At 49.7% G+C, this 71,610-nt stretch overlaps 3 protein-coding genes across 3 annotated transcripts in view; all 3 read left to right on the top strand.

Moving 5' to 3' along the window:
* Positions 1-227, top strand: part of LOC142246836 (uncharacterized) — a 22,002-nt gene extending 21,775 nt beyond the window's left edge. The window contains exon 5 of the mRNA XM_075319885.1: positions 1-227. This exon is cut by the window's left edge and continues 798 nt beyond it. The gene's annotated coding sequence lies outside the window, so the exon portion shown is untranslated.
* Positions 228-31,273: 31,046 nt separating this feature from the next.
* On the top strand, positions 31,274-45,514 carry LOC142246586 (uncharacterized). Its single transcript, XM_075319654.1, has 4 exons — positions 31,274-31,610; positions 39,520-39,643; positions 41,212-41,285; positions 44,553-45,514. The coding sequence occupies exons 1-4, from the start codon at positions 31,295-31,297 to the stop codon at positions 45,095-45,097; spliced, it is 1,059 nt and encodes a 352-aa protein (XP_075175769.1). The 5' UTR covers positions 31,274-31,294; the 3' UTR covers positions 45,098-45,514.
* Positions 45,515-66,432: 20,918 nt separating this feature from the next.
* The window catches only part of LOC142246587 (uncharacterized), a 16,099-nt gene continuing 10,921 nt past the window's right edge, over positions 66,433-71,610 (top strand). Inside the window, exons 1-2 of the mRNA XM_075319655.1 lie at positions 66,433-66,754; positions 67,550-67,673. Coding sequence (XP_075175770.1) covers positions 66,439-66,754; positions 67,550-67,673 — 440 coding nt within the window. The 5' untranslated portion in view covers positions 66,433-66,438. The remainder of the gene's footprint in view (positions 66,755-67,549; positions 67,674-71,610) is intronic.

Raw genomic sequence — 71,610 nt, forward strand, 5'->3', positions numbered from 1 at the left:
TAATGCTGCCTGCTGTGATGGCCATTGGTGAGGGCCCTATGGACACTATTGGCCTGACGTTCTCCCAGACGCTTGCAGCCCCCCGCGGCTGTGACGTGGGGGCAGCTCATGTAGATGGTGACGGACTGAAGGTTTAGACACAAACACCTTTATTATACCCGGATCTGTAATTTGATTGTATTTGTATCCACTTTAGATTCATTGTAGGTATCCAAATAAAAACAATCCTCCTGTATACATTTTCTGCAATATGTGGAGGCCATTATTATTTTCTGTGTTGTGGGTCTGCATTTCTCCCGTGTGGTGTGGGCCCATCACGGGGATATTCTGACCTCAGTCTACAGACTATTGTATTTATGGATTACACCACGCAGAGGATGGAGCTCTGGATATAATGTCCACCAGACTGAGCAGTATTAGGAGGGGAGCAGAGTATTGGGGTATACCAGTAGAAGGGTGATTGGGGGACCTTCTGTAGGACAGGTCCATGCTCCTCAGTGAGTCAGTCTCCTATCATTATGGACACATGCTGGGATTAGGCACAAGGCTGCTTCCACTTATAATAGTACAGGAAACTCCGATATAACATCCACAAGACTGAGCAGTATTAGGAGGGGCGCATAGTATTTTTTGGTTACCAGTAGAAGGGTGATTGGGGGACCTTCTGTAGGACAGGTCCATGCTCCTCAGTGAGTCAGTCTCCTATCATTATGGACACATGCTGGGATTAGGGACAAGGCTGCTTCCACTTATAATAGTACAGGTAACTCCGGATATAACATCCACAAGACTGAGCAGTATTAGGAGGGGGAGCAGAGTATTGGGGGTATACCAGTAGAAAGGTGATTGGGGGACCTTCTGTAGGACAGGTCCATGCTCCTCAGTGAGTCAGTCTCCTATCATTATGGACACATGCTGGGATTAGGGACAAGGCTGCTTCCACTTATAATAGTACAGGTAACTCCGGATATAACATACACAAGCCTGAGCAGTATTAGGAGGGGCGCAGAGTATTTTTGGTATACCAGTAGAAGGGTGATTGGGGGACCTTCTGTAGGACAGGTCCATGCTCCTCAGTGAGTCAGTCTCCTATCATTATGGACACATGCTGGGATTAGGGACAAGGCTGCTTCCACTTATAATAGTACAGGTAACTCCGGATATAACGTACACAAGCCTGAGCGGCATTATGGTGGGAGGAGAGTATTGATGTATACCAATCAGAGGATGGGTAAGCTTCTATGATCGTCATCGAATTCTGTCCAATGAGAGATGATGAAGACATGTTATACACATGAGAATTATATGGATACATGGTCTGTGTCATGTAAGGTCCTGCTGAGACCTCCACATAGAAAGCTACACTTTTCCCATAAACTTGAGGCTGAGTTTCAGAGGAGGAGAGCTAGCATTTGTTGGGTCTGGTGAGGACTCACATCCTGAAACCACACCATACATTAGCTCCAAACATGATGTCATTTTACGCTATAAGTGTCATATCTTGATCCGGTAACCTCTGGTTGCGTGGTTGGTTTCCCTCTCTGTTGGACTACAGCCTGTTTTGTCTTTTTCTGATTGCTGATAGTCCTCTTGTCTTTCCTTTGTCTTGCTTTCCTTTTTATCAGGTGTTTTCTCCTCCTTGTTTTGTTTGGCCTATCACATCTTGGGAGGGTTATTTAATGTCACCCTGCACATTCCTCAGGGATGGCTATGTTCCTAGGTAGGGGGATGTTGGAGTCCCAGCTCTTCAGTTAAGGATTCTCTTGTTGAATTCCCTCCATTGCTTCTGTGTTTCTCTTCCCAGTATTTTCCCCATTCTGTTACGTTTAGGGTTTGGGGGGTTTCCCCGCGTTCCATTGGTCTTTTGAGTTTCTTCTATTTTTCCTCGATCTTTTCTCAGTGACTGTGTGAACATGTTCTTAGCCGGCGTCTCACCCTCTCTATGGTTATTGTTGTTTTGTCTTACACTTTGTTTATAATTATTAAGGACACTCAGAGTCAGTTGACATTAACTGAGGGCATCATTGCCTAATCCTAGGGTGCTAACCTTCGCGGTCAGGTGGGGATAAATCAGGGTCGGATATAGGGCTTATCATAGTCTGAATAAGGACCTGTGGACAGCAGATTTAACATCTCTCCTGATTTGGCACTGACAGGCGGACCCCCCAGCCCTGTAAACTCTGCGGTGTATGGTGTCAGGGTCAGCCGACATTGAGCGGGGAGCCATTGCATAATCTTAGGGTGCCAACCTCCTCGGTTGGGTAGGGATAAAGCAGGGTCAGATTTAGGGTTTCTCATAGTCTGAATAAGGACCTGTAAGTTGCAGGTTTAATATGTCTCCTGATTTGTTCATCCCCTTGTTAGTGGTAGACGTCTGTCATAACAATACGGTTGTGAAGGGGTAAAGCAATGTGACAAGTTCTCTAAGGCTATGTGCACACTAGAAAAGTGATTTTTCTCAAGAAAATTTCTTGAGAAACTTCTGGGAGTATTACCGCACCTGTGGTAAAAAAAACGCACCAAAACTGTGGGAAAAACGCATGCGTTTTTGCCGCGATTTTTCCGCAGGTTGGTCCCTGTTACGAGGGGGACCCGGGGAAGCGTGCCAAGATGGGAAATGGACTGCTTCCGCCGGTCATGGTCCACTGTGCGGTGTAAGGGAACGCTGCTATGGTGGGTGAAGAGTGAGCGGGTTGCTGCTAGCGATCGTCTGGAATGTCACAGACGATCTATGTACACCGATCTGCCCTAACCCGTGAGGGTTGTATGGCACAGATCTCACAGCTCGGTGTACCTGTTGCACGGGGAAGCACAGAGGTGCCCACGCACGTGTGCCAGTGGAAGTCACGAGAATATGGCACGAGGGTAGCACAGAGGTGCCCACGCACGTGTGCTTTCAATAACCAGGTGAGTCCAAAGGAGACTTGAGGAGCTCACCTGGGACAGGAACACGGCCTGTTGACGGGGGTACTGCCGGAGCAGCAAGGCAGGAACACGGCCTGCAAACGAGGTACTGCCGGAGCAGCAAGGGCCAAGCCCACAAGAGACAGTAATGCCTGAGCAGTGGCGTGGCAGCACGCTGCCAGACATCCAAACATAGAAGGACGGTCGCGCGCCGCCATGATGGCAGGGGGAGCTTTTAAGGAGGTGCAGCTCCACCCGAGGGCGGGCGCGAGGCGGAGATGACGGACTTGACCCAATCAGGGTCCACGACGTCCCAGCCTGGCCAGTCAGGATTCACCACGTCACCAGCCTTGTCATCAAGCCGTGTGACGTCAGTGAGCGAATCAGGACGCACCACGCATTGCACATGCTCACCCTCCTGCCTCTGGGAAATAGAGGCGGGATCCTCGGTCTCACAATGTGCAGAGATAACGGGAATCTCACTGCTTCCCTGAGTAGTAAACCTCTGCACATTGCGCAGCCTCGCAGACCTTCGGGGCCGCTGAGCAGGAGAGTCTGCGGCAGGCCAGGAATGGGAGACCGCTTCACTCCTTGTAACAGGAGAACCACTAGGTGTCACCCTTCTGCTGCATCTCTGAGAAGGTATCTCCTGCACACTGCGCAGTCTGGCAGACCTTCGGCGCTGCTGAGCAGGAATGCTCGTGGCAGGCAAGGAATGGGAGACTGCCTCAGTCCTTGCCTCAGGAGAGCCACGAGATGTAACATTACCCCCCCGTCTAGGCCCCCCCTCCTGTCCGTGCTCGAAGGCCGCTATCAAACCCGGGGCGCGGATATGATCCTCCAACTCCCAGGATCTATGCTCCGGACCACGGCCGGCCCACTCCACGAGGTAGTACCTCTTGCCCTGTATGACTTTTGTCTCCACAAGTTTTGCCACCTCAGGGTCGTCGGACGGGGAGTCGGTTTGAGCCGGCAGGGACCCCGAGAATTTATTAAGTCGTACGGGTTTCAGGAGGGACACGTGAAAGGTGTTGGCTATAGCCCAGCGTGGAGGGAGCTGGAGTCGATATGCCACTGGGTTTACCTGCTGTAGTACTTTAAACAGACCCAGATACCTAGGGGCGAATTTGGCTGCCTGTACCCGTAGGTTAACATTTTTAGAGGACAGCCATACTAGGTCACCAGGGGCGAAGGATGGTGCAGGGCGGCGGCGAACATCAGCCGTTGTCACCATCCGGTCTTTAGCCCTTTTAAGAGCCTCTTGGGTGTCATCCCAGATCTCCCGGGCCTTGGTCGCCCAATCCTCCACTCTAGTATCGGGTTACGTAATGGGCATCGGAACCGGGATTCTGGGATGTTGTCCGTTATTGAGTAGGAACGGAGTCTGGCCAGAGGATTCATGGACCGAATTGTTAATGGCAAATTCGGCCCAAGGAAGGAGGTTAGCCCAGTTGTCGTGGTGCGCGGATATAAAATGGCGGAGGTAAGTTACCAAGGTCTGATTAGTCCTCTCCACTAGTCCATTGGTCTCGGGATGGTATGCGGAGGAGATGTTCAGCTCTATCTGCAGGAGCTTACAGAGCTCTCTCCAGAAGCGAGACGCGAACTGGGGACCCCGGTCGCTCACCACCTTGTCAGGCATGCCATGCAACCTAAATACATGCCGAATGAACAAGGTGGCGAGAGCACGTGACGTCGGGAGTTGTGGGAGAGGCACCAAGTGGACCATTTTAGAGAAGTGGTCCGTGATGACCCATACGACCCTGTGCCCTGCTGACTTGGGCAGATCTCCCAGGAAGTCCATGCCTACCACTTCCCAGGGACGATCCGGCACTGGCAGTGGGTGAAGAAGACCTGCCGGTCTCTGCCGGGACGGCTTATTCCGAGCACACGACATACAGGCTCCCACATATTCCTGTATGTCCTGGGGTAGTCTCGGCCACCAATAATGCCTGGTCACCAGGTCTCTGGTCCTTTTGACCCCGAAGTGACCCCCGACCTTGGAGGCATGGGCCGACGATAGCACCTCGTTCCGTAGTTCAGGGGGAACGAGGGTTTTGCCAGGTGGCACCTGGTCCAAAGAAGTGGAAGTGACCATCCTCAAGCTGTCCGGGGGTAGTATAAGACGAGGCTCCTCCTCGTCCTCCTCCAACACAACCATACAACGTGACAAGGCATCGGCCCGTACGTTCTTCTCACCGGCCAGGTGGCGGATAATAAAGCGGAACCGGGAGAAGAATAAAGACCAACGGGCCTGCATTGGGTTCAGGCGTTGTGCTGTCTGGAGGTATGTGAGGTTTTTGTGGTCAGAAAAAACCTCAAATGGATGCTTCGCACCCTCCAGGAGATGCCGCCATTCCTGGAATGCTAGTTTCATCGCCAGTAACTCCCTATCCCCTATGGAGTAGTTCCTCTCGGCCGGAGAAAAGGTCTTGGAGAAAAAGAAACAAGGATGCTTCCTTCCTCGTTCGTTTTTCTGGTACAGGACTGCACCTGCACCGACCGAAGAGGCGTCTACCTCCAGTAGGAAGGGTTTGGAGATGTCTGGACGATGAAGGATGGGAGCTCTGGAGAAGTGAGTTTTGAGAGTGTGAAATGCCTCTACCGTTTCCCGTGTCCATGCTTTGGGATTAGCGCCCTTGCGGGTAAGGGCAATGATGGGTGCTGCCACCGTCGAGAAGTTGGGAATGAACTGGCGATAATAATTGATAAACCCCAAGAATCGCTGGATCGCCTTCAGCGAGCGGGGCTCAGGCCAGTTCATCACTGTCTCCAACTTCCCCGGATCCATTGCTAACCCCTGACTGGACACTATGTACCCCAGGAACGGCAAGGATTCCTGTTCAAAAACGCACTTTTCCAGCTTAGCATATAACGAATGGGTGCGGAGCCTCTTAAGTACTCGGATGACATCCCTCCGATGGGTGGTAAGATCGGGGGAGAAGATAAGAATGTCATCCAGGTATGCAACCACGGAAAGATACAAATCCCGGAAAATGTCATTCACAAAGTCTTGAAATACGGCGGGGGCATTGCAGAGTCCGAAGGGCATTACTAGATACTCGTAGTGACCGTCCCTGGTGTTAAAGGCGGTCTTCCACTCATCGCCCTTTCGGACTCGCACTAGATTATACGCCCCGCGTAGATCCAGCTTTGTGAAGACCTTTGCCCCGCGGAATCGATCAAATAGCTCAGTAATGAGGGGCAAAGGGTATTTGTTCTTGATTGTGATTGCATTTAATCCCCTGTAATCGATACAGGGGCGCAGATCCCCTTCCTTCTTCTGCACAAAAAAGAACCCTGCACCAGCCGGTGAAATAGACTTGCGAATGAACCCCTTCGCCAGGCTGTCCTGAATATATTTGGACATAGCCTCCGTCTCTGGAGCAGAGAGTGGATACACTCTGCCCCTGGGGGGCTCGGAGCCTGGCTTCAGGTCTATTCGGCAATCATATGGCCGGTGGGGAGGAAGAGTATCTGCGGCCCTTTTGGAAAAGACATCCCTGTAGGCCTCATAAGGTGTCGGTAAACCCGGCCCCTCAGTATTCCCTGAGGACCCAACCGACCTAATGGTAGCGGGTGGTTCGGTAGTCACGAGGTGCTCTCTACAGGATCCTGCCCAGGATGAGATCTCCCCTGTTGCCCAGTTGAGTATAGGAGCATGCTGTCTCAACCAGGGAAGACCCAGTAGGATCTCATCCGTCCCCCCTGGAAGCACCAGGAAGGACACCTGCTCATGGTGTCCCGGTGGTACATCCATCCTGAGAGGGATGGTGATCTGGGTGATAGGATCGAGTAGTATGGACCCGTCGACTACCCAGACCCTGAGTGGCTTGGGCAACAGAACCAGGGGAACTGAGTATCGGGTTGCCAGGGAGGTCGAGATGAAATTGCCTTCAGCGCCTGAGTCCAAGCAAGCCAGGGCAGAGAAGAGAGTAGTGCCGAACTGCAACTGGGTGCTGATAGTCAACCTAGAGGGAGAAGTAGCGTCTAGAGTCCCCCCTCTGATAGAAACTAGACGCTGTCTTTTCCCGACGGTTTGGGACGGGTAGCTATGTGTCCCCTCTGCCCACAGGAAAAGCAGATGACACAAGACCGAGAACCTGGGGCAGAGGAGACCACCTTGGACACCTCCATTGACTCCACGGAGTCGCCTACAGGACTGGCTTGGGGGACCTGTCTGATGGAAGACGGGAGTCAGATGCTTTTTAGGCCGAGAAGACGTGGGTGCTGAAGAGACCTCGAGCCTTCGCTCCGCCTGGCGGATGTCTATGCGAGAGGCAACCTGAATCAAGGACTCTAAAGTGGCAGGCACCTCACGTGTGGCCAGTGCGTCTTTGACAAACCCTGCCAGGCCCTCCCAAAACACAGGGACAAGGACCTTATCCGGCCAGTCCAGCTCTGCGGCCAGTGTCCTAAAATGTACAGCAAAGTCCCCGACTGAAGCAGACCCTTGCCGAAGTCGTAGGAGGCGCAGCGCGGAATCGTGGGTGACTTGAGGCCCGAGGAACACCATTCTCATGGCCCCAAGATAAGCTGCTAAGTTATTCACCACACGATCTCCGCGCTCCCACAACGGCGTGGACCACTTCAGCGCTCTCCCTGTGAGCAGGGACTGGACGAAGGCTACCTTCGCCTTCTCGGTAGCGTAAAGAGTCACGGACAGCTCTAAGTAGGTGGTAACCTGGTTTATAAAACCACGGCACTCAGAGCTGTTGCCGCTAAAGCGCTCTGGAAGCGCAAGGCGAGGAGACCTTCCGCCCAATAGCACAGCCTGGGTAGCCGCCTGGGTGGCGACTGTCGTCAGAGTAGTCTTATCGGAGGAAGACTGCTCCACTGCTGCCAATCGTGACTCCAACTGCTGCACATAACGCAGCAACTGCTGCTGCTCTTCAGCCATAGCCAGACCTTTGGCGCGACCGTAATGTTACGAGGGGGACCCGGGGAAGCGTGCCAAGATGGGAAATGGACTGCTTCCGCCGGTCAAGGTCCACTGTGCGGTGTAAGGGACCGCCGCTATGGTGGGTGAAGAGTGAGCGGGTTGCTGCTAGCGATCGTCTGGAATGTCACAGACGATCTATGTACACCAATCTGCCCTAACCCGTGAGGGTTGTATGGCACAGATCTCACAGCTCGGTGTACCTGTTGCACGGGGAAGCACAGAGGTGCCCACGCACGTGTGCCAGTGGAAGTCACGAGAATATGGCACGAGGGTAGCACAGAGGTGCCCACGCATGTGTGCTTTCAATAACCAGGTGAGTCCAAAGGAGACTTGAGGAGCTCACCTGGGACAGGAACACGGCCTGTTGACGGGGGTACTGCCGGAGCAGCAAGGGCCAAGCCCACAAGAGACAGTAATGCCTGAGCAGTGGCGTGGCAGCACGCTGCCAGACATCCAAACATAGAAGGACGGTCGCGCGCCGCCATGATGGCAGGGGGAGCTTTTAAGGAGGTGCAGCTCCACCCGAGGGCGGGCGCGAGGCGGAGATGACGGACTTGACCCAATCAGGGTCCACGACGTCCCAGCCTGGCCAGTCAGGATTCACCACGTCACCAGCCTTGTCATCAAGCCGTGTGACGTCAGTGAGCGAATCAGGACCCACCACGCATTGCACATGCTCACCCTCCTGCCTCTGGGAAATAGAGGCGGGATCCTCGGTCTCACAATGTGCAGAGATAACGGGAATCTCACTGCTTCCCTGAGTAGTAAACCTCTGCACATTGCGCAGCCTCGCAGACCTTCGGGGCCGCTGAGCAGGAGAGTCTGCGGCAGGCCAGGAATGGGAGACCGCTTCACTCCTTGTAACAGGAGAACCACTAGGTGTCACCCTTCTGCTCCCTCTCTGAGAAGGTATCTCCTGCACACTGCGCAGTCTGGCAGACCTTCGGCGCTGCTGAGCAGGAATGCTCGTGGCAGGCAAGGAATGGGAGACTGCCTCAGTCCTTGCCTCAGGAGAGCCACGAGATGTAACAGGTCCCTACGTTTTTTTTATGATGAACTGCAATAAATAATATAGATAATAGATAATCGATAGATAGACAGATAATGGATAGATGGATAGATGAATAGATAGATAGATGAGAAAGACCTATATAATGTCCCACCTCCCTGCATATTCTAAGCTGGCACCCTTTAGTGACTTTCATGTGGCACTAAAGGGTGCCTAGCCTTGTATTTAGCCAAAAAATAAATAAATAAATAATTAAAAAACAAATGACGTGAGGTCCCCCCATCTTTTGTAGCCAGCTAGGGTAAAGCAGACGGCTGCAGCCTACACACCACAGCTGGCAGCTTCACCTTGGCTGGTAATCCAAAACAGAGGGCACACCATGCTGTTATTTTACATTAAATAAATAATTTAAAACAAAAAACATGGGGTCCCCCCCAAATTGGATTACCAGCCAAGGTAAAGCGGACAGCTGGGGTCTGATATTCTCAGACTAGGGAAGTCCACTGTTATTGGACACTCCCCAGCCTAAAAATAGCAGGATGCAGCCTCCCCAGAAGTGGCACATCCATTAGACGTGCCAATCCTGGCGCTTCTCCCCAACTCATCCCGTTGCCATGGTGCGGTGGCAAACAGGGTAATATATGGGGTTGATACCAGATGTGTAATGTCACCTGGCATCAAGCCCTGGGGTTAGTGATGTCACGCGTCTATCAAATACCCGACATCACCAACCCAGTCAGTAAGAAATAAAAAATAGACAACAAAAAAAGTTTTATTTGAAAAAACACTCCCCACATTCCCTCTTTCACCAATTTATTGACAAGAACAATCAAATCCGGGTCCGGCGTAATCCAATAAGGAGGGGGGTCCCATGACGATCCATACCATAGTCACTGTCCCAGTCAATGAAGAACAGAATGTTCCCCATTGGCTGGGAGAGTAATGCAGTGACCTGAGCTAACATCAATAGGTCAGCCCAGGTCACTGCAGGGGATGCCGAGCTCTGCCATCAGGAGGATAGATGAGATCATTACCTGCTGTGATCATCTCCTGCAGTCCTGTCATCAGCGCTGTCACTGCCTTCTATGCCCGCCGCGTTCTCAGCAGTATCGCGAGAGCCCGTGACGTCACCGCCAGTGACAGTCTCGGGCCGCAGGCATAGGCGGCAGTGACAGCGGTGACATCAGGAGGCAGGAGATCGTCACAGCAGGTAATGATCTCATCTCACCTCCTGACAGCAGCGCCCGTCATCCCCGCGGCTGCATGCACTGCAGTGTGTCAGTGTCTGCCTGCGCTGCCGCGTGAGCTGCTGACACTGGTGGGGCAGACACTGACACACTGCAGTGCAGCAGGACACAGACTGCACGGGCAGCCTGGAGGTCACATGGAAGCGCTTCTGTGCGGCGTCCAGGGAGTGTGACGTCTGTGTTTTCTCTGCTCCGCTTCCTCTTCTAAAGGAAAACTGGAGGAAAAAACAGGTTTTTTGCTGCGCTTGAAGACCACAGACATTGATGTCAAAACAGATGATTCTTTTTATTATTTCATTCCTACGCGTTTTGGAGACCCCCAACTGTCTCCGTCTTTTCCCTGAAGAAGGAGACAGTTGGGGTCTCCGAAACGCGTAGGATGAAATAATAAAAAGAATCATCTGTTTTGACATCAATGTCTGTGGTCTTCAAGCGTGGCAAAAAACCTGTTTTTTTCCTCCAGTTTTCCTTTTGACGTTCCACTTGTGCAACAGGGCTGCTGCTGGACCGCTCAGGCGCTCACTCTTTGCTGTTAAAGGAGTTGTGACTGGCACAACCCGATCAGGTGAGTGCACCACTTCTATATGATTTTGCCCAATATATCGGGTAAGACCCTATTGCGCCTTTTCTCTCCTATTTAGTTCCGCTTCCTCTTCCTGGCATAATAACATCACTCCCTGCAAAACCGCAGGCAGTGATGAACATTACCGCAGATAAATCGCGGCTATACCGGGGGTATACCGCACATCATTTGCTACCTGCGGTATACCCCGGAATTTCGCGATTACATTACAGTGAATGGAGTGAAATACCGCAGCTGCCTGCGGAAAATAATGGACATGCTCATTTTCTCAAGAAACTTTCTCAAGAAAATCTTCACAAAGAATTTTCTTGAGAAAAAAACGCAGCGTGCGCACAGATAATTTTTTTTCCCATAGGTTTTGCTGGGAAATGTCTGCAGAAAAATCACAAGCATTTCTCAAGAAATTTCCGCAGCAAAACCACGGGTAAAAACGCCTAGTGCGCACAGGGCCTTAATCTGACTTTCTTTGCTACCAAAGTTCTTACATTATGTTCTCTTACTCTGGTCACAATAAGTCTCAGAGAGACTTGAGCTGTAGATGTAGTTGTGCCTCCATTGCTGGCCTCAGAGTATCTGAGATCCCCTTTTCCACGGCTTGTAAGGAGGCAGCAGCTGGTGGTGAGGATCCTTTCTTCTCCGCAGTAGGAAGTGATTGAGATGCCCTCAGATTCCTTGTAGATATTCTCTGGGAAGGCAGAAAATCTTGTCCGTGAATCCAGAGCAGCCTGAAGATTTTACAGAACCAATAAATTAAAAATGTATAATAATTCACATTATGTGCTGGGATTTAAGGATGTAACAACACCCTAAAACTGGGGACTCAAAGTCGTCAAGTCTTAGAGAGAAAATTGGGATGTTCTCTTGGTATCTGCAGTCTTGGTAGTTACAAGGATGGTGTCCTTAATATCTCAGCCCAGGGCCGTATTTGCCACTAGGCACCTGTGGTCCCGTGCCTAGGGCGGCACGTTGAGGGGGGGCGGCACTTTCTGGCAGCAAAAAAAAAAAAAAAAATATATGTAAATTTTTTTTTTTTTTTTACATCCCCGCCCCCCGCCCCTCCCTCCGTTGCACTTCGCTGTGTTCTCGGGGGGGAGGGGGGGTTGAGAGGGAGAGGAAAGGCGCACTTCTGTCTCTTTAAATACACGGAGGGCACCAGGCATAGTGAGCTGATTAACCCCGGAAGTTCCAGCACCTGCACTTCCGGGTCAGAGGCGCGCGGGCGCGCCAATCAGCTCACTGCCCCGTGCTGCAGCGTCCAATTCTGCAGACAACACACGCCGCGGAGGAGGACGCGACTGGAGCTGGAGCCAGCCAGAAGAAGAGGATAATAGCAGAGCAGGGCAGCAGGCACCGGAGCAGGTATGCGTAAGGCAGAGCCTAGAATGTATGGGCACCTTACAGGTTAGTTGATGATCGTTGCGATGCCTCTTTTTGGCTGGGGGGTGGCTGGGAAAAGAGAGAGGCTGGGGGGGGGAGGCTGGGAAAAGAGAGAGGCTGGGAAAAGAGAGAGGCTGGGGGGGAGGCTGGGAAAAGAGAGGCTGGGGGGGGAGGCTGGGAAAAGAGAGGCTGGGGGGGAGGCTAGGAAAAGAGAGGCTGGGGGGGAGGCTGGGAAAAGAGAGGCTGGGGGGGAAGCTGGGAAAAGAGAGGCTGGGGGGGAGGCTGGGAAAAGAGAGGCTGGGGGGGAGGCTGGGAAAAGAGAGGCTGGGGGGGAGGCTGGGAAAAGAGAGGCTGGGGGGGAGGCTGGGAAAAGAGAGGCTGGGGGGGAGGCTGGGAAAAGAGAGGCTGGGGGGGGGAGGCTGGGAAAAGAGAGGCTTGGGGGAGGCTGGGAAAAGAAGCTGGGGGGAGGCTGGGAAAAGAGAGAGGCTGAGGCTGGGAAGAGAGAGGCTGAGGCTGGGGGGGAGGCTGGGGGGAGAGAGAGGCTGAGGCTGGGGGGGAGGCTGGGGGGAGAGAGAGGCTGGGGGGGAGGCTGGGGGGAGAGAGAGGCTGAGGCTGGGGGGAGGCTGGGGGGAGAGAGAGGCTGGGGGGGAGGCTGGGGGGAGAGAGAGGCTGAGGCTGGGGGGAGAGAGAGGCTGGGGGGGAGGCTGGGGGGAGAGAGAGGCTGAGGCTGGAGGGGAGGCTGGGGGAGAGAGAGGCTGGGGGGGAGGCTGGGGGGAGAGAGAGGCTGAGGCTGGGGGGAGGCTGGGGGGAGAGAGAGGCTGGGGGGGAGGCTGGGGGGAGAGAGAGGCTGAGGCTGGGGGGGAGGCTGGGGGGAGAGAGAGGCTGGGGGGGAGGCTGGGGGGAGAGAGAGGCTGAGGCTGGGGGGGAGGCTGGGGGGAGAGAGAGGCTGGGGGGGGAAGAGGCTGAGGCTGGGGGGGAGGCTGGGGGGAGAGAGAGGCTGGGGGGGAGGCTGGGGGGAGAGAGAGGCTGAGGCTGGGGGGAGAGAGAGGCTGGGGGGAGAGAGAGGCTGGGGGGGGGCTGGGGGGAGAGAGAGGCTGAGGCTGGGGGGGAGGCTGGGGGGAGAGAGAGGCTGAGGGGGAGGCTGGGGGGAGAGAGAGGCTGAGGCTGGGGGGGAGGCTGGGGGGAGAGAGAGGCTGGGGGGGAGGCTGGGGGGAGAGAGAGGCTGGGGGGGAGGCTGGGGGGAGAGAGAGGCTGGGGGGAGGCTGGGGGGAGAGAGAGGCTGGGGGGGAGGCTGGGGGGAGAGGGAGGCTGGGGGGAGAGAGAGGCTGGGGGGGAGGCTGGGGGGAGAGAGAGGCTGGGGGGGAGGCTGGGGGGAGAGGGAGGCTGGGGGGAGAGAGAGGCTGGGGGGGAGAGAGAGGCTGGGGGGGAGGCTGGGGGGAGAGAGAGGCTGGGGGGAGAGGGAGGCTGGGGGGAGAGGGAGGCTGGGGGGAGAGGGAGGCTGGGGGGAGAGAGAGGCTGGGGGGGAGGCTGGGGGGAGAGAGAGGCTGGGGGGGGGCTGGGGGGAGAGAGAGGCTGGGGGGGAGGCTGGGGGGAGAGAGAGGCTGGGGGGGAGGCTGGGGGGAGAGAGAGGCTGGGGGGGAGGCTGGGGGGAGAGAGAGGCTGAGGCTGGGGGGGGAGGCTGGGGGGAGAGAGAGGCTGAGGCTGGGGGGGGAAGGCTGGGGGGAGGGGCTAATGCTAGAGACAGAGGACAAGGGTTGAGGGATAGTGCAATGACAAAATCGATGGGGGGAGTGTAAGGACTCAGAATGAGAGGGGGGCAGCATTGGGAGCTCAGTATGGAGTGGAGCAATGTAGGGGAGTCAATATCAAGAGTGGGGTAGTGTGTGTGTGTGTGTGTGTGTGGGGGGGGGGGGGTCTCAGCATAAGCGTTAGTGTGGTGGTCTTAGTATGATGAGTGGGGCAGCATGGAGGTGTCATTATGGAAAAGAGTAAGGCAGCATTAGGAGCTCATGGAGAGGGGCAGCATGCATGGGACATTGTGAGGAGGGGGCAGCATGCATGGGACATTGTGAGGAGGGGGCAGCATGCATGGCACACTGTGAGGAGAGGGGCAGCATGCATGGCACACTGTGAGGAGGGGGCAGCATGCATGGGACCCTGTGAGGAGGGGGCAGCATGCATGGGACCCTGTGAGGAGGGGGCAGCATGCATGGGACCCTGTGAGGAGGGAGCAGCATGCATGGGACCCTGTGAGGAGGGAGCAGCATGCATGGGACCCTGTGAGGAGGGAGCAGCATGCATGGGACACTGTGAGGATGGAGCAGCATGCATGGGACACTGAGGAGGGGGCAGCATGCATGGGACACTGTGAGGAGGGGGCAGCATGCATGGGACACTGTGAGGAGGGGGCAGCATGCATGGGACCCTGTGAGGAGGGGGCAGCATGCATGGGACCCTGTGAGGAGGGGGCAGCATGCATGGGACCCTGTGAGGAGGGGGCAGCATGCATGGGACCCTGTGAGGAGGGGGCAGCATGCATGGGACCCTGTGAGGAGGGGGCAGCATGCATGGGACCCTGTGAGGAGGGGGCAGCATGCATGGGACCCTGTGAGGAGGGGGCAGCATGCATGGGACCCTGTGAGGAGGGGGCAGCATGCATGGGACACTGTGAGGAGGGAGCAGCATGCATGGGACATTGTGAGGAGGGGGCAGCATGCATGGGACATTGTGAGGAGGGGGCAGCATGCATGGGACATTGTGAGGAGGGAGCAGCATGGCTGGGACATTGTGAGGAGGGAGCAGCATGCATGGGACACTGTGAGGAGGGATCAGCATGCATGGGACACTGTGAGGAGGGATCAGCATGCATGGGACATTGTGAGGAGGGGGCAGCATGCATGGGACACTGTGAGGAGGGGGCAGCATGCATGGGACATTGTGAGGAGGGGGCAGCATGCATGGGACATTGTGAGGAGGGGGCAGCATGCATGGCACACTGTGAGGAGGGGGCAGCATGCATGGCACACTGTGAGGAGGGGGCAGCATGCATGGGACCCTGTGAGGAGGGGGCAGCATGCATGGGACCCTGTGAGGAGGGGGCAGCATGCATGGGACCCTGTGAGGAGGGGGCAGCATGCATGGGACCCTGTGAGGAGGGGGCAGCATGCATGGGACCCTGTGAGGAGGGAGCAGCATGCATGGCACACTGTGAGGAGGGAGCAGCATGCATGGGACCCTGTGAGGAGGGGGCAGCATGCATGGGACCCTGTGAGGAGGGGGCAGCATGCATGGGACCCTGTGAGGAGGGAGCAGCATGCATGGGACATTGTGAGGAGGGGGCAGCATGCATGGGACACTGTGAGGAGGGAGCAGCATGCATGGGACATTGTGAGGAGGGGGCAGCATGCATGGGACACTGTGAGGAGGGGGCAGCATGCATGGGACCCTGTGAGGAGGGAGCAGCATGCATGGGACATTGTGAGGAGGGGGCAGCATGCATGGGACACTGTGAGGAGGGAGCAGCATGCATGGGACATTGTGAGGAGGGGGCAGCATGCATGGGACCCTGTAAGGAGGGGGCAGCATGCATGGGACCCTGTGAGGAGGGGGCAGCATGCATGGGACCCTGTGAGGAGGGGGCAGCATGCATGGGACCCTGTGAGGAGGGAGCAGCATGCATGGCACACTGTGAGGAGGGAGCAGCATGCATGGGACCCTGTGAGGAGGGGGCAGCATGCATGGGACCCTGTGAGGAGGGGGCAGCATGCATGGGACCCTGTGAGGAGGGAGCAGCATGCATGGGACATTGTGAGGAGGGGGCAGCATGCATGGGACACTGTGAGGAGGGAGCAGCATGCATGGGACATTGTGAGGAGGGGGCAGCATGCATGGGACACTGTGAGGATGGAGCAGCATGCATGGGACTGTGAGGAGGGGGCAGCATGCATGGGACCCTGTGAGGAGGGGGCAGCATGCATGGGACCCTGTGAGGAGGGGGCAGCATGCATGGGACCCTGTGAGGAGGGGGCAGCATGCATGGGACCCTGTGAGGAGGGGGCAGCATGCATGGGACCCTGTGAGGAGGGGGCAGCATGCATGGGACCCTGTGAGGAGGGGGCAGCATGCATGGGACACTGTGAGGAGGGATCAGCATGCATGGGACATTGTGAGGAGGGATCAGCATGCATGGGACATTGTGAGGAGGGGGCAGCATGCATGGGACACTGTGAGGAGGGGGCAGCATGCATGGGACACTGTGAGGAGGGGGCAGCATGCATGGGACATTGTGAGGAGGGAGCAGCATGCATGGGACATTGTGAGGAGGGGGCAGCATGCATGGGACACTGTGAGGAGGGGGCAGAATGCATGGGACACTGTGAGGAGGGGGCAGCATGCATGGGACACTGTGAGGAGGGGGCAGCATGCATGGGACATTGTGAGGAGGGAGCAGCATGCATGGGACATTGTGAGGAGGGAGCAGCATGCATGGGACATTGTGAGGAGGGGGCAGCATGCATGGGACATTGTGAGGAGGGGGCAGCATGCATGGGACATTGTGAGGAGGGGGCAGCATGCATGGGACATTGTGAGGAGGGGGCAGCATGCATGGGACATTGTGAGGAGGGGGCAGCATGCATGGGTCACTGTGAGGAGGGGGCAGCATGCATGGGACCCTGTGAGGAGGGGGCAGCATGCATGGGACCCTGTGAGGAGGGGGCAGCATGCATGGGACCCTGTGAGGAGGGGGCAGCATGCATGGGACCCTGTGAGGAGGGGGCAGCATGCATGGGACATTGTGAGGAGGGGGCAGCATGCATGGGACATTGTGAGGAGGGGGCAGCATGCATGGGGACACTGTGAGGAGGGGGGTAGCATGCATGGGACATTGTGAGGAGGGAGCAGCATGCATGGGACATTGAGGAGGGAGCAGCATGCATGGGACATTGTGAGGAGGGAGCAGCATGCATGGGACACTGTGAGGAGGGGGCAGCATGCATGGGACACTGTGAGGAGGGGGCAGCATGCATGGGACATTGTGAGGAGGGATCAGCATGCATGGGACATTGTGAGGAGGGGGCAGCATGCATGGGACACTGTGAGGAGGGGGCAGCATGCATGGGACACTGTGAGGAGGGGGCAGCATGCATGGGACATTGTGAGGAGGGAGCAGCATGCATGGGACATTGTGAGGAGGGGGCAGCATGCATGGGACACTGTGAGGAGGGGGCAGCATGCATGGGACACTGTGAGGAGGGGGCAGCATGCATGGGACACTGTGAGGAGGGGGCAGCATGCATGGGACATTGTGAGGAGGGAGCAGCATGCATGGGACATTGTGAGGAGGGAGCAGCATGCATGGGACATTGTGAGGAGGGGGCAGCATGCATGGGACATTGTGAGGAGGGGGCAGCATGCATGGGACATTGTGAGGAGGGGGCAGCATGCATGGGACATTGTGAGGAGGGGGCAGCATGCATGGGACATTGTGAGGAGGGGGCAGCATGCATGGGTCACTGTGAGGAGGGGGCAGCATGCATGGGACCCTGTGAGGAGGGGGCAGCATGCATGGGACCCTGTGAGGAGGGGGCAGCATGCATGGGACCCTGTGAGGAGGGGGCAGCATGCATGGGACCCTGTGAGGAGGGGGCAGCATGCATGGGACATTGTGAGGAGGGGGCAGCATGCATGGGACATTGTGAGGAGGGGGCAGCATGCATGGGACACTGTGAGGAGGGGGTAGCATGCATGGGACATTGTGAGGAGGGAGCAGCATGCATGGGACATTGTGAGGAGGGGGCAGCATGCATGGGACACTGTGAGGAGGGGGCAGCATGCATGGGACACTGTGAGGAGGGGGCAGCATGCATGGGACACTGTGAGGAGGGGGCAGCATGCATGGGACATTGTGAGGAGGGAGCAGCATGCATGGGACATTGTGAGGAGGGGGCAGCATGCATGGGACATTGTGAGGAGGGGGCAGCATGCATGGGACATTGTGAGGAGGGGGCAGCATGCATGGGACATTGTGAGGAGGGGGCAGCATGCATGGGACATTGTGAGGAGGGAGCAGCATGCATGGGACATTGTGAGGAGGGGGCAGCATGCATGGGACATTGTGAGGAGGGGGCAGCATGCATGGGACATTGTGAGGAGGGGGCAGCATGCATGGGACATTGTGAGGAGGGGGCAGCATGCATGGGACATTGTGAGGAGGGGGCAGCATGCATGGGTCACTGTGAGGAGGGGGCAGCATGCATGGGACCCTGTGAGGAGGGGGCAGCATGCATGGGACCCTGTGAGGAGGGGGCAGCATGCATGGGACCCTGTGAGGAGGGGGCAGCATGCATGGGACCCTGTGAGGAGGGGGCAGCATGCATGGGACATTGTGAGGAGGGGGCAGCATGCATGGGACATTGTGAGGAGGGGGCAGCATGCATGGGACACTGTGAGGAGGGGGTAGCATGCATGGGACATTGTGAGGAGGGAGCAGCATGCATGGGACATTGAGGAGGGAGCAGCATGCATGGGACATTGTGAGGAGGGAGCAGTATGCATGGGACACTGAGGAGGGATCAGCATGCATGGGACACTGTGAGGAGGGGGTAGCATGCATGGGACATTGTGAGGAGGGGGCAGCATGCATGGGACACTGTGAGGAGGGGGCAGAATGCATGGGACACTGTGAGGGGGGGGCAGCATGCATGGGACACTGTGAGGAGGGGGCAGAATGCATGGGACACTGTGAGGAGGGGGCAGCATGATGTGAGGTCAATGTGCAGATCATATTTCATAATTGAGGAAGGTGTGGTGGGTATAATTTATAAGGGAGGGCAGTGTGTAGTTTATTAGGGGCAGTGTGACAGTCACAGTATATAAGTGGGGATGGTGTGGTGGGAATATTTTATACTCATGCTATGTTTTGATGTGCCTGTGGTGATTCCCATGGGGGGGGGTGGTTAGTGCCCTTTGTTTCTCATTGATACTTTTTAAAGTGTTTTACAGAGTAGATCTGCCTTAAACAGATGTCGAGTGCGAAAATTCAGTGTTACGTTGTCACTAAGGGGCGCGACCACTTAAAGTGCCTAGGGCAGCACGAAGGCAAAATACAGCCCTGTCTCAGCCGAATCCTTGCATTCGATGATGAAGTCCATGTAGTGTTATAATCCAGGTTCAGCTATGGCTTGCCAATCGGATCCGCAGGTCCTAGATTAGTATCATGTAGCAAGAGTCTACCTGGGCAATGGACAGTCCTTCTTCTTATACCCCTGAGCTCTCCATTCAGACCATTGGGTCTTCATGACTGGTGGATAAGACTGGGCTCTTATTGGCTAGATTTCAAGCCGTATACAAAATATCCCTAGTAGTAATGGTCTCTGGCAGAGACGAGGGAGGTTCGTGTGACGCCCAGAGACCGGGGTACCCAGCACCGGATCGGGGGTCTATTTCTTGAGGGGATGTCACGGGTGGCTCGACCCGGGCTGTGGTCTCAGGCGATGCACAGTGCAATGGGGGGGTATTTACAGGGGATAAATAAAAGTTTATGAGTTTTTCGTGACGCCACTCGGAATAAATGTGGCTATTTATGGCCACCGCTGCCAGTAGCTGGCCAGGGATGATGATGATGTGGGGCAGCTGAGGTGGAAAGCCCTTTCCGGGTAGGGCTGTGGGTCCCAGGCAGGTGAAGTAAAAGTCAATGGTGGTTATAGATAATGGTATTGTGAGGAGACTTTAGGGGTGCAGACACTTACTTGATCAGCAATAGGTTTTTTCAGCTTCGATGGTCCCAATCCTGGATAGGTGGCTACTGCCCAAATGAGAGACCGAGGCACAGGCGACGTTTAACCGGTTTACTTCAACAAAAAACTGCATAACAACAAGTCCCATCACCGGAGTCTGTGTCAGGAGGACTAAGTTACTCTGCCCTGCCAGGTCCTTGGCCTCCTTCTTTGCGCTGTCTGTGTGTGGCCCTGCTGCTGTGTGTGAACTGGCTGCCGGCCCAAACTGGTCCTCCCGGGTCCTAATTCAACAGGCAACTCGAGTCCTTTTCCTTTGGTTGCTGTATTGTGTAAAACTAATGCAGCCACGGATCCGGTGTCCGTATTTGCGCCTTTTCAGGGGTAGATATTAATGGCTACCCGGTTCCTAAAATGTTCCTCTTCTCTGTCTCCTCCTCAGACCAATGGCTTGGGCCTGGAAATTGTCAGTCTCTCCTAAGGACCTCAGAGCAATTTCTCTGTGGCTGCTCCTCTGAGCGTCCCGGCTCCAACTGAAAAACTAAACTGTCAATTTTACCTCAGATCAGAATATATCTAGGGGAGTCTCTTGAGCTCCCCCTTCTGGCCAGAGGTGGTAGTGCGGTGTCTGCTCTAGTGCTTGTGTTGAGTAACTAATGATGGTTTTACTGTGGATAATACCCCTAGGGGTGCCACATTCCCCCTTAGTGAAAAACAGTACTCCGGGACTGTGATACAATAAACAAATGATATAACAATTAATATTTACAGAGTCGTAAAAATAAAAAATTACAAAAACCACTCAAAGTGCAAAAATAGAGTTCTGTAAAAAGTCACTTCAAACAGCGTCCATTAATACAGTTCTATTCTTGAAGATATTGAAATAACTAACTATCCGCTAGAAAAGGCACTGCAATTAGCGTCCTGGAACTCGGTTCCATTTTACCAACAGAGTCTAAAAGAAAGTCTAAAAGAAAGTCGAAAAAGATCAAAAAGCAAAAGCAGTCTTTCCAGAGTTTTAGTCTATCGCCTCCGGGCTGGTAACTATTTACAAGTAGTTTTACCACAACCAGTCCTGTGGCATAGTTCATAGTTAATAATGAAGAAAAGTTCAAGAATATGTAAGTAGCTCATACAGGAAAGTCTCTGTAGGTACTGGTCTTAAACGTTGCAAACTAAGAACTAATGACTGAACTACATTTTTCTAAATTCTGTTAAATGTACTGCATAACATATACACAATTCACATTTCGACTTATTCACATTTGATAATCTGCATATTTTGCCGGTAGTTGACCTTGAGTACTACGCTGGGACCTACGTAAGTCTAGTGTACTAGGTGTACTTAGCGTGATGGTATGAGTGGATGTGTACCTACCGGGTGCTTCTGGTTCTGCTAAGGGTGATTCCACGTTTGTGGGGTTCGCAAGTCCACCGTGACCGGGATCACTATAACTAGGAATCTGTTCTTCCTGTCTTGGGACTTCTTGTGGTACAGGGTCAACTTCTGATTCTGTTTGTCTTGGGGCTTCTGGTTGTATGGGCTCTGGTGTTGGTTCTGGTACTTGGTAAAAGGCCATCATTGGTACTACCACTGCACCATGGTACGTGGGCCAGGTTTTAGGAAAGTCTCCTAAGACTGTATGAATTTTTTCTTCCTCTTCCTTAACTGGTTGAACCTGTACGGGTTGGATTACTTCAGGTTCCGATTGGATAACTTCTGGCGCTTTCAAGGTTTCAGAACATAGTTTCAGATTGTCTCTTGACACTAGTACTGATGTTAGCCCTCCGTTTTTGCTGATAAGGCACATTTTAGGATTGTTCACTCTTGCGAGTCGCTTGTTGTTGTTTCTGATAGGCACCTGACTGATACTGTCCTATCTTGGGACTATGGAAGGTCGGTAGTTCAATTTCTTCAAGCTCCTCCGGTTCCTCTTCCACATTTTCCAAGTGTGGCATCCGGGATAAGGCATCTGCATTTCCATTCTTGCGGCCTGCTCTATACTTGATCACAAAGTTGTAATTAGACAGCCGGGCTATCCATCGTTGTTCCAGCGCACCTAATTTTGCTGTATCCAGGTGGGTCAACGGGTTGTTATCAGTATAGATGGTGAATTCTGCAGCTGCCAGATAGTGTTTGAAACGCTCGGTTACAGCCCAGACTACTGCCAATAGTTCTAACTTGAAGGAGCTGTAATTTTCCGGATTTCTTTCAGTAGGCCGGAGCTTTCTACTTGCAAAGGCAATGACTTTCTCCTTGCCTCCCTGCTTTTGTGACAGTACTACTCCTAGTCCCACATTACTGGCATCTGTGTAGAGGATGAAGGGTTGATGGTAATCTGGGTATGCTAGAACCTCTTCTCCTGTCAGTGCCTTCTTTAGCTTCTCAAAGGACTCTTCCCTCTCGTCACTCCACTGGAAAGGATGATTCCGGGCTGAGGGCTTCTTTGACTGCCCTACCAGGATGTCTTGTATGGGTGCTGCTAACTTTGTGAACCCTTTTATGAATCTGCGATAGTAGCCCACCAGTCCCAGGAATTGCCTCACCTCTTTCACGCTGGTGGGTCTTGGCCAATACCTTATCACGGTTACTTTCTCGGGATCCGGTGCTACTCCTTCTGAACTTACAACGTGTCCCAGGTACTGTACCCTTGGCTTTAGAAGGTGACACTTGGATGGCTTCATCTTCATGCCATATTCGGACAAAGCTTCAAATACTTCTGCCAAGTCTTGTAGGTGTTGCTCATAAGTCTTGGAGTAGACTATCACGTCATCTAGGTACAGGAGGACGGTTTCAAAATTCTTGTGTCCTAGACAGCACTCCATCAGTCGCTGGAAGGTACCGGGTGCATTGCAGAGTCCGAACGGCATACAATTAAATTCACAGAGACGCATCGGTGTGGTGAATGCTGTTTTTTCCTTGTCTCTCTCCGCCACAGGGACCTGCCAATACCCACTCGTTAAGTCTAAAGTGGAAAAATAGTTAGCAGTTCTTAATGCGGCTAATGATTCCTCTATTCTAGGTAGGGGGTACGCGTCTTTATGGGTAATGTGATTAATCTGCCGGTAGTCTACACACATTCTCATGGTTCCATCTTTCTTTTTAACCATCACCAGAGGGGCCGCCCAGGGGCTACAGCTGTCTCTTATTACCCCGGCTTGTTTCATATCCCTCAGCATATCTTTTGCACATTGGTAGTGAGCAGGCGGTACGGGTCTATATCTCTCTTTTATTGGCAGGTGGTTACCGGTGGGTATTGTGTGTTCTACCCCTTTGATCTGCCCAAAATCTAGCGGGTGTTTACTGAAAACTTGTTCATATTCTCTCACTAGCCTGTACACCCCTTGTTTTTGATGGGTAGGTGTTAAATCTGTTCCTATGTACAACTGTTGACACCAATCCTCCAATTCCCCATGTGAACCATTGTCGTCCGCCTGGCATGACGGATCCAAGGGCTCAATGGCTGTGATGGCATTGTTGTCAACGGTATATAGTTTCGCCATAGTAGCATACCTCGGTAAAGTGACCTCTTCTTCTCCACAATATAAAAGACGTATTGGCACCCTTCCCCGGTGTACCTCGACTACTCCCCTGGCTGTCAGTATAGTGGGCCTACTATCAGTGTACACGGGTTCTACTAAAGCCTGATAATCTCGCCCTTTTATGCCTATTGCGGCTCTGCACCATACCAACATTTCGGTTTTAGGCGGAATTACAATAGGGGTTGGATCACTTACCCTCACACTGCCAATTTCTCCACCTGCAACTTCTACCTGTTGCTTTAACACCAAAGCTTTTATCTCTCTCTGTAGAATTCTTTGCTGGTCACATCTGGCAGTCTTGGCGAGTTGCTGTAAGACAGTAAGGACCTCGGAACAACAATTTTCTATTACATTCATTCCTATCAATACAGTTGGTTCACGATCTCGCCGGTCAGCATCAACAACAATAATACCTTGCTTCTGTAATTCTACTCTACCAATCTTGACAGTCATTTCCCTAAAACCTACTTGCGGTACTATCTCACCATTACTAGCCCATATACTCAATGCAAGGTTAGATGGTCCTTTATCAATGTCTGTATCAGCCCAGTACCTCTTATAAAGGATATACGGAATCGATGATATCTGGGAACCGGTGTCCAGCAGGGCGTTGAGGGGAATACCGTCCAGCACGATAGGGATAACGGGACGCCCTCCTACGTACTTGTCCTGCCAGGGTGTTGGACCTTGAAAGTTCATTCCTGCGAAGCGTCCCGCCTTCCCAGGGGATCCTTGTTTAAAGCACATTCCCGGGCAAAGTGGCCTGGCTCCTTGCAACGACGGCAAATGGGCTGTCCATCCGGCTGGTAGCGGTCGCTGGGTCGTCCTCTCCACGCTGGGTACCTCCTGGGCTTCATCCATGGAACATCCTCTTTGCTGGTCGCCAACTCGATCTTGGGTGTAGTCTGGGATCCACGCAACTCCTGAATGATTTTAGCCATTGAAGCAACGGTGTCTGTCAGGGCAGCAAGCTTTTGATGGAGAGCCTCATTGGTGTTAGGCTCCAGAGATTTAGCAATAGCCCCTGACATGGCTGAGGTCACTGGCACTCCCTGCTGCTGAGGTGCCTCTGCAATAGTTTGAGACAAATCCAGATCCCGGGGCGCCTCTGCCTGCTGGAGACGAATGTCAGTTCGGGATCCTTAAAGGCCAGCATGCTTAAATGCCCCCGGTGAGAAGGGGTTAAGAGTCCCTCAATAAATTGATCTTTCAATAACTTATCTGCTCCGGTGGTAAAAACAGGTTCTGCTAATGTAAGTGCTTTGAGCGCCTCCTGTAGATCTTAGGCCCCCTTCACACGTCCGTGAAACACGTGCGTGTTTGGTCCGTTTCTGTATATACCGGAGACACGGCCAAACGTGCACCAATGTTAATCTATGATTGTGGTCACACGTGCGTTATTTCATTATGTCCGTGTGTGCGTGTCCGTGATCCGTATGTGTTTGCGTTTTGCACGGATGCATGTCCGTTATCTGCACGGAGCACGCACACGTGGACACAATGAAAGTCTATGGGTATGTGCACACACGTTAGTAAACACGTATGCATCTACCTATAGTCCGTGTCCGTTTGGTGTTTTTATTTCTAGTGATGTCGGCTATTCTTTCTATTTCTGTGTATGTCGGTCAATCTCCCTGAGTCTGTCGGTCAGTCTCTCTGTCTCTCTGTCGGTCTCTCTGTCTGTCTGTCCCTCTCTCACAGTCTGTCGGTCAGTTTCACCCCCTCTCTCATACTTACCGTTCCCCGATCACCGGCGCGGCGCTGCACGGCATTCACACTGCTGCGGCGGCTTTTACTATTTTGAAAAAGCCGGCCGCTCATTAAACAATCTCCTATTCCCTGCTTTCCCCGCCCACCGGCGCCTATGATTGGTTGCAGTGAGACACGCCCCCACGCTGAGTGACAGGTGTCACACTGCACCCAATCACAGCAGCCGGTGGGCGTGTCTATACTGTGCAGTAAAATAAATAAATAAATAATTAAAAAAAAACGGCGTGCGGTCCCCCCCAATTTTAATGCCAGCCAGATAAAGCCATACGGCTGAAGGCTGATATTCTCAGGATGGGGAGCTCCACGTTATGGGGAGCCCCCCACCCTAACAATATCAGTCAGCAGCCGCCCAGAATTGCCGCATACATTATATGCGACAGTTCTGGGGCTGTACCCGGCTCTTCCCGATTTGCCCTGGTGCTTTGGCAAATCGGGGTAATAAGGAGTTATTGGCAGCCCATAGCTGCCAATAAGTCCTAGATTAATCATGTCAGGCGTCTATGAGACACCCTCCATGATTAATCTGTAAATTACAGTAAATAAACACACACACCCGAAAAAATCCTTTATTAGAAATAAAAAACACACACATATACCCTGGTTCACCACTTTAATCAGCCCCAAAAAGCCCTCCATGTCCGGCGTCATCCAGGATGGTCCAGCGTCGCATCCAGCGCTGCTGCATGGAGGTGACAGGAGCTGCAGAAGACACCGCCGCTCCGGTCACCTCCACGCAGCTAATGAAGACAGCCGTGCGATCAGCTGAGCTGTCACTGAGCTGTCGGGAGCGGCGGTGTCTTCTGCAGCTCCTGTCACCTCCATGCAGCAGCGCTGGATGCGACGCTGGACCATCCTGGATGACGCCGGACATGGAGGGCTTTTTGGGGCTGATTAAAGTGGTGAACCAGGGTATATGTGTGTGTTTTTATTTCTAATAAAGGATTTTTCGGGTGTGTGTGTTTATTTACTGTAATTTACAGATTAATCATGGAGGGTGTCTCATAGACGCCTGACATGATTAATCTAGGACTTATTGGCAGCTATGGGCTGCCAATAACTCCTTATTACCCCGATTTGCCAAAGCACCAGGGCAAATCGGGAAGAGCCGGGTACAGTCCCAGAACTGTCGCATCTAATGTATGCGGCAATTCTGGGCGGCTGCTGACTGATATTGTTAGGGTGGGGGGCTCCCCATAACATGGAGCTCCCCATCCTGAGAATATCAGCCTTCAGCCGTATGGCTTTATCTGGCTGGCATTAAAATTGGGGGGGACCGCACGCCGTTTTTTTTTAATTATTTATTTATTTATTTTACTGCACAGTATAGACACGCCCACCGGCTGCTGTGATTGGGTGCAGTGTGACACCTGTCACTTAGCGTGGGGGCGTGTCTCACTGCAACCAATCATAGGCGCCGGTGGGCGGGGAAAGCAGGGAATAGGAGATTGTTTAATGAGCGGCCGGCTTTTTCAAAATAGTAAAAGCCGCCGCAGCAGTGTGAATGCCATGCAGGGCCGCGCCGGGGATCGAGGAACGGTAAGTATGAGAGAGGGGGGGAAACTTCAGTCACTCGGGGGATTAGCGGTCACTGGTGAATCCTTCACAGGTGACCGCTAATCAGGACGCGGCACAGACAGAGCCGCGGTATGAGGATGAAGTCGGGTGAAGTTCACCCGAGTTCATTCTCATCGCGCAACTCTGTCTGCTGTCAGCCGACATTTATAAACGACATTGTGCATCACACACACGGACATTACACGCGGACATTTCACGTACACATACACGTTAATTCCACACGCACACACGGACGTTCTGCACACAAACACGGCTAGCATACGCAATTCACACAGGTGCCACACGGACCATAAAAACGGACACAAAAACGGGACACGGACCCGAAAAACGGCCCGTAACACACGTGCGTGTTTTTCACGGACGTGTGAAGGGGGCCTAAAGCAAAGTCTCTCACGCTCTCATTGGATTTCTGTTTACAATTAAAGAATCTTGTTTTAGCCTTACTGCCGGCAGTGATTTCAAAAGCTGCTTTCAATCCGGCTATTACATGTTCAACAGTGTCTTTTGCATCTCCTGGCCAGGCTGTGACTTCCCGCAGGCCACTGCCAGCTAATTGTCCCATAAGATGACCAACACGCTGAATCTCTGTCAGGGCAGGGTACATGTTGAAGTAGGCTTGCAGCTTCTCATTAAAGTTATCAAGAGTATTTGGCTTACCTTCATAGTGTGGTAGCCACTGGGCACCCGGAGTATAGGGCATCAGAAATGGCATAATGGGCGCTGCTCCTTGCGCCGCTGGGCTGCCAGACGCTCTATTCATATTTTGTCCTTCTGCTGCGGTCGCATCACCTGGTGCATCAGCATCTCCGTGGTGCGACATGTTGCGCCCCCTTAGTTAATCTGGACCCTTCCGGTCCTCTGCTCCCGTCGGGATGGCGCATAATAGTTCTGTGGTGCAGCAGGATTTGTTTTTTTTTTGGTTTTTTTTAGGCAGAGCTCAGGCTGTGGCGCAGTTCAAATGACACAGGCAGTTATAAGGTGATTACCTCAGAGGATGGCGGCCATTTTGTCCCCATGTCTTTCAATGGGAAAAAGTCGATTTCAATGGTTTTCAATGGGGAAAATAAATTTTCTTTAATAAAGTCAATTTTTGATGTTTTTCACACAGTTTTTGACCAATTTTACTGGAAATCACGGCACACAATACCCAGTTTAGCTGGGCACGGTAGATCCTGTTCGTGAAGCCAATTTGTGACGCCCAGAGACCGGGGTACCCAGCACCGGATCGGGGGTCTATTTCTTGAGGGGATGTCACGGGTGGCTCGACCCGGGCTGTGGTCTCAGGCGATGCACAGTGCAATGGGGGGGTATTTACAGGGGATGAATAAAAGTTTATGAGTTTTTCGTGACGCCACCCGGAATAAATGTGGCTATTTATGGCCACCGCTGCCAGTAGCTGGCCGGGGATGATGATGATGTGGGGCAGCTGAGGTGGAAAGCCCTTTCCGGGAAGGGCTGTGGGTCCCAGGCAGGTGAGGTAAAAGTCAATGGTGGTTATAGATGATGGTATTGTGAGGAGACTTTAGGGGCGCAGACACTTACTTGATCAGCAATAGGTTTTTTCAGCTTCGATGGTCCCAATCCTGGATAGGTGGCTACTGCCCAAATGAGAGACTGAGGCACAGGCGACGTTTAACCGGTTTACTTTAACAAAAACTGCATAACAACAAGTCCCATTAACGGAGTCTGTGTCAGGAGGACTAAGTTACTCTGCCCTGCCGGGTCCTTGGCCTCCTTCTTTGCGGTCTGTGTGTGGCCCTGCTGCTGTTTGTGAACTGGCTGCCGGCCCAAACTGTCCCTCCCGGGTCCTAATTCAACAGGCAACTCGAGTCCTTTTCCTTTGGTTGCTGTATTGTGTAAAACTAATGCAGCCACGGATCCGGTGTCCGTATTTGAGCCTTGTCAGGGGTAGATATTAATGGCTACCCGGTTCCTAAAATGTTCCTCTTCTCTGTCTCCTCCTCAGACCAATGGCTTGGGCCTGGAAATTGTCAGTCTCTCCTAAGGACCTCAGAGCAATTTCTCTGTGGCTGCTCCTCTGGGCGTCCCGGCTCCAACTGAAAAACTAAACTGTCAATTTTACCTCAGATCAGAATATATCTAGGGGAGTCTCTTGAGCTCCCCCTTCTGGCCAGAGGTGGTAGTGCGGTGTCTGCTCTAGTGCTTGTGTTGAGTAACTAATGATGGTTTTACTGTGGATAATACCCCTAGGGGTGCCACATTCGCAAAACTGATTTGTCTGGGTATCTGACCTTCACTGGCCAAGGCAATTAAATTTGTAAACAAAAAGTTTAAGGGTACCTTCACACTTAGCGATGCAGCAGCGATCCAACCAGCGATCTGACCTGGTCAGGATCGCTGCTGCATCGCTACATGGTCGCTGGTGAGCTGTCAAACAGGCAGATCTCACCAGCGACCAGTGAACAGCCCCCAGCCAGCAGCGACGTGCAAGCGACGCTGCGCTTGCACGGAGCCGCCGTCTGGAAGCTGCGGAGACTGGTAACTAAGGTAAACATCAGGTATGGTTACCCGATGTTTACATTAGTTACCAGCGCACACCGCTTAGCTGTGTGTGCAGGGAGCAGGAGCCGCGCACACTGAGCGCTGGCTCCTTGCTCTCCTAGCTACAGTACACATCGGGTTAATTAACCCGATGTGTAATGCAGCTACATGTGCAGAGAGCAGGGAGCCGCGCACACTGCTTAGCGCTGGCTCCTTGCTCTCCTAGCTACAGTACACATCGTGTTAATTAACCTGATGTGTACAGCAGCTACATGTGCAGGGAGCAGGAGCCGGCAGCACAGGCAGCGTGAGAGCTGCAGAGGCTGGTAACTAAGGTAAATATCGGGTAACCACCTTGGTTACCCAATGTTTATCTTGGATACAAGCTTACCTCAGCTGTCAGACGCCGGCTCCTGCTCTCTGCTCGCTTCATTTGTCGCTCTCTCGCTGTCACACACAGCGATCTGTGCGTCACAGCGGGAGAGCGCCTTTGAAGAAAACGAACCAGGGCTGTGTGTAACGAGCAGCGATCTCGCAGCAGGGGCCAGATCGCTGCTCATTGTCACACACAGCGAGATCGCTAATGAGGTCACTGCTGCGTCACAAAAAGCGTGACTCAGCAGCGATCTCGGCAGCGAGCTCGCTGTGTGTGAAGCACCCTTAACACTAGACTCCTAAAGCTGGTGTCACACTAAGCGACAGCGACAACGACGTCGCTGTTACGTCACCATTTTCGGTGACGTAACAGCGACCTTGTAAGTCGCTGTTATGATCGCTGCTTAGCTGTCAATCACAGCAGAAGCAGCGATCATAACGTCGCTGTGCTACATGTGCAGAGAGCAGGGAGCCGCGCTTAGCGCTGGCTCCTTGCTCTCCTAGGTACAGTACACATCGGGTTAATTAACCCGATGTGTGCTGCAGCTACATGTTACAGTGCAGAGAGCAGGGAGCCGCGCGCACTGCTTAGCGCTGGCTCCTTGCTCTCCTTGCTACAGTACACATCGGGTTAATTACCTGATGTGTACTGCAGCCACATGTGCACAGAGCAGGAGCCGGCGCTGGCAGCAAGGGCGGAGGCTGGTAGCGAAGGTAAATATCAGGTAACCAGGGAAAGGTCTTCCCTTGGTTACCCGATGTTTATGCTGGTTACAGCTTACCGCAGCTGCCAGTGCCGGCTCCTGATCGCTTCATTTCGTCGCTCTCTCGCTGTCACACACAGCGATGTGTGTGTCACAGCGGGAGAGTGACGACCAAAAAATGAAGCTGGACATTCAGCAACGACCGGCGACCTCACAGCAGGGGCCAGGTCGTTGCTGGATGTCACACACAGTGACAGCGACGGGACGTCGCTGCAACGTCACAGAAAATGGTGACGTAGCAGCGACGTCGTTGTCGTCGTCGTTATGTGTGACACCAGCTTAAGAGTCTTGTAGAAACAATGAGGTGCTTATCCCCTGTTTATAAACAAACTATCATCATGTTTGGCTGAATTTTAAGAACTTAAATCATGCCAGGCACTGACAGAGTCCATGTCATCACACTTGTGTTGTCCAGTTAGTACCGGCGTCTTCAGTCCTGCAGCCCAACGTTAATGTCCCTTTTATAACAACACTGCTGGGGTCACAGAACCGCACTTTGCCACCGCAGCATCCCAGGAACAGAACCGCGGCCCGGTAAAGAGTAACCCTAGGCCCCGGTGCAGGCGTGTGACCTTCACAGTCTCAGATATATGGTAGTTGCCTTGGTCTATAGTCAGGTGCTGTATAGCAGGCATGGTCTGTAGCGCTGTATAATGGGGGAACCTCAGATATACGGTACTTGCCCTGGTCCATATATTTAGGTGCTGTATGGCAGCCATGGTCTGTAGAGCTGTATAGTGGGGGAGCCTCAGATATACGGTACTTGCCCTGGTCCATATGAGTTTCCAATACACTCCTGAGATAAGAAAAGGAGATCTGAAGACATGAGGTATGAGGAAGTAGGGACATTTACTGCTCTTGTGTCTAGAGTCCATGCAGGAAGATAAAACCTGGGAAAATTATAGAAGAAGGACTTTGTCTTGTCTCAGTCTCGCCGGTCACTAAGGAAAGAGCGATCTGAGGAGAAGACATGGACGGCGATGAGCTGAGACGTTATATTAAGGACTTCAGCTTTGATCGATGTAAGAGAGGAAGCCAAGGCTTTAACCGAATCCTCATCCAACTGTTTGGCCTCCTAGGTCACGGGAAGTCGTCATTCATCAATACCTGCATCTACGTCTGGAAAGATCGTGAATTCCAGAACTGGTCAAAGGCAATTGATAAAGATGGAGGACACACAACAGCAAGAGTTCCGTATAAACTGACAGAGAACATCACCCTGGTGGACAACAGAGGCTGCAGAACATTGGAAGACCAAGAATCTGGAGTGATCTTCGCTCAGCTTGGTGAGTACTGAGGGGTAGTCTAGTAGACTGATATCATGGCATCATGTGCAGCCTAGACTGACCCTCATGGGCAAATCTGGTGAGGTGGATTCAATAAGCCATAGGTCAGGACGAGACGCACAGAGCGCAGACCAGAGGCAGTGACACAGCGGAGTAGATCAACCAGATGGTACATGGAGTAACAAGATCTTCTAGAGTTATATCTGCAGGACCTCAGGTGGATCCGCACAGATGGATCTGCAGGACCCCAGGGGGATCTGCACAGATGGATCTGCAGGATCTCAGGGGGATCTGCACAGATGGATCTGCAGGACCTCAGGTGGATCTGCACAGATGGATCTGCAGGACCTCAGGTGGATCTGCACAGATGGAAGTGTTACTTGTTAGAACGCCGGCTGTGCATTCAGTGTGTTTTGGCATTGTTGCAAGTAATACCTCCAGCTCCAGCTCTGCTCCTCTTATGTGTTATCTGACTGACTGCAGACATCATATAGGAACAGTAGCCTTGTATAGGCAATAAGATAGCAGGAGTGCAGATAGCATACAGGAACAGCAGAGTTTACCTGTCCCAGCGTCACTCCTCGGTAGTGATGAGCCACCCCTCTAGTGTTTGAGTTCGGTTCGTCGAACGGGCGGGTGTGTTCGGTGAATGTTCGACGAACACCTTCGAACCCCATTGAAAACAATGGCAGGCAAACACAAACATATACAAACACATTATACATGTACACATACAGTTACTAAACATTGCCATTACACTTACAGGTCCCTGCGACGCGTCCTGCAGACCCTGTCTCCCGCCGCTTTTCTCCGTCCGATAATCGCTGTGTCCTCCCGGACCTTTCCGGTTATATCATAGCATGTGACCAGTACCGTGTGTATTAGCTCATTGGCTACAGACTGGTCACATGGCTATGACGTTATGCCAGGTCCTGCCAGTGCATCTCCGTACTCGGCATACCAGCGAGATGTTCTGGCGCATGGTCAGCTCCCCTCCGTGCATGTCGACGCTCTTTACAGAGTCAGCCCACATGCACGGATTGGATGCCACAGAGCGTGAATAGAAGCACCGGGAATCAGGTGATCGGAGATCGCCGTTGCTATAGTAACGGTGGCAGCGGTGACGTCACCGCTTACCAACCCGCAGCCTATGCTCAGTCACTGAGTGATTAGACTGCACAGGTGAGCAGCCGTCTGCTTTACCCTAGTTGGCTAACAAAAATGGGGTAAAGCAGACAGATGTAGCCTGAAAACCACAGCTAGCAGCTTTACCGTGGTTGGGAATTCCAATGTGGAGGTCACCCCAGGCTCTTTTTTTTAATTATTTTATAAATAATAATAATTACAAAAAAAAAGTAGGGTCCCCCCCAAATTGGATCACCAGCCAAGATAAAGCGTACAGCTGTGGTCTGGTATTCTCAGGGTGGGAAGGTCCATAGATATTGGCCCTTCCCAGCCTAAAAATAGCAGGCCGCAGGCACCCCAGAAGTGGCGCATCCACTAGATGTGCCAATCCTGGCGCTTCACCCCAGCTCATCCTGTACCCTGGTGCAGTGGCAAACGGGGTAATAAATGTAGTTGATATTAGCTGTAAGGTCACCTGACATCAAGCCCAGCAGTTTGTGATGTCATGGCGTCTATCAGATACCCGACATCACAAACTGTCAGTACTAAGAAAACAAATAGACAAAAAAAAATGTATTTGAAAAAACTCTCCCCAAAATATTCCCTCTTTCACCAATTTATTGTAAGCAAAAAAAATAAGGGGGTCCCACGACGACTCTGGACCATCTAGAATATGGGGGGACACGCTCAGGGAACGTATCCCCCATTTCCTAGGAGTGGAGACCCTCCATGTGAGCAGTGTGGGTGCAATGAATCTGCACTCACTCTCCCCGGGTCCACAGCAGCAGAGTCCATGTCGTAACTGTTGATACCAAAGCTGCAATGCCCTGCTCATGAGGTAAGGGCATGCCCAATCAGGAGAACTATTCTACATTTCCAAATATTGGTATTTGCTGATATTATTGCTATTCCACCTACTATATATTGGGGACAGGATCTTAGAGATGGAATACCCCCTTAAGTCAAGTTATCCAGCTGAATGAATACTTAACAACAGAGCTCGCTATTTACATGTGTTTTCTTGTGGCGTATAACGGACTCTCATGTTTGGTAGTCGTTCAGCAGGGAAACTATAAAAGCAAATCCCTCCATTTGGAAATATAGCATATAGCTCTCCTGATCAACTATGTTCCTTACCTCATGAGCAGGGCATTGCAGTAGCTTACTGATGCATGGTTACCGCCTCTCACTGTGTCTGAACACAGGAGGCTGAGCTGACAGCCGCTCTGTGCATGCGGCAGCGTCTATTGTGAAGGAGGGGGCCGCGGGGAATCAACGCTGCACAGGTACCGTGGGACACCGGGGAACACCGGTGGTGTTATAGGGGGTGACCTGGCAGGGCCTGGGGAGGAGTTTTCTGTTGCATGTGTCATGGCACATGCGACAGAAATCAGAGGAGTAGGGTGAATGCGGCCGGCACACTGCTGTGCGCGTGGCCATCTTGGATTTCCGGGAGGGGGTCGGGGGGGGGCACTTTGGCATCACCGGGGGACCGGAGGGGACCGGGGAGGAGATTTATCATATTTGTTCATGCCAGATGGGAGATAAATATTTTTTTTACCGGCGCTGTCATTTATTGTAACGTGATCATCGGTATACGGTGTATACTGGTGATCACGTGAGCGGGGACCGGACAAACCGGCCTGAATCATGATCTCCAGGGTCTCAGCTACCCCTGAAACCCCGGAGATTTTCTGACGCTGGGGGCGCTATTCACTTATTTCTGCCTGCTGTTTATAAACGGCACATCAGAATAAGGCTACATTCACACGACCGATGCGTTTTTTTTCACGGGTGCATCCGTGTGGCATCCGTTTCCGTTCCGTAGACGGTCCGTATGTCATCCGTTTTTCATCCGTGTGCCTTCCGTTTTTTGCGTACTGCAAAAAAACTGAAGGAGGGAAAATACATAAATTTACCCAGGATCCATAGCTTCATCCTACATGAGGCGGTCACATGTTCACTCCAGTGCCAGTTTCTACTGCTTTTCACAGCGCTCTGGTGATTTTCCTGTGCTTGTGCACTTCAACAGTCTTTTCTGTCATTATAATGGCAGAAAGACACATAATGTCGCACTCTCCTGCATTTTGTAATTTTGTACCCTTTGGTGCCTTTCATGTGGCACTAAGGGGTGCTTAGCTTTGTATTTAGCCAAAAAAATTTAAAAAAAAATGACGTAGGGTTCCCCCTATTTTTGTAGCCAGCTAGGGTAAAGCAGACGGCTGCAGCCTGCAGACCACAGCTGGCAGCTTCACCTTGGATGGTAATCCAAAACTGAGGGCACCCCACGCTGTTATTTTAAATTAAATAAATAATTAAAAAAAAACATGTGGGGGTCCCCGCAAAATTGGATCACCAGCCAAGGTAAAGCAGACAGCTGCGGTCTGATATTCTCAGACTAGGGAGGTCCATGGTTATTGGACTCTCCCCAGCCTAAAAATAGCAGGCCGCAGCCGCCCCAGAAGTGGCGTATCCATTAGATGCGCCAATCCTGATGCTTCGCTCCAGCTCATCACGTTGCCCTGGTGCGGTGGCAAACGGGGTAATATATGGGGTTAATTCCAGATGTGTAATGTCACCTGGCATCAAGCCCTGGGGTTCGTGAGGTCAGGCGTCTATCAGATACCCGACATCACCAACCCAGTCAGTAATGAAAAAAAATAGACGACAAACACATTTTTATTTGAAAAAACACTGCCCAACACATTCACTCTTTCACCAATTTATTAGAAAGAAAACAAATCCAGGTCTGCTGTAATCCAAGGGGTTCCCACGACGATCCATACCATAGTCACTGTCCCAGCCAATGAAGAACAGAATGTTCCATATTGGCTGGGAGAGCCGTGCAGTGACCTGAGCTAACATGAATAGGTCAGCCCAGGTCACTGCAGGGCACGACGAGTGCTTCTGTCAGGAGCGAGGTACATTACCCGCAGTGACGATCTCCTGTACTGCTGATAGCAGAGCTGTCACTGACTTCAATGACCGCTGCCTTCACAGCCAAGTATCGCGGGAGCCTGTGACGTCACCGCTAGTCACAGTCTCGGGCAGGCAGCGAGAGGAGGAGATATGACAAGTGACGGCCATGGAGGACAGTGACAGCGCTGATGTCAGGAGGGCAAGACTTCATCACCACAGGTAAGAAATTTTACTAATCTCTTGACGGCAGCGCTTGTCATCCCCGCGGCTGCTGACACTGCAGTGTGGGCAGCTGCGGACACAGTACAGTGCGGGCAGCGGCGTACACTGCTGAGTGGGCAGCCGTGGGGCTGGGCCTGGAGCGGGACACAGACTGCAGCGGCATCCGACGGAAGTAACACGGAAGTGCTTCTGTGCGGCTTCCGGGGATTTTGCGGACCCATTGACTTGTATTGAGTCACGGTCCGTTATTACGGAACAGAACAGGACATGTTCCATAATAATGGAACGGACATACGGCATCCGATGTGTTTTTTTGTAGGATCGGCGGATGTGATAGGTTGCAGTGAGACAGCTGTCACTCAGCATGGGGGCGTGTCTGACTGCAACCAATCATGGGCGCCGGTGGGCGGGGAAAGCAGGGAATACCAGATTGAATAATGATCGGCCGGCATTTTCAAAAGAGGAAAAGCCGCCGGCGCTTTGTGACAGCCTGTCAGGGCCGGGCGGTCGGGCAGACCCAGGAGGTGGATCCACTGGACCGAACTCTAAGATGGTGGTAGGGAGTCCGGTAGCTGAAGCACTGATGGGCAGCAGAACAGTCCGTGCAAGTGAAGGTAGCGAAGGAGTCCCTGGGACCACGGAGTCACAGATGGTAGTCCGGGTGACGTAGCTCAGGTTCGGAGGCCGAGATGATGTCAGGCGGGGTCCGGAACCTTGGGAGCGAGATGACAGGTCACCGCAGGGATCCGAGATGGTACGGACTGTCAGATGGCAGACGGACAGCGTGCGGGGCTCGGGATTCAGCAGGACTGGATGGCGAGGCGGGATCAGCTCTAGAAGAGAGATACGTAAGTATGGCAGGAAAACACAAGGAGACCTGACTCCTAGCTCAGAAAACACGAAGATCAGGCCCCGCCCCCTTGGACAAGAACCCCCTTTATACCCCGTACCTGTCTAACCTCATTTCCTGTTAATGGGCGCTGGCCCTTTAAGAAAGGGTCAGTGACCGCGCGCGCGCCCTAATGCGCGTGCGCGCGGCCCGGGTGCCAGAAGCCAGGGAAGGAGGCTGAGAGGAGGACGCAGGGGAGCCGAGCAGGGCCTGGGAGGCCGTCGGGCGCCGGGATCGGCGGCCAGGAAGCCCAGGAAGGACGGGCACAAGGGACTGGGACGCGGGGAGCGTGGCAGGTGAGCCGGGGAGCGGGGCAGGGGACCCGGGAAGGGGAGCCGAGGACCCGGGGAGCGTGACACAGCCGTGGAGCTGATTGTTGAGTAGGAAAGGGAGAGGGATTGTGCTGAGGACGCAGGGCGCATGCAGACAGCAACGTGCGCACTTTGCCTTACTGTGAAAAGCCACGTTTTTGGTGACTGAACCGTTATCGAACGTAACTCGAACGGTCGAACGTTAAGCAAATTGTTTCAGTTCGTCGAACGTCTCGAACACCCCCCAAAATCACTCGAATTTGAAATTGGCGAACCTCGAACCTCGCTCATCTCTACTCCTCGGCTCTCCATCCTTCCCCGGTGAGCCGCACCTTTGTTGCTAACCTCTGCTGAGTTCCTGTGGTATACCGGCACGCACCGCTGAGGTCAGCATCGAAGACCTTCTAAACGTGTTCTCCGCCACTAATAATTCACTAGTTAAAGTGAACCTGCCATGTGCAAAAATGCGATTAGCCGGCAGATATTGGGTTAATGTGCGAAGTAATAGAGCTCTGCCCCTGCCCAGCTGCTGCCCATTAAACCGTGCTACCAAGAGGTAAATAACTTTAATCTGACCGGCAGCGTTCCAGCTTCAGTCATGGGGAGGCGACGGCACGGGCTGCAGAGCGGCGGCTGTAACTGCCCACCGCATTGACTGACAGCTTACGCTAATGCAGAGAGGCTGCCAGGCAGTGTGGGGGATGGGTACAGCTGCCGCTCTCCATACACAGAGCAGTGACTGAACCTGCACCGGCACCGCCTCCATGACTGAACCAGCACCGGCACCACCTCCATGACTGAACCAGCACCGGCACCACCTCCATGACTGAACCACACCACGACCGCCTCCATAACTGAACCTGCACCAGCACCTCCCCCATGACTGAACCAGCACCGGCACCACCTCCATGACTGAACCAGCACTGACACCGCCTCCATGACTGAGCCCGCACCGGCAACGCCTCCATGACTGATCCGGCATCACCTCCATTACTGAACCGGCACCACCTCCATAACTGAACCCGCACTGGCACCGCCTCCATGACTGAACCACACCACGACCGCCTCCATAACTGAACCCGCACCAGCACCTCCCCCATGACTGAACCAGCACTGGCACCACCTCTATGACTGAACCAGCACCGACACCGCCTCCATGACTGAGCCCGCACCGGCAACGCCTCCATGACTGATCCGGCACCACCTCCATTACTGAACCCGCACTGGCACCGCCTCCATGACTGAACCAGCACCGGCAACGCCTCCATGACTGAACCCACGCCGGCACCGCCTCCATGACTGAACCAGCACCAGCACCACCTCCATGACTGAACTGGCACCGGCACCACCTCCATGACTGAACCCGCGCTGGCACCGCCTCAATGACTGAACCCGCACCGGCGCCTCCCCCATGACTGAACAGGAACACTGCCAGGAAGATTACACTCCTCCTCCTTCGAGCAGTCGGGTTCAATTTGCAGGAGCCGGGCAGGTTCAGAAAGCTATTACCCTGCAGATTTACTGTGTTTTTTGTGACAGATTCTAAGTACAGTTATAATAACCAGAATTTAACCTCTGCTCTCGATACAGACAAATCTGCAGGTTTTTCCCTCCACTCTCTATACAGACACATCTGCAGGTTTTTCCCTCCGCTCTCTATACAGACACATCTGCAGGTTGTTCCCTCTGCTCTCTATGCAGACACATCTGCAGGTTTTTCCCTCCGCTCTCTATACAGACACATCTGCAGGTTGTTCCCTCTGCTCTCTATACATATACATCTGCAGGTTTTTCCCTCTGCTCTCTATACAGACACATCTGCAGGTTTTTCCCTCCGCTCTCTATACAGACACATCTGCAGGTTGTTCCCTCTGCTCTCTATACAGACACATCTGCAGGTTTTTCCCTCTGCTCTCTATACAGACATATCTGCAGGTTTTTTTCCTCCACTCTCTATACAGACACATCTGCAGGTTTTCCCTCCGCTCTCTATACAGACACATCTGCAGGGTTTTCCCTCTGCTCTCTATACAGACACATCTGCAGGTTTTTCCTCCGCTCTGTATACAGACACATCTGCAGGTTTTTCCATCTGGTCTTTATAAAGACACATCTGCAGCTGGATCCTTTTTGCCCAAACATGGAGGTTTTAACCCAGATAGAGGCATTTCAAGTTAGGGTGCCAGAATACAGAGACCACCTTGCCGTGGTGACCGGGTCACATGCATTGGCCCATACATAAACTAAACATCTCTTTTTTCCATATATTCCTATGGCAGTAATAATGCAAGTACAGAGTTCACTTATTCACTGTTAGCATCTAGAGTGCGGCTGTGTGTGTTTTGTAGCTATGATGTGTTTTCCGTTGACACCTGTTGGATGGGGTCAGGGTTTTTTTCTATATATGTATCTATAACAAACTCACTATATATATCTTCTCCAGGAAATCTGCTGCCTATTGGTTCAGAAGTGAATTGGGAAGAGGGATATGGACTTGCAGAAAGGATGGAGAAAGCACAGAAAGAAGTCACAAGCTCTGACTTCGTCTTCCCAGTATTTGTCCACAGGTGAGAACAAGAATAAACACCAAAACATCTGCTCATACCGCAACCAAGAATCCACATCAACATGATATATAGCGGCATTTCTACATAGGGGCAGTATTATATTAGTTATATTCTTGTATATAGGGAGCAGTATTATAGTAGCTATATTCTTGTATATAGGAGCAGTATTATAGTAGTTATATTCTTGTATATAGGGGCAGTATTATATTAGTTATATTCTTGTATATAGGGGGCAGTATTATAGTAGTTATATTCTTGTACATAGGAGCAGTATTATAGTAGTTATATTCTTGTACATAGGGGGCAGTATTATAGTAGTTATATTCTTGTATATAGGAGCAGTATTATAGTAGTTATATTCTTGTACATAGGGGCAGTATTATAGTAGTTATATTCTTGTATATAGGGGCAGTATTATATTAGTTATATTCTTGTATATAGGGGGCAGTATTATAGTAGTTATATTCTTGTATATAGGGGGCAGTATTATAGTAGCTATATTCTTGTATATAGGGGGCAGTATTATAGTAGCTATATTCTTGTATATAGGGGCAGTATTATAGTAGTTATATTCTTGTATATAGGGGGCAGTATTATAGTAGTTATATTCTTGTACATAGGGGGCAGTATTATAGTAGTTATATTCCTGTACATAGGGGCAGTATTATAGTAGTTATATTCTTGTACATAGGGGGCAGTATTATAGTAGATATATTCTTGTACATAGGGGCAGTATTATAGTAGTTATATTCTTGTACATAGGGGCAGTATTATAGTAGTTATATTCTTGTATATAGGAGCAGTATTATAGTAGTTATATTCTTGTACATAGGGGGTAGTATTATAGTAGTTATATTCTTGTACATAGGGGCAGTATTATAGTAGTTATATTCTTGTACATAGGGGGCAGTATTATAGTAGTTATATTCTTGTACATAGGAGCAGTATTATAGTAGTTATATTCTTGTACATAGGAGCAGTATTATAGTAGTTATATTCTTGTACATAGGAGCAGTATTATAGTAGTTATATTCTTGTACATAGGAGCAGTATTATAGTAGTTATATTCTTGTACATAGGAGCAGTATTATAGTAGTTATATTCTTGTACATAGGGGGCAGTATTATAGTAGTTATATTCCTGTTCATAGGGGCAGTATTATAGTAGTTATATTCTTGTACATAGGAGCAGTATTATAGAAGTTATATTCCTGTACATAGGGGCAGTATTATAGTAGTTATATTCCTGTACATAGGGGCAGTATTATAGTAGTTATATTCTTGTACATAGGGGCAGTATTATAGAAGTTATATTCCTTTACATAGGGGGCAGTATTATAGCAGTTATATTTTTATTTTTATTTTTGTACATACGGGCCATTAGTCACCTTTCTGAAGTTGCTGTCCTTATTATCTTTTTATTCCTCTGGGTCTTTGGGTGAGATATATTTGTACATTTTTATTATGATATCACTATGTTGCGGTATTATTTTTGAATTTTTTTGCTTAGTTCTCACATTTTATGATGATTCTCAGTTTTTTTGTTTTATTTCTTTTTAATCTTTTTAGTATAAAAAAAGAAATCCCGAAGGAAGAGAAGGAGAAGCTGAGATCCTTGTTTCTCTCTGCACAGAGGCTGACAGGTAAGACGTCCGTGTATCTTCTATCCGGTCCTGTCCCTGTGAGGAGCTCTGGACCTGCTCTTCTGGAGTTATCGGGCTTTTTACATATCACACAGTGCACACAAGTCTCCTTGTGAAGGATCGTTCTGATTCAATGGCTGGAAGAGGATATGGAACATTTTTCTGATGAAAGAGGACAGAGAAGAATATGAAGAATGATTCTGATAGAAAGATGTAATGAATATAAAAAAAGAATCGTGGAAAATCATCCAGAGCGAAATGTGAAGAATTATCCCTATAAAAGGATTAGAGGAGAATATGAAGAATCAACATAATGACAGGATAAGAGGTGAATGCACAAAATCCTTGTGATAAAAGATCACAGGAAGTGATAAAGAATCCTCTGGTGAAAGGATCAGAAAGGATCACAGGAGGATGTGAATAATCATTCTGATAAAAAGGGAGAAAGCAGGATAAAGGGGTTAGAGGAGAATGTGAAAACTCCTTCTGATAAAAGAATCTGGAAAAGATAAAAAGAATTGTCTAGATTTAAGAAGAATAATTCTGCTGAAAGGATCAGAGGAGGAAGCAGAGAATGCTTCTGATTAGAAGAGGAAGTGAAGAATAATTCTGCTGAAAGGATCAGAGGAGGAAGCAGAGAATGCTTCTGATTAGAAGAGGAAGTGAAGAATAATTCTGCTGAAAGGATCAGAGGAGGATGCAGAGAATGCTTCTGATTAGAAGAGGAAGTGAAGAATAATTCTGCTGAAAGGATCAGAGGAGGATGCAGAGAATGCTTCTGATTAGAAGAGGAAGTGAAGAATAATTCTGCTGAAAGGATCAGAGGAGGAAGCAGAGAATGCTTCTGATTAGAAGAGGAAGTGAAGAATAATTCTGCTGAAAGGATCAGAGGAGGAAGCAGAAAATGCTTCTGATTAGAAGAGGAAGTGAAGAATAATTCTGCTGAAAGGATCAGAGGAGGAAGTGAGGAATTGTTCTGATGAAACAGACAGCATTTGCATCATTGAGGATCATATCAGTAGGGTACTCAGGGCGGCAAAGCAGTTAATGAGCTGAAGGGCAGTTAGTTACAGGGACAGCATAGGTTATATATACAATTAGGAACTGGCAGCAGAAATACAGTTACCCACAGGATGACAGCAGGGTAATGGTTAACCACAGGATTACAGCAAGGTAATGGTTAACCACAGGATTAGTGAAATGTGCAGTATATACACTCAGTATCCTGTATCAAGTATATGACCAGGCAGAGACAAATATTCAATCTCCTGCAGTGCGCAAGAAGGAAGCCCGAATTTATTTACTTTGGTGATTTCATAAAATTGTACAGATTCCATTCACATCATATCACTTCCTTCACCTCTGCAGTGGATGGTTTGCTGCTTGCTGTCAGGTCAGTGGAGGTGGATAAGGTTTTGTAGGCAGACCCTGGCTCCTCGGGTTCCTGTGGATGGGTGACTCCTCCCTGTCCGGTTGGTGGTGGAGCAGTAATAGTAAGAGAGGGTTTTCTTGTTACCGCCTGGTTCCACTGACACTTGTGACCCCCCCCCCCTCCGCTGGTGGAGATTGTTTAATGATGTTAGGAAGGTGATTTGTTTTTGCATATTTTGGCTTTTCTAACACATGTGGATAGGTGACCCTTCTCGTCAGGCGTAATGGTGTAAGGAAGGTTTTCTTGGCATATTTTAGCTTTTCTGACAACTGTGGCCAGGTGTCATGGTCGTCTCCCTTTGACAGGGTCAGGCTCTGAGTCTCTTATTACTAACTGAGACTCTGCACATTAAATGTGTTTTTTCCTTTTGGCATGCACAGGGTTAATGTCAGTTTTCTTGCAAGTAGCAAGCTCATTACCCCTGCTCCGGTGTTTCTGCTGATAACCACTCCCAGCCTGGATAAATACCCTCTGCTCCCAGCAGAGGGCGCCGGTCAGTCAGAATTCATTCTGGAGTTTGGGCTTCAGCTGGAAGGAGGTGTTTGCTGCTGCTGTCATTTTCCGTGGCTTGGTTTGGATGCACCCTGTTGTTTATTTATCTTCCCTTTACCTTATTTAGCCCCTATACACTTTCTTGAAGTCCCCCTGGTGTTTGCTTTGGGAGTGTGTGAGTTCTATTGTCCCCCGAGACTGTGTTGTTTGTCGTGGGGTTTTGTGATTAATGTCTTGGACCTGACCCTTGGGTGGTGGGTTTGTAGGGTGTTACATCAGGGTCTTGGAGAGGAGAAAGGGACATGCTGGGGGCCCAGACTTCACTACCATCGAGTGTACCTCTGGGTTGAGGGGAAGCTCAGGGTCCTACCTAGTCTGAGGGCCAGCTTAGGGGTCACTATCCAGTCACATCTTAGTCACTGGCATGACATAATAACCAGCCTTCCCTTTTTTCTGTGCCCTTATGGTTCAGGCTACTGTGTTGGCACACTGGTGCAGACCCTCATGCAGGAGTTTCGGGATCTGTGTACTCAGGTGATGCAACAGCTTCAGCATATCTCGGGCCTGTTAGTTGCAGCCCGGTCCTATTCTAAATGTAAAGTTGCACTTCCTGATGGGTAACTAACTCTGTGTTGTATGAATTGTGGTGTACACCGGTGAATGACCCCGTCTTACCTGGAATGAATACTACATCTCGGCTGAGGGGCAGTACCCTGTGGCGCCTGAAGCCTCAGGGGCGCCACAAATACAAGGTGATGATTGTGTGCACAGGGTGCCAGGATGACCACAGTAACTCCACGGTGATCATTCTATTGTTAGAAAAGGATTAATCCCCTTGGTATATTCTATTTTAATTCTCTCTATATATGAGATTTTGCAGTCCTTGTTCTGTCCGCTGGGTCTCACAACAGACCGATCCTTCTGGTTCCGGAAGGATCTTTCTCTCTTTTTTAGTCACCTCAATATTTTATAAAATTATTATAAACCCCCAGATTTATCAGTGCCGATAGACCAGCCCCTGTCACTGAGCGCGCTCACGTCACCCTCCTATAGATGTTGGTCGGGGCCGGGGGCCGTACAGCTACTTCTCTCTCCACAATAATCACTAAATGTCAATTATAATCCCCAGAAAAGTCTATAGGTGTCAGGACAAGTCATCTACTGCTCTCCGCACAACGGTCCCATTACAGGTGCCGGAACATCTACTCAGCCCCAACATGTCACATTGGCATTAAGCAACTCACATTTCCAGATTCAGTGCATCTTGTGTTGAGATTGTCGTTGGAATAGTAAGTTTGGGGTAAAGCTGCATAACATCTTATATCTTGTTTCTTGTCTTCCAGGAGTTGTCCCGATAGTCGTCCTCACACATAAGACGTGGGGGACATTGACTGAAACAGAAGGAATCTTCAGGGACATCGGAGTGGAAAGAATCTTTTCATTTGAAAATTACACCAGAGAAGATCACATGAAAACCAGAGGAAAACATGAAGAACTCCTGAGATTCTTGTGTGAAGTCATTAAAGACGTTCAGTTTCGTGTGGAACAACCTCGAGACCCATCGGAGGAGCTGAAGATGAGGAAGCAATTTGTGCTCAACTACGTCCACGATTGGGATAAGAAGGATAAGCAGAGAAAAGTGGAAAACAAAAATGCCTTGGAACAACTTCTGCTGGAGAAGAAACATAAGCATCTGGAAGACGCGATGAAGAATCGAAGAGAAGCAGAACAGAGGCAGCAGGAGGAAGAGTTCATCAGACGAGAGCAGGAGCTCCGGTGGGAGAGAGAACGAGATCGCGCCCTACAAGAGGAGGAGGACCGGGCCTGGAGAGAAATGCAAGACAAGGAAAAGAAGAAGAAGAAGAAGAAGTTCTTTGGATTGTTTTAACTTAAAATAAATACTATTTGTCATCCAGCCATGAAATATCAGGACTAGAAGATGGACGCTTGTGTGTCCTCATGGACTCAGAACTGACGTTTCTCGTCTCTTGCTGCTTGTCCACTGTGTTGAGCGTCTGACATGATTTACTTTTGGAGAATTGTATTCTTTATAACAATCCATAGATTGACTATAAACCACGGCACCCAGTATAGGAGGCAGCAGAAGCGTCCGGTGAGGTCTGTAGACACAATGAGGACTGGTAATCCACGCATGATCAATGTCCTAATGACAAGTCCCCGCTCATGTGACCAGGAAAATGGGCGACAAATCTACCATCACAATGCAAATGAGTGTGATAAACTGCATGTGTACAAATCCTAATAAACCTGTTGATGTGAATGAATAAAAATACAGAAAATTAAAGGATGATCATCACATAAAACAGAAGAACTATTGTTAATCATAGTAGAGAATATGTTAGCTGCGGTGAAAGAAAAGAGCGCCAGTTCATAGTGACTGACATCATACATGCCAATCCTAATGAAGGGGCAAGGCAGGGTGTGAGAATTTGAGGTTGGGGGCTGCATTAATCACCTTGGCAGGTGTAACGATGCAGCAATCTTTATTTGTGTCCAAACACGGTATTACAGCAACTCCAGGTAGAGGACCACAAAGCCCCCAATCCGCACACTCCCAAACCAGCCTCCAACAATAGTCCTTTAATTCCTCCTGACAACCGTAGGGCGTGTATCCAGCTCCAGTTGTCAAGAATTGTCCTTTGGATAGTTCATCAAATCCAAATTGTAGATACCACCATTGTAGCACGTAGAATCATAGAATGTTACAGTTGGAAGGGATCTCCAGGGTCGTCCTGTCCAACCACCAACTTACATCAGGAGTAACCAAACCATCTCACACAGATGTCTGTCCGGCCTCTGGAGACTTCCATTGAGGGAGTGCTCACCACCTCTCATGGTTGCCTGGTCCACTCGTTGCTCAACCTCACTATCAATAATCTAATATGTAATCTGTGTCTTCTCCCTTTCAGTTTCATCCAATTGCCTCTCATCTTTTGTTGTGGAAATGAGAGTAGGGCTGATCCCTCTACACTGTGTCAGCTCTTGAGATATTTGTAGACATCTATTCAGTCTCCTCTCAGTCTTTTTTTTGCAAGCTAAATATTCCCAGATCCTGTAACCATTCCTCATAGGACATGGTTTGTAGATCGGTCACCATCTTGGTAGCTCGTCTCTGAACTTTCTCCAGTTTCTTGACGTCTTTTTTTTATATTATGGTGCCCAGAACTGGATACAGTATCCTAGATGAGGTCTGATCACAGAGTAGAGGGGACAATAACGTCATGTGATTTGGACTCTATGCTGCTTAATACATCCCAGAATTGTGTTTGCTTTTTTGCTGCTGCATCACACTGTTGACTCCTGTGAAGTCTGTGTCCTATTAATATACTCAAGTCTTTTTCAAGTGTTGTTGCTTAGCCCTGATCCTACCATTCGGTAGATGCTTTTTTCATTTTTCTTGCCCAGATGTGGGACTTTGCATTTCTCCCTGTTTTAAGCCATTTAATATTATTTGATGATCTGTTCCAGTTCTTTTACATTTTGTTGAATCCGCTCTCTCTTCTCTAGTATTATCTATCCCTCCTAACTTTGTGTCATCAGCAAATTTAATCAGTTTATCCTTAATACCTTCATCTAAATTATTGATAAAGAAGTTGAAAAACACGGGGCCCAGGACAGAGCCCTGTGGTACTCACTTGAGATATTCTTCCCCCTGTATATGTAGCTATTTATAACCACTCTTTGGATCCAATTACTGAGACAGTTATGAATCCATCTAACAGTTGTCTTGTCCAATCTGTACTGGGTCATTTTTTCAATAAGGATGGTATGAGATACTTTATCAAATGTTTTGCTGAATTCAAGGTATAGTATATCTACTGTATTTCCCTGATCCACCCAGTAAGTGATTCTGTCATAGAAGGAAATTAAGTTAGTCTGACATGACTTATTAGTTACAAACCCATGCTGGCTCTGGTTAATCACTTCATTATCATCCAGGTACTTGCGTACATGCTGTAATTTGTTCCAAGATCTTTCCTGGTACAAAAAGTCAGGCTCACGGGCCTGTAGTTCCTTGGGTCCACCTTCTTCCCCTTCTTGAAAATAGGGACAACTTTTGCTCTTCTCCAGCCTTCTGGAACTTCTGTTCTGCAAGAATTTTCAAAGATTATGAAGAGTGGTTCTTATATTTCCTCTGCTATCTCCTTCAGTACTCTGGGGTGTAATTCATCTGAACCTGAAATAATTTTCATTAGCTCAGTCTTCCCTCACTATCTCTCTGTGTATAGATCTCCTGGATTCTTCTATTCCTTCATTAGCTCAGTCTTCCCTCACTATCTCTCTGTCTATAGATCTCCTGGATTCTTCTATTCCTTCATTAGCTCAGTCTTCCTTCACTATCTCTCTGTCTATAGATCTCCTGGATTCTTCCATTCCTTCATTAGCTCAGTCTTCCCTCACTATCTCTCTGTATATAGATCTCCTGGATTCTTCTATTCCCTCATTAGCTCAGTCTTCCCTCACCATCTCTCTGTGTATAGATCTCCTGGATTCTTCTATTCCCTCATTAGCTCAGTCTTCCCTCACTATCTCTCTGTGTATAGATCTCCTGGATTCTTCTATTCCTTCATTAGCTCAGTCTTCCCTCACTATCTCTGTGTATAGATCTCCTGGATTCTTCTATTCCTTCATTAGCTCAGTCTTCCCTCACTATCTCTCTGTGTATAGATCTCCTGGATTCCTCTGTTCCTTCATTAGCTCAGTCTTCCCTCACTATCTCTGTGTAAAGATCTCCTGGATTCTTCTATTCCTTCATTAGCTCAGTCTTCCCTCACTATCTCTCTGTGTATAGATCTCCTGGATTCTTCTATTCCTTCATTAGCTCAGTCTTCCCTCACAATCTCTCTGTGTATAGATCCCCTGGATTCTTCTGTTCCTTCATTAGATCAGTCTTTCCTCACTATCTCTCTGTGTATAGATCTCCTGGATTCCTCTGTTCCTTCATTAGCTCAGTCTTCCCTCACTATCTCTGTGTAAAGATCTCCTGGATTCTTCTATTCCTTCATTAGCTCAGTCTTCCCTCACTATCTCTCTGTGTATAGATCTCCTGGATTCTTCTATTCCTTCATTAGCTCAGTCTTCCCTCACTATCTCTCTGTGTATAGATCTCCTGGATTCTTCTATTCCTTCATTAGCTCAGTCTTCCCTCACTATCTCTCTGTGTATAGATCTCCTGGATTCCTCTATTCCTTCATTAGCTCAGTCTTCCCTCACTATCTCTCTGTGTATAGATCTCCTGGATTCTTCTATTCCTTCATTAGCTCAGTCTTCCCTCACTATCTCTCTGTGTATAGATCTCCTGGATTCTTCTATTCCTTCATTAGCTCAGTCTTCCCTCACTATCTCTCTGTGTATAGATCTCCTGGATTCTTCTATTCCTTCATTAGCTCAGTCTTCCCTCACTATCTCTCTGTGTATAGATCTCCTGGATTCTTCTATTCCTTCATTAGCTCAGTCTTCCCTCACTATCTCTCTGTGTATAGATCCCCTGGATTCTTCTATTCCTTCATTAGCTCAGTCTTCCCTCACTATCTCTCTGTGTATAGATCTCCTGGATTCTTCTATTCCTCATTAGCTCAGTCTTCCCTCACTATCTCTCTGTGTATAGATCTCCTGGATTCTTCTATTCCTTCATTAGCTCAGTCTTCCCTCACTATCTCTCTGTGTATAGATCTCCTGGATTCTTCTATTCCTTCATTAGCTCAGTCTTCCCTCACTATCTCTCTGTCTATAGATCTCCTGGATTCTTCTATTCCTTCATTAGCTCAGTCTTCCCTCACTATCTCTCTGTGTATAGATCCCCTGGATTCTTCTATTCCTTCATTAGCTCAGTCTTCCCTCACTATCTCTCTGTGTATAGATCTCCTGGATTCTTCTATTCCCTCATTAGCTCAGTCTTCCCTCACTATCTCTCTGTGTATAGATCTCCTGGATTCTTCTATTCCTTCATTAGCTCAGTCTTCCCTCACTATCTCTCTGTGTATAGATCCCCTGGATTCTTCTGTTCCTTCATTAGCTCAGTCTTCCCTCACTATCTCTCTGTGTATAGATCTCCTGGATTCTTCTATTCCTTCATTAGCTCAGTCTTCCCTCACTATCTCTCTGTGTATAGATCTCCTGGATTCTTCTATTCCTTCATTAGCTCAGTCTTCCCTCACTATCTCTCTGTGTATAGATCTCCTGGATTCTTCTATTACTTCATTAGCTCAGTCTTCCCTCACTATCTCTCTGTGTATAGATCTTCTGGATTCTTCTATTCCTTCATTAGCTCAGTCTTCCCTCACTATCTCTCTGTGTATAGATCTCCTGGATTCTTCTGTTCCTTCATTAGATCAGTCTTTCCTCACTATCTCTCTGTGTATAGATCTCCTGGATTCTTCTATTCCTTCATTAGCTCAGTCTTCCCTCACTATCTCTGTGTATAGATCTCCTGGATTCCTCTGTTCCTTCATTAGCTCAGTCTTCCCTCACTATCTCTCTGTGTATAGATCTCCTGGATTCTTCTATTCCTTCATTAGCTCAGTCTTCCCTCACTATCTTTCTGTGTATAGATCTCCTGGATTCTTCTGTTCCTTCATTAGATCAGTCTTTCCTCACTATCTCTCTGTGTATAGATCTCCTTGATTCTTCTATTCCTTCATTAGCTTAGTCTTCCCTCACTATCTCTGTGTATAGATCTCCTGGATTCCTCTGTTCCTTCATTAGCTCAGTCTTCCCTCACTATCTCTCTGTGTATACATCTCCTGAATTCTTCTATTCCTTCATTAGATCAGTCTTCCCTCACTATCTCTGTGTATAGATCTCCTGGATTCTTCTATTCCTTCATTAGCTCAGTCTTCCCTCACTATCTCTCTGTGTATAGATCTCCTGGATTCCTCTGTTCCTTCATTAGCTCAGTCTTCCCTCACTATCTCTGTGTAAAGATCTCCTGGATTCTTCTATTCCTTCATTAGCTCAGTCTTCCCTCACTATCTCTCTGTGTATAGATCTCCTGGATTCTTCTATTCCTTCATTAGCTCAGTCTTCCCTCACAATCTCTCTGTGTATAGATCCCCTGGATTCTTCTGTTCCTTCATTAGATCAGTCTTTCCTCACTATCTCTATGTGTATAGATCTCCTGGATTCCTCTGTTCCTTCATTAGCTCAGTCTTCCCTCACTATCTCTGTGTAAAGATCTCCTGGATTCTTCTATTCCTTCATTAGCTCAGTCTTCCCTCACTATCTCTCTGTGTATAGATCTCCTGGATTCTTCTATTCCTTCATTAGCTCAGTCTTCCCTCACTATCTCTCTGTGTATAGATCTCCTGGATTCTTCTATTCCTTCATTAGCTCAGTCTTCCCTCACTATCTCTCTGTGTATAGATCTCCTGGATTCTTCTATTCCTTCATTAGCTCAGTCTTCCCTCACTATCTCTCTGTGTATAGATCCCCTGGATTCTTCTGTTCCTTCATTAGCTCAGTCTTCCCTCACTATCTCTCTGTGTATAGATCTCCTGGATTCTTCTATTCCTTCATTAGCTCAGTCTTCCCTCACTATCTCTCTGTGTATAGATCTCCTGGATTCTTCTATTCCTTCATTAGCTCAGTCTTCCCTCACTATCTCTCTGTGTATAGATCTCCTGGATTCTTCTATTACTTCATTAGCTCAGTCTTCCCTCACTATCTCTCTGTGTATAGATCTTCTGGATTCTTCTATTCCTTCATTAGCTCAGTCTTCCCTCACTATCTCTCTGTGTATAGATCTCCTGGATTCTTCTGTTCCTTCATTAGATCAGTCTTTCCTCACTATCTCTCTGTGTATAGATCTCCTGGATTCTTCTATTCCTTCATTAGCTCAGTCTTCCCTCACTATCTCTGTGTATAGATCTCCTGGATTCCTCTGTTCCTTCATTAGCTCAGTCTTCCCTCACTATCTCTCTGTGTATAGATCTCCTGGATTCTTCTATTCCTTCATTAGCTCAGTCTTCCCTCACTATCTTTCTGTGTATAGATCTCCTGGATTCTTCTGTTCCTTCATTAGATCAGTCTTTCCTCACTATCTCTCTGTGTATAGATCTCCTGGATTCTTCTATTCCTTCATTAGCTTAGTCTTCCCTCACTATCTCTGTGTATAGATCTCCTGGATTCCTCTGTTCCTTCATTAGCTCAGTCTTCCCTCACTATCTCTCTGTGTATAGATCTCCTGAAATCTTCTATTCCCTCATTAGCTCAGTCTTCCCTCACTATCTCTCTGTGTATAGATCTCCTGGATTCCTCTGTTCCTTCATTAGCTCAGTCTTCCCTCACTATCTCTCTATGTTTAGATCCCATGGATTCTTCTATTCCTTCATTAGCTCAGTCTTCCCTCACTATCTCTCTGTGTATAGATCTCCTGGATTCTTCTATTCCTTCATTAGCTCAGTCTTCCCTCACTATCTCTCTGTGTATAGATCTCCTGGATTCTTCTATTCCTTCATTAGCTCAGTCTTCCCTCACTATCTCTCTGTGTATAGATCTCCTGGATTCTTCTATTCCTTCATTAGCTCAGTATTCCCTCACTATCTCTCTGTGTATAGATCCCCTGGATTCTTCTATTCCTTCATTAGCTCAGTCTTCCCTCACTATCTCTCTGTGTATAGATCTCCTGGATTCTTCTATTCCTTCATTAGCTCAGTCTTCCCTCACTATCTCTCTGTGTATAGATCTCCTGGATTCTTCTATTCCTTCATTAGCTCAGTCTTCCCTCACTATCTCTCTGTGTATAGATCTCCTGGATTCTTCTATTCCTTCATTAGCTCAGTCTTCCCTCACTATCTCTCTGTGTATAGATCTCCTGGATTCTTCTATTCCTTCATTAGCTCAGTATTCCCTCACTATGTCTCTGTGTATAGATCCCCTGGATTCTTCTATTCCTTCATTAGCTCAGTCTTCCCTCACTATCTCTCTGTGTATAGATCTCCTGGATTCTTCTATTCCTTCATTAGCTCAGTCTTCCCTCACTATCTCTCTGTGTATAGATCTCCTGGATTCTTCTATTCCTTCATTAGCTCAGTCTTCCCTCACTATCTCTCTGTGTATATATCTCCTGGATTCTTCTATTCCTTCATTAGCTCAGTCTTCCCTCACTATCTCTCTGTGTATAGATCTCCTGGATTCTTCTATTCCTTCATTAGCTCAGTCTTCCCTCACTACCTCTCTGTATATAGATCTCCTGGATTCTTCTATTCCTTCATTAGCTCAGTCTTCCCTCACTATCTCTCTGTGTATAGATCTCCTGGATTCTTCTATTCCTTCATTAGCTCAGTATTCCCTCACTACCTCTCTGTATATAGATCTCCTGGATTCTTCTATTCCTTCATTAGCTCAGTCTTCCCTCACTATCTCTCTGTGTATAGATCTCCTGGATTCCTCTATTCCTTCATTAGGTCAGTCTTCCCTCACTATCTCTCTGTGTATAGATCTCCTGGATTCTTCTATTCCTTCATTAGATCAGTCTTCCCTCACTATCTCTCTGTGTATAGATCCCATGGATTCTTCTATTCCTTCATTAGCGCAGTCTTCCCTCACTATCTCTCTGTGTATATATCTCCTGGATTCTTCTATTCCTTCATTAGCTCAGTCTTCCCTCACTATCTCTCTGTGTATAGATCTCCTGGATTCTTCTATTCCTTCATTAGCTCAGTCTTCCCTCACTATCTCTCTGTGTATAGATCTCCTGGATTCTTCTATTCCTTCATTAGCTCAGTCTTCCCTCACTATCTCTCTGTGTATAGATCTCCTGGATTCCTCTATTCCTTCATTAGGTCAGTCTTCCCTCACTATCTCTCTGTGTATAGATCTCCTGGATTCTTCTATTCCTTCATTACCTCAGTCTTCCCTCACTACCGCTCTGTGTATAGATCTCCTGGATTCTTCTATTCTTCATTAGCTCAGTCTTCCCTCACTATCTCTGTGTATAGATCTCCTGGATTCTTCTGTTCCTTCATTAGCTCAGTCTTCCCTCACTATCTCTCTGTGTATAGATCTCCTGGATTCTTCTGTTCCTTCATTAGCTCAGTCTTCCCTCACTATGTCTGTATATAGATCTCCTGGATTCTTCTATTCTTCATTAGCTCAGTCTTCCCTCACTATCTCTGTGTATAGATCTCCTGAATTCTTCTGTTCCTTCATTAGCTCATTCTTTCTTCCCTCACTATCTCTCTGCATATAGATCTCCTGTCCTGGATTCTTCTATTCCTTCATTAGCTCAGTCTTCCCTCACTATCTCTGTGTATAGATCTCCTGGATTCTTCTGTTCCTTCATTAGCTCAGTCTTCCCTCACTATCTCTCTGTGTATAGATCTCCTGGATTCCTCTATTCCTTCATTAGGTCAGTCTTCCCTCACTATCTCTCTGTATATAGATCTCCTGGATTCTTCTATTCTTCATTAGCTCAGTCTTCCCTCACTATCTCTGTGTATAGATCTCCTGGATTCTTCTGTTCCTTCATTAGCTCATTCTTTCTTCCCTCACTATCTCTCTGCATATAGATCTCCTGTCCTGGATTCTTCTATTCCTTCATTAGCTCAGTCTTCCCTCACTATCTCTGTGTATAGATCTCCTGGATTCTTCTGTTCCTTCATTAGCTCAGTCTTCCCTCACTATCTCTCTGTGTATAGATCTCCTGGATTCTTCTGTTCCTTCATTAGCTCAGTCTTCCCTCACTATGTCTGTATATAGATCTGGATTCTTCTATTCTTCATTAGCTCAGTCTTCCCTCACTATCTCTGTGTATAGATCTCCTGGATTCTTCTGTTCCTTCATTAGCTCAGTCTTCCCTCACTATCTCTGTGTATAGATCTCCTGGATTCTTCTGTTCCTTCATTAGCTCATTCTTTCTTCCCTCACTATCTCTCTGCATATAGATCTCCTGTCCTGGATTCTTCTTTTCCTTCATTAGCTCAGTCTTCCTCACTATCTTTCTGTGTATAGATCTCCTGGATTCTTCTATTCCTTCATTAGATCAGTCTTCCCTCACTATCTCTCTGTGTTTAGATCCCATGGATTCTTCTATTCCTTCATTAGCTCAGTCTTCCCTCACTATCTCTCTGTGTATAGATCTCCTGGATTCTTCTGTTCCTTCATTAGCTCAGTCTTCCCTCACTATCTCTCTGTGTATAGATCTCCTGGATTCTTCTGTTCCTTCATTAGCTCAGTCTTCCCTCACTATCTCTCTGTGTATAGATCTCCTGGATTCTTCTGTTCCTTCATTAGCTCAGTCTTCCCTCACTATCTCTCTGTGTATAGATCTCCTGGATTCTTCTGTTCCTTCATTAGCTCAGTCTTCCCTCACTATCTCTCTGTGTATAGATCTCCTGGATTCTTCTGTTCCTTCATTAGCTCAGTCTTCCCTCACTATCTCTCTGTGTATAGATCTCCTGGATTCTTCTGTTCCTTCATTAGCTCATTCTTTCTTCCCTCACTATCTCTCTGCATATAGATCTCCTGTCCTGGATTCTTCTTTTCCTTCATTAGCTCAGTCTTCCTCACTATCTTTCTGTGTATAGATCTCCTGGATTCTTCTATTCCTTCATTAGATCAGTCTTCCCTCACTATCTCTCTGTGTATAGATCTCCTGGATTCTTCTATTCCTTCATTAGCTCAGTCTTCCCTCACTATCTCTCTGTGTATAGATCTCCTGGATTCTTCTGTTCCTTCATTAGCTCAGTCTTCCCTCACTATCTCTCTGTGTATAGATCTCCTGGATTCTTCTGTTCCTTCATTAGCTCAGTCTTCCCTCACTATCTCTCTGTGTATAGATCTCCTGGATTCTTCTATTCCTTCATTAGCTCAGTCTTCCCTCACTATCTCTCTGTGTATAGATCTCCTGGATTCTTCTGTTCCTTCATTAGCTCAGTCTTCCCTCACTATCTCTCTGTGTATAGATCTCCTGGATTTTTCTGTTCCTTCATTAGCTCAGTCTTCCCTCACTATCTCTCTGTGTATAGATCTCCTGGATTCTTCTGTTCCTTCATTAGCTCATTCTTTCTTCCCTCACTATCTCTCTGCATATAGATCTCCTGTCCTGGATTCTTCTTTTCCTTCATTAGCTTAGTCTTCCTCACTATCTTTCTGTGTATAGATCTCCTGGATTCTTCTATTCCTTCATTAGATCAGTCTTCCCTCACTATCTCTCTGTGTATAGATCTCCTGGATTCTTCTATTCCTTCATTAGCTCAGTCTTCCCTCACTATCTCTCTGTGTATAGATCTCCTGGATTCTTCTATTCCTTCATTAGCTCAGTCTTCCCTCACTATCTCTCTGTGTATAGATCTCCTGGATTCTTCTATTCCTTCATTAGATCAGTCTTCCCTCACTATCTCTCTGTGTATAGATCTCCTGGATTCTTCTGTTCCTTCATTAGCTCAGTCTTCCCTCACTATCTCTCTGTGTATAGATCTCCTGGATTCTTCTATTCCTTCATTAGCTCAGTCTTCCCTCACTATCTCTCTGTGTATAGATCCCCTGGATTCTTCTATTCCTTCATTAGCTCAGTCTTCCCTCACTATCTCTCTGTGTATATATCTCCTGGATTCTTCTATTCCTTCATTAGCTCAGTCTTCCCTCACTATCTCTCTGTGTAAAGATCCCCTGGATTCTTCTTCTCCTTCATTAGCTCAGTCTTCCCTCGCTATCTCTCTGTGTATAGATCTCCTGGATTCTTCTATTCCTTCATTACCTCAGTCTTCCCTCACTATCTCTCTGTGTATAGATCTCCTGGATTCTTCTATTCCTTCATTAGCTCAGTATTCCCTCACTATCTCTCTGTGTATATATCTCCTGGATTCTTCTATTCCTTCATTAGCTCAGTCTTCCCTCACTATCTCTCTGTGTATAGATCTCCTGGATTCTTCTATTCCTTCATTAGCTCAGTCTTCCCTCACTATCTCTCTGTGTATAGATCTCTTGGATTCTTCTATTCCTTCATTAGCTCAGTCTTCCCTCACTATCTCTCTGTGTATATATCTCCTGGATTCTTCTATTCTTCATTAGCTCAGTCTTCCCTCACTATCTCTCTGTGTATAGATCTCCTGGATTCTTCTATTCCTTCATTAGCTCAGTCTTCCCTCACTACCTCTCTGTATATAGATCTCCTGGATTCTTCTATTCCTTCATTAGCTCAGTCTTCCCTCACTATCTCTCTGTGTATAGATCTCCTGGATTCCTCTATTCCTTCATTAGGTCAGTCTTCCCTCACTATCTCTCTGTGTATAGATCTCCTGGATTCTTCTATTCCTTCATTAGATCAGTCTTCCCTCACTATCTCTCTGTGTATAGATCCCATGGATTCTTCTATTCCTTCATTAGCGCGGTCTTCCCTCACTATCTCTCTGTATATAGATCTTCTGGATTCTTCTATTCTTCATTAGCTCAGTCTTCCCTCACTATCTCTGTGCATAGATCTCCTGGATTCTTCTGTTCCTTCATTAGCTCAGTCTTCTCTCACTATCTCTCTGTGTATAGATCTCCTGGATTCTTCTGTTCCTTCATTAGCTCAGTCTTCCCTCACTATCTCTCTGTGTATAGATCTCCTGGATTCTTCTATTCCTTCATTAGCTCAGTCTTCCCTCACTATCTCTCTGTGTATAGATCTCCTGGATTCTTCTCTTCCTTCATTAGCTCAGTCTTCCCTCACTATCTCTCTGTGTATAGATCTCCTGTCCTGGATTCTTCTATTCCTTCATTAGCTCAGTCTTCCCTCACTATCTCTGTGTATAGATCTCCTGGATTCCTCTATTCCTTCATTAGCTCAGTCTTCCCTCACTATCTCTCTGTGTATAGATCTCCTGGATTCTTCTGTTCCTTCATTAGCTCAGTCTTCCCTCACTATCTCTCTGTATATAGATCTCCTGGATTCTTCTATTTCTTCATTAGATCAGTCTTCCCTCACTATCTCTCTGTGTATAGATCTCCTGGATTCTTCTATTCCTTCATTAGCTCAGTCTTCCCTCACTATCTATCTGTGTATAGATCTCCTGGATTCTTCTGTTCCTTCATTAGCTCAGTCTTCCCTCACTATCTCTCTGTGTATAGATCTCCTGGATTCTTCTGTTCCTTCATTAGCTCAGTCTTCCCTCACTATCTCTCTGTGTATAGATCTCCTGGATTCTTCTGTTCCTTCATTAGCTCAGTCTTCCCTCACTATCTCTCTGTATATAGATCTCCTGGATTCTTCTATTCTTCATTAGCTCAGTCTTCCCTCACTATCTCTGTGTATAGATCTCCTGGATTCTTCTGTTCCTTCATTAGCTCATTCTTTCTTCCCTCACTATCTCTGTGTATAGATCTCCTGGATTCTTCTATTCCTTCATTAGCTCAGTCTTCCCTCACTATCTTTCTGTGTATAGATCTCCTGGATTCTTCTATTCCTTCATTAGCTCAGTCTTCCCTCACTATCTCTGTGTATAGATCTCCTGGATTCTTCTATTCCTCCATTAGCTCAGTCTTCCCTCACTATCTCTGTGTATAGATCCCATGGATTCTTCTAATCCTTCATTAGCTCAGTCTTCCCTCACTATCTCTCTGTGTATAGATCTCCTGGATTCTTCTTTTCCTTCATTAGCTCAGTCTTCCTCACTATCTTTCTGTGTATAGATCTCCTGGATTCTTCTATTCCTTCATTAGATCAGTCTTCCCTCACTATCTCTCTGTGTTTAGATCCCATGGATTCTTCTATTCCTTCATTAGCTCAGTCTTCCCTCACTATCTCTCTGTGTATAGATCTCCTGGATTCTTCTGTTCCTTCATTAGCTCAGTATTCCCTCACTATCTCTCTGTGTATAGATCTCCTGGATTCTTCTGTTCCTTCATTAGCTCAGTATTCCCTCACTATCTCTCTGTGTATAGATCTCCTGGATTCTTCTATTCCTTCATTAGCTCAGTCTTCCCTCACTATCTCTCTGTATCGATCTCCTGGATTCTTCTATTCCTTCATTAGCTCAGTCGTCCCTCACTACAGTCATATGAAAAAGTTTTGGCACCCCTATTAATGTTACCCTTTTTTCTTTATAACAATTTGGGTTTTTGCTATTTCAGTTTCATATATCTAATAACTGATGGACTGAGGAATATTTCTGGATTGAAATGAGGTTTATTGTACTAACAGAAAATGTGCAATCCGCATTTAAACTAAATTTGACCGGTGCAAAAGTATGGGCACCTCAACATAAAAGTGACATTAATATTCTGTAGATCCTCCTTTTGCAGAAATCACAGCCTCTAGTCACTTCCTGTAGCTTTTAATGAGTTCCTGGATCCTGGATGAAGGTAGATTTGACCATTCCTGTTTACAAAACAATTCCAGTTCAGTTAAGTTTGATGGTCGCCGAGCATGGACCGCCGCTTCACATCATCCCACAGATTTTCAATGATATTCAGGTCTGGGGACTGGGATGGCCATTCCAGAACATTGTAATTGTTCCTCTGCATGAATGCCTGAGTAGATTTGGAGCGGTGTTTTGGATCATTGTCTTGCTGAAATATCCATCCCCTGCGTGACTTCAACTTCGTCACTGATTGTTGCACATTATTGTCAAGAATCTGCTGATACTGAGTTGAATCCATGCGACCCTCAACTTCAACAAGATTCCCGGTGCCGGCATTGGCCACACAGCCCCAAAGCATGATGGAACCTCCACCAAATTTTACTGTGGGTAGCAAGAGCTTTTCTTGGAATGCCGTGTTTTTTTGCCTCCATGCATAACGCCTTTTTGTATGACCAAACAACTCAATCTTAGTTTCATCAGTCCACAGGACCTTCTTCCAAAATGTAACTGGCTTGTCCAGATGTGCTTTTGCATACCTCAGGCGACTCTGTTTGTGGCGTGCTTGCAGAAATGGCTTCTTTCGCATCACTCTCCCATACAGCATCTCCTTGTGCAACGTGTGCTGTATTGTTGACCAATGCACATTGACACCATCTGCAGCAAGATGATGCTGCAGGTCTTTGGAGGTGGTCTGTGGATTGTCCTTGACTGTTCTCACCATTCTTCTTCTCTGCCTTTCTGATATTTTTCTTGGCCTGCCACTTCTGTGCTTAACAAGAACTGTACCTGTGTTCTTCCATTTCCTTACTATGTTCCTCACAGTGGAAACAGTTTAAATCTCTGAGACAACTTTTTGTACCTTCCCCTGAACAACTATACTGAATAATCTTTGTTTTCAGATCATTTGAGAGTTGTTTTGAGGAGCCCATGATGCCACTCTTCATAGGAGATTCAAATAGGAGAACAACTTGCAAGTGGCCACCTTAAATACCTTTTCTCATGATTGGATACACCTGCCTATGAAGTGCAAAGCTCAATGAGGTTACAAAACCAATTTACTGCTTTAGTAAGTCAGTAAAAAGTAGCTAGGAGTGTTCAAATCAAGAAATTGATAAGGGTGCCCATACTTTTGCACCGGTCAAATTTTGTTTAACCCCTTCAGCCCCCGGGCACTTTCCGTTTTTGCGTTTTTGTTTTTTGCTCCCCTTCTTCCGAGAGGCGTAACTTTTTTATTTTTCCATCAATCTTGCCATATGAGGGCTTGTTTTTTGCGGGACGAGTTGTACTTTTAAATTAAACCATAAGTTTTACCATATAGTGTACTGGAAAACGGCAAAAAAATTCCAAGTGCGGAAAAATTGCAAAAAAAGTGGGATCATACAATAGTTTTTGGGATATTTTATTCACCGTGTTCACTATATGGTAAAACTGAGGTATCTATGTGATGCCTCAGGTCGGTGCGAGTTTGTAGACACCAAACATGTATAGGTTTACTTGTATCTAAGGGGTTAAAAAAAAATCACAAGCTTGTCCAAAAAACGTGGCGCACGTTTTGCGCCATTTTCCAAAACCCGTAGCGTTCCATTTTCCATTCAGCTGTTAGGAGTTGAAAACTAATTGCTGATGTTAAGTCCCCTCATTCCTGGCATGCCAGATTGTGATACGCCCGGTCCCGGTCACAGCGTGGTAACCCCATGCATCCCAGCTCCAAGGCCTTGGCAGAGGCGCCCTCCCTCTCATCTGCCTGGTCAAAGCGTGGTATTCCTGCTTGCCCTAGCCCCCAGGCTGCGGTGGAGATGTCCTGCCCCGCAACCCCATTCATTCCTCTTCTGCTCCGGGGTCTGCTGCGGCCTTGTCCTGCTTCCAAGCTGAATGCACTACTTTTGTGAGTGCTCGTAAGGTGTGTGAACGGCCACACACCCTTTCTTAAAGGGCTGGTGTCCCATTACCTGGAAGTTGTCCCTGAGGTCACCTGTTGCCTTAAAGGTATTGAAATCCACCTCTCCAGACAGGAGGCGCCCGAGCAACGTTGCTTATGGTGCTTTGCTAGTTCTTGGGTCCCTGTATGTTACTGTGTCTAGTCCTAGTACCAGTCTTGTGTGTCTAACCTCTGTCTCGTCCAAGAGCCTGCTCTCTACCACCACCTCCATGCTGCCACATCAGAGCTACTACCTCTCTGCTGCCATGTCAGAGTTACCACCTCCATGCTGCCACATCAGAGCCACTACCTTCATGCTGCCACGTCAGAGGCACTACCTTCATGCTGCCACATCAGAGCCACTACCTTTGTGCTGCCACATCAGAGCCACTACCTTTGTGCTGCCACATCAGAGCCACTACCTTTGTGCTGCCACATCAGAGCCACTACCTTTGTGCTGCCACATCAGAGCCACTACCTTTGTGCTGCCACATCAGAGCCACTACCTTTGTGCTGCCACATCAGAGCCACTACTTCCATGCTGCCACGTCAGAGCCATCTCTTCTGTGCTGCCAAGTCCAAATGACCATCACCGTGCTGCCACTACCAAGCACACTCACACACTCACAGTGGACTTTAAGAAACTAATCCCATCCATAAGAGACTATCTACTCAGGTCCCTGGCTGCCGTGCATTTAGGCCTTCTATTGGGGTGTCACACAATCCCAATGTGACGCCCTGGGCAAGCCAGGGGTCACAGGTCACAACATCACACGCACCCCACATTCCCTGCAGGAACACCAAGCTACACAAAAATCCTTGTTGCCTTCCTCCAGGGGCTGATGTCCACACCAGGGGGTGGGCCAGGTGGTTGGCTCCGCCCACCGAGGAGTTCACAGCCCTGGAGGCGGGAGAACCAAGCAGAAGAGTTAGGGAAGTGAAAGTAGAAGGAAGTGAAGTGGTAGAGGAGCTGGAGAGAAAGAGTAAAAAGTGACAGTAGTAAAGCCTGAAGTTGGTCCGGGTGTGTGCCCCGGACTGTGACAGCAAGGTCAGCAGACGGCGGTGACCGTCTGCAGGGGGACTGTTTGGAGGTTGCTGGAAGGACCGCGGACGGGTGGTGACCCGGCGGTACTGGAGCAGTATACGAAGAACAGTCAGCACCGGGGCAGGGGCCTTTCGGATCCCGGCAAGGCTAGGAGTCGCCATAATTTGCCAAATCCGTCAGTGAAGGGGACCTCTGTCTCCTAACAACCAAGTCCCGATTGAAGGCAACAGCCCGACCGTGAAGGGGAGACACCGCCACCGCCAGGGCACCAGTTTCCCAGGGCCAGCGCCTGCGGGCAAGAGTAGAGCTCCTTCGGCCCAGCTTGAAGCCGAGGAGTGGGTAACCGGTGGGAACCCATCGCTACCAACAGAACTTTACATAGGTGCAGGGAAGAGACCGTCACCGCTAACTGCAGGGAACCGCAGCACCGTAAGCCGTCCGAGGGACCCGTCCAACCAGCCGTTTGTTTACCGAGAACTGTGTCGTGTTTACTGGCTGAGTGAGTACCTCCGTGCCGTGCGGCACAGCGCTGCCCCTGCGCCCCTGCACCTCCACAGGCCCCATACCCGCCTGTTCACCATACCAACCCCATCACTGGGCCCCGGGATCACCAAAACCCCTACCCACGGAGGGGCAAATCAACAACTGGCTGCTCCGTACCATCACTCCCGAGCTCCCCAGACAGAGCAGCGGTGGTGTCCACTTAATCAGCACAACCGTGGGAGGCGTCACGGACAATAAACTATCCCAAAACTCAATCCCCTTTCACTCACGGGCGAGGAGCGCCGCTCGAGTCCCCGGGAACCGGCCCATCGCTCGAGCCACCGAGCAGCAGCAGGCCGCAGCAGCCGCGGCAGCCGGACCCGAGCAGAGAGAGAGCGCGGCGTCCCCTCCTCCGCCCGCGACACCTATATAGGGGTTTGCTGACGGTTGCTCCTTCAGGGGAGTCCGGTGCATAGCTCAGTGGGTCTGCCCCCGGATACTCACCTCCCCTCGGCGACCGTAACAGATTGGTGTGATACTCTCCAACGTTACCCCTTACATTCCATGCTAGCCTCTCATAGAGCCAGATCTCATGCTTTGTACTGATAAGGGGCAACCATTTTCTGTGACGTTGCAGCGACGTCCCGTTGCTGTGTGTGACATCCAGCAACGACCTGGCCCCTGCTGTGAGGTCGCCGATCGTTGCTGAATATCCAGCTTCATTTTTTGGTCGTTGCTCTCCCGCTGTGACGCACAGATCGCTGTGTGTGACAGCGAGAGAGCGACGAAATGAAGCGAGCAGGGAGCAGGAGCCAGCGTCTGGCAGCTGCGGTAAGCTGTAGCCAAGGTAAACATCGGGTAACCAAGGGAAGACCTTTCCCTGGTTACCCGATATTTACCTTCGTTACCAGCGTCCGCCGCTCTCGCTGCCAGTGCCGGCTCCCTGCTCCCTGCACATGTAGCTGCAGTACACATCGGGTAATTAACCCTATGTGTACTGTAGCTAGGAGAGCAAGGAGCCAGCGCTAAGCAGTGTGCGCGGCTCCCTGCTCTCTGCACATGTAGCGACGTTATGATCGCTATGTCTGCTGTGTTTGACAGCTAAGCAGCGATCATAACAGCGACTTACGAGGTCGCTGTTACGTCACAGAAAATGGTGACGTAACAGCGACGTCGTTGTCGCTATCGCTATGTGTGAACCCAGCTTAAGTCATATGACAAGGCTCGGTAAAGGCTCGTTTATGACGTTTAGGATTGCTACTTCTAATAGGTGGCACTAGAGTTTGTCTAATTCCTCACGGAAGAGACAATTTGCATATTCTATAACCCTAATAAAGAAGTCAGAGTTAAAGAAGTTGTCAAGGACTTTATAACTGTTCCTTAATAAGTGCAACATGGTGCAAAGTAAAGATAAAAACAGTGGATGTCAAGGCTTCAGTGGATTTTCCTGTGGAAGAAGAGGGGATATCTCTTCGAAACGTGTAGAATAAACCATCCACATTGCTTTTATTATTCGGAGTGTTTCTTTGTACAGCAGCACGGAGTATACCACAATTATCCTGGTTTTTGTAAGGCTTCAGCCTATCATTGTTAGTTGTTTGGCTGCAGTATTCAGTGTCATCTGGTATTGGAGGAGTAAGCTCGTGGGACGGCTAGTGCTGGAGGAGTAAGCTCGTGGGACGGCTAGTGCTGGAGGAGTAAGCTCGTGGGACGGCTAGTGCTGGAGGAGTAAGCTCGTGGGACGGCTAGTTCTGGAGGAGTAAGCTCGTGGCACGGCTAGTGCTGGAGGAGTAAGCTCGTGGGACGGCTAGTGCTGGAGGAGTAAGCTCGTGGGACGGCTAGTTCTGGAGGAGTAAGCTCGTGGGACGGCTAGTGCTGGAGGAGTAAGCTCGTGGGACGGCTAGTTCTGGAGGAGTAAGCTCGTGGGACGGCTAGTGCTGGAGGAGTAAGCTCGTGGGACGGCTAGTGCTGGAGGAGTAAGCTCGTGGGACGGCTAGTGCTGGAGGAGTAAGCTCATGGGACGGCTAGTGCTGGAGGAGTAAGCTCGTGGGACGGCTAGTGCTGGAGGAGTAAGCTCGTGGGATGGCTAGTGCTGGAGGAGTAAGCTCATGGGACGGCTAGTGCTGGAGGAGTAAGCTCGTGGGACGGCTAGTGCTGGAGGAGTAAGCTCGGGGGATGGCCGGTGCCGGAAGAGGAAGCTCTGGGGACATCTGGTGCCTGAGAAGGAAGCTTGTGGGACGGCCAGTGCTGGAGGAGGGTACTCGTGGGATGGCCAGTGCTGGAAGAGGAAACTCATGGGACGGACAGTGCTGGAAGAGGAAGCTCGTGGGACAGCCGGTACTGGAGGAGGAAGCTTGTGGGATGCCCAGTGCTGGAGGAAGAAGCTCAGGGGACCGCCGGGGACGCTGAAGCATTATGGAGCAGCATACATAGGTGACGTTTTTTTCTTTTTACTTCTCTACCCCCCTTGGTTCCATATTATTAATCACTGTGTGACGCCCCTGGACTATCAGGTCATCACAGGGTATTGCACAATCTGCCCTCCCATGCAATATCCACCTCCTTGTTGGTTATGGGTCCCCAACTACATGGTGTTGCATACATCAGCTAATCAAAATCCTAGGTACACTCTGCACCACACCCACTAGACACACCAGTGGACGGCCTTTAGTGGAATAGGGTTGCCCACTTGGGGGTTGGTAAGGGGAGGTCAGGAGTGTCAGGAATAGGGAGAAGTGTGTTGGAAGTGAAGGACAGAGGAGGTCAGGAGCCGGGCTCCTAGGAAGCTATCTAGGTGGCAGACGGTGGTCTGGGCCTAGAGGAGCTAGACCTCCAGTCGCAGGGGATCGTGGCAAGGGGCACGGAACTGTCGAGGAGGACAGCCAGCGGCCTTGCACCATCACCGGGCTGGGACCAAGTCACGACGGGGTACGTGGACCCTAGGTCAGGGAGTAGCTTCAGGCAACCTGACAATTTACCCGACGAGAACGGATCCTTCAAGATCCGCTCTCCACCCACTCCAAAATTGGGGTACTAGCGCAACGAGGGGGATAGGATTTCCACTAAAACGGTCCAGAAAATCCCAAGTGAGAACCCTGAGAGCATGCTCCCACACTTAGCCATAGTGGGAAGCGGGACCCGTCAAGTTCCATACAACCAGAACCAACAGAGAAGTAACTTAGTGCCAGGAGGAAGGTCACAGATCACCAGGCAGCACCATTGGGGACGGAACCCAAACATGCTCCCCTCAACGGCAGCGGTGTCCAGAACTTTGGTTTATCCAGTTGTCGGTGTCAGCTTAATAGACTGAGTGAGTACGAAAGTAACCCCTTTCACTCCCCACGGCACTCCCCGAACACTATCACTGAGTCCGGGGGAATCCCCCCTACCCGTGGAGGGTTCTAACACCTGGCTGACCCATTCCATCACCCTGGGTACTCCCAACTACAGCGGTGGTACTCCAAATTACCACATACCACGGGTGGCACCACAAACTCTAACACAATCCCCTGTAAATTCCCCCTTCATTTGAGACCCCTCAAGCCATCGCGGATCCAGATCCGAGCAGCCCGGCTGCTGGCATGGGTGCGGAACAACTGCATAGGCTGGTTCCCGCAGCTTCTCTCATCGGGACCTAAGAGCTCATTCCCTTATGTAGTGATTAGTGAATCTGCAGGAATTTGAATTTGGTAGTTTCTTGAATTTACAGAAGAAGTTTGATTTGCATCGGACATATTCCCTTCCAGCTCATTGATGTCTCCCCGCAGCTCCGGTGTCTTTTCTTCAGGAGTGAAGACATCCAATTTCTGAAGCTCCAGTCTTCACTGACCGGACCTTGCGTGGCTTCTGTAATTATTCGTCGGGTCACATGGATGATCGCTGCCGGAGGGGCTGACTAGACCTTGGTCTTCCTCCATTCTGGTGTGTTGGTCTGTTGTAACATCATGTATCACATAACGCCTCGTCTATGAAGACTGAAGACTCCAAAGAGGAGGCCACACTCGAAAAAGACACCAGAGGAGCGGAGAGATCTGATGGCCAGGTTTGGAGCCTCGGTGGGGGCATGGATGGCAGGAAGGTGACACTTCCCATCTCATACAGTAAAGTGGCAGTTTGGAGACATTTTGCAAAAGATTCAGGTTGGACTGAGATGGAATTGGTTGTAACATTTAGGGTGAACTCATTAGTCAGATTCCTTTGCTCACGTCTGCCGCTGTGTGTGGCTTTATATAACCTGTGTTGGCGCTGGTGAGCTGGAGAGGCCATGTCATCATATGCAGCCCAAGTGACCAAAGGAGTTAGTGACAGTTCCTGCTGATATGACCCCAGCGCCTCGTAGGGGATATTCCCGCTGCCATGTAAGTTCCTGCTGATATGACCCCAGGGATATTCCCGCTGCCGTATAATCAGTAACTTCTCTAATAAACCTCAGTATGAGGACTTTACTCCTTGAGAAAACACCGACACTGGAGGCAGCCATGGATATGGACAAACTAAGGAGCAAAATAAAAAGCTTCACCCTGCACCCTGGGGAGAACGGCCGGCAGGGGTTCCACAGGGTCCTCATTCAGCTCTTCGGCCTCTTGGGTCACGGAAAGTCGTCCTTCATCAACAGCTGCCTGTACGTCTGGGAAGATGGTGACTACAAGAACTGTGCAGAGTCTGCGGCCAGCAATGAGGGCTGCACCATGAACAGACTAACCTACCCGCTCACCAGTCACATCACCCTGGTGGACAACCGAGGATACGCCAAACTGGGGAGCTACGAGTCCGGGGAGATATTTGCTCAGCTGGGTAAGTGTGAGCAGCCATGATGCTGGATGGTGTGAGGAAACCCTGTCATGTCCCCACCACTGGGTGTCATATTAGGTGGAGAATGCTGCGTCCGTCCACAAGAAGACCGGTCACAAACACTATTGTCATCTGGTCATTGTAATAAGAACTGGACAGTCTCGCGTGTGGTGAGATGTGTGGAAAATACTGATGAACAACCACTCATACACCCATCATCCACTCACACACCCATCATCCACTCATCATCTACTCATTCACCCATCATCCACTCATCATCTACTCATTCACCCATCATCCACTCACACTCCCATCATCCATCATCCACTCATCATCTACTCATTCACCCATCATCCACTCATCATCTACTCATTCACCCATCATCCACTCATCATCTACTCATTCACCCATCATCCACTCATACTCCCATCATCACTTTTACTGTGGGGCACCCTCCGGTACACAGCACACAGGGGGTCCGTGGTCAGGTTATCGTTTGTGATGAGCGGGAACTACCATACTCAGGTGATCGGTACTTGAATGGAGCAGGTTGGACACTTGGATAGGCGCAACTTGGGGGCCAAGCATAATGAAAGTCAATGGGGAGCATCTATCTAGAAGATCTTTTTGAAAAATTCTTGCATTTCCCATTGACTTCTGTTGCACTCGATTCTGTTGCGCTCATCCAAGCGTCCGACCTGCTCAATTCCAGTACCGAGCACCTATCGCCCGCTCATCACTAGTTCTCACCCCTCCGCTGCTGTTGGTTATTTTTATTGCGGCTTTTCTGATTTTCAGGGAATTTGCTGCCTCTCGGTAATGCGGTTGAGTGGAGTAAAGGATTTGGACTTGTTGACAGAATCGTCCGAGCGGAGAAAAGAGTGGAAACCTCTGATTTCATCGTCCCGGTGTTCATCTACAGGCGAGTTACAAATATGCATTAGGATCTTATGTCTCACATGCCAAGGCTGGGGGATGGGATGTAGACCACCCGATTCCCTGACAGGCTTCAATATTAGAGGGGCTGTCCAGGAATTATGCATTGATGACATTATAAAGATAGGTCTGAATCCGACAACCTTAACCACAACCATTAACACCAGCACTGGAGTGAACAGAGCTGGTAAAGCACAGCGCCATACACCGTGTAGTGGCCGTTCTCAGTACTGCAGCTCCTCACAGCTCCATACACCGTGTAGTGGCCGCTCTCAGTAATGCAGCTCCTCACAGCTCCATACACCGTGTAGTGGCCGTTCTCAGTAATGCAGCTCCTCACAGCTCCATACACCGTGTAGTGGCCATTCTCAGTACTGCAGCTCCTCACAGCTCCATACACCGTGTAGTGGCCGTTCTCAGTACTGCAGCTCCTCACAGCTCCATACACCATGTAGTAGCCGTTCTCAGTACTGCAGCTCCTCACAGCTCCATACACCGTGTAGTGGCCGTTCTCAGTACTGCAGCTCCTCACAGCTCCATACACCGTGTAGTGGCCGTTCTCAGTACTGCAGCTCCTCCCAGCTCCATACACCGTGTAGTGGCCGTTCTCAGTACTGCAGCTCCTCACAGCTCCATACACCGTGTAGTGGCCGTTCTCAGTAATGCAGCTCCTCACAGCTCCATACACCGTGTAGTGGCCATTCTCAGTACTGCAGCTCCTCACAGCTCCATACACCGTGTAGTGGCCGTTCTCAGTACTGCAGCTCCTCACAGCTCCATACACCGTGTAGTGGCCGTTCTCAGTACTGCAGCTCCTCACAGCTCTGTACACCGTGTAGTGGCCATTCTCAGTACTGCAGCTCCTCACAGCTCCATACACTGTGTAGTGGCCGTTCTCAGTAATGCAGCTCCTCACAGCTCCATACACCGTGTAGTGGCCGTTCTCAGTACTGCAGCTCCTCACAGCTCCATACACCGTGTAGTGGCCGTTCTCAGTACTGCAGCTCCTCACAGCTCTTTACACCGTGTAGTGGCCATTCTCAGTACTGCAGCTCCTCACAGCTCCGTACACCGTGTAGTGGCCATTCTCAGTACTGCAGCTCCTCACAGCTCCATACATCGTGTAGTGGCCGTTCTCAGTACTGCAGCTCCTCACAGCTCCATACACCATGTAGTGGCCGTTCTCAGTACTGCAGCTCCTCACAGCTCCATACATTGTGTAGTGGTCGTTCTCAGTACTGCAGCTCCTCACAGCTCCATACACCGTGTAGTGGCCGTTCTCAGTACTGCAGCTCCTCACAGCTCCATACACCGTGTAGTGGTTGTTCTCAGTGCTGCAGCTCCTCACAGCTCCATACACCATGTAGTGACCGTTCTCAGTACTGCAGCTTCTCAGCTCCATACACCGTGTAGTGGCCGTTCTCAGTACTGCAGCTCCTCACAGTTCCATACACCATGTAGTGGGCATTCTCAGTACTGCAGCTTCTCACAGCTCCATACACCGTGTAGTGGCCATTCTCAATACTGCAGCTCCTCACAGCTCCATACACCGTGTAGTGGCCGTTCTCAGTACTGCAGCTCCTCACAGTTCCATACACCGTGTAGTGGCCGTTCTCAGTACTGCAGCTCCTCACAGTTCCATACACCGTGTAGTGGCCGTTCTCAGTACTGCAGTTCCTCACAGCTCCATACACCGTGTAGTGGCCGTTCTCAGTACTGCAGCTCCTCACAGCTCCATACACCGTGTAGTGGCCGTTCTCAGTACTGCAGCTCCTCACAGCTCCATACACCATGTAGTGGCCATTCTCAGTACTGCAGCTCCTCACAGCTCCATACACCGTGTAGTGGCCATTCTCAGTACTGTAGCTCCTCACAGCTCCATACACTGTGTAGTGGTTATTCTCAGTACTGCAGCTCCTCACAGCTCCATACACCGTGTAGTGGCCGTTCTCAATACTGCAGCTCCTCAAAGCTCCATACACCATGTAGTGGCCGTTCTCAGTACTGCAGCTCCTCACAGCTCCATACACCGTGTAGTGGCCATTCTCAGTACAGCAGCTCCTCACAGCTCCATACACCGTGTAGTGGCCATTCTCAATACTGCAGCTCCTCACAGCTCCATACACCGTGTAGTGGCCATTCTCAGTACTGCAGCTCCTCACAGCTCCATACACCATGTAGTGGCCATTCTCAGTACTGTAGCTCCTCACAGCTCCATACACCGTGTAGTGGCCATTCTCAGTACTACAGCTCCTCACAGCTCCATACACCGTGTAGTGGCCGTTCTCAGTACTGCAGCTCCTCACAGCTCCATACACCGTGTAGTGGCCGTTCTCAGTACTGCAGCTCCTCACAGCCCCATACACCATGTAGTGGCCGTTCTCAGTACTGCAGCTCCTCCCAGCTCCATACACCGTGTAGTGGCCATTCTCAGTACTGCTGCTCCTCACAGCTCCATACACCGTGTAGTGGCCGTTCTCAGTACTGCAGCTCCTCACAGCTCCATACACCGTGTAGTGGCCGTTCTCAGTACTGCAGCTCCTCACAGCTCCATACATCGTGTAGTGGCCGTTCTCAGTACTGCAGCTCCTCACAGCTCCATACACCGTGAAGTGGCCATTCTCAATACTGCAGCTCCTCAAAGCTCCATACACCATGTAGTGTCCGTTCTCAGTACTGCAGCTCCCCACAGCTCCATACACCGTGTAGTGGCCATTCTCAGTACTGCAGCTCCTCACAGCTCCATACATCGTGTAGTGGCCGTTCTCAGTACTGCAGATCCTCACAGCTCCATACACCGTGTAGTGTCCGTTCTCAGTACTGCAGCTCCCCACAGCTCCATACACCATGTAGTGTCCGTTCTCAGTACTGCAGCTCCTCACAGCTCCATACATCGTGTAGTAGTCGTTCTCAGTACTGCAGCTCCTTACAGCTCCATACACCGTGTAGTGGCCGTTCTCAGTACTGCAGCTCCTCACAGCTCCATACACCGTGTAGTGGCCGTTCTCAGTACTGCAGCTCCTCACAGCTCCATACACCGTGTAGTGGCCGTTCTCAGTACTGCAGCTCCTCACAGCTCCATACACCGTGTAGTGGCCATTCTCAGTCCTGCAGCTCCTCACAGCTCCATACACCGTGTAGTGGCCGTTCTCATTACTGTAGCTCCTCACAGCTTCATACACCGTGTAATGGCAGTTCTCAGTACTGCAGCTCCTCACAACTCCATACACCGTGTAGTGGCCATTCTCAGTACTACAGCTCCTCACAGCTCCATACACCGTGTAGTGGCCGTTCTCAGTACTGCAGCTCCTCACAGCTCCATACACCGTGTAGTGGCCATTCTCAGTACTGCAGCTCCTCACAGCTCCATACACCGTGTAGTGGCAGTTCTCAGTACTGCAGCTCCTCACAGCTCCATACACCGTGTAGTGGCCGTTCTCAGTACTGCAGCTCCTCACAGCTCCATACACCATGTAGTGGCCGTTCTCAGTACTGCAGCTCCTCCCAGCTCCATACACCGAGTAGTGGCCGTTCTCAGTACAGCAGCTCCTCACAGCTCCATGCACCGTGCAGTGGCCGTTCTCAGTACTGCAGCTCCTCCCAGCTCCATACACCGTGTAGTGGCCGTTCTCAGTACTGCAGCTCCTCACAGCTCCATACACCGTGTAGTGGCCGTTCTCAGTACTGCAGCTCCTCACAGCTCCATACACCGTGTAGTGGCCGTTCTCAATACTGCAGCTCCTCAAAGCTCCATACACCATGTAGTGTCCGTTCTCAGTACTGCAGCTCCTCACAGCTCCATACACCATGTAGTGGTCGTTCTCAGTACTGCAGCGCCTCACAGCTCCGTATACCATGTAGTGGCCATTCTCAGTACTGCAGCTCCTCACAGCTCCATACACCATGTAATGGCCGTTCTCAGT

This window comes from Anomaloglossus baeobatrachus, chromosome 7, assembly GCF_048569485.1.
Source record: "Anomaloglossus baeobatrachus isolate aAnoBae1 chromosome 7, aAnoBae1.hap1, whole genome shotgun sequence".
NCBI lineage: Eukaryota > Metazoa > Chordata > Amphibia > Anura > Aromobatidae > Anomaloglossus > Anomaloglossus baeobatrachus.

Coding starts and splice junctions, on each gene's coding strand:
- LOC142246586 (XM_075319654.1), top strand. CDS start 31,295: ATGGACGGCGATGAGCTGAGACGTTATATTAAGGACTTCAGCTTTGAT. Junction 31,611..39,519: donor AGTGATCTTCGCTCAGCTTG/GTGAGTACTGAG, acceptor TATCTTCTCCAG/GAAATCTGCTGCCTATTGGT. Junction 39,644..41,211: donor TTCCCAGTATTTGTCCACAG/GTGAGAACAAGA, acceptor TAATCTTTTTAG/TATAAAAAAAGAAATCCCGA.